Source organism: Ciconia boyciana, chromosome 2, assembly GCF_034638445.1.
Source record: "Ciconia boyciana chromosome 2, ASM3463844v1, whole genome shotgun sequence".
NCBI classification, from domain to species: domain Eukaryota; kingdom Metazoa; phylum Chordata; class Aves; order Ciconiiformes; family Ciconiidae; genus Ciconia; species Ciconia boyciana.
Genome location: NC_132935.1, coordinates 28,668,775 through 28,740,863, shown reverse-complemented (window position 1 = coordinate 28,740,863; position 72,089 = coordinate 28,668,775). Strand labels below are relative to the sequence as shown.

The 72,089-nt window shown below is 41.1% G+C and overlaps 1 protein-coding gene and 2 long non-coding RNA genes across 4 annotated transcripts; 1 reads left to right on the top strand and 2 right to left on the bottom strand.

The window, feature by feature from the left end:
• Positions 1-26,295: 26,295 nt before the first annotated feature.
• LOC140647530 (uncharacterized) lies at positions 26,296-45,795 on the bottom strand. The gene is made up of 2 exons (XR_012040805.1): positions 45,543-45,795; positions 26,296-26,777 (listed from the first exon to the last, which is right to left on the bottom strand). It is a non-coding gene; the product is annotated as an uncharacterized lncRNA (long non-coding RNA).
• On the bottom strand, positions 26,800-45,355 carry LOC140647531 (uncharacterized). The gene is made up of 3 exons (XR_012040806.1): positions 45,151-45,355; positions 32,237-32,752; positions 26,800-31,814 (listed from the first exon to the last, which is right to left on the bottom strand). It is a non-coding gene; the product is annotated as an uncharacterized lncRNA (long non-coding RNA).
• RIPK2 (receptor interacting serine/threonine kinase 2) lies at positions 45,535-66,815 on the top strand. Of its 2 annotated transcripts, XM_072852250.1 has the most exons (12): positions 45,963-46,097; positions 46,879-47,052; positions 49,501-49,654; positions 50,861-51,016; positions 53,322-53,479; positions 56,699-56,748; positions 57,094-57,255; positions 60,231-60,316; positions 60,499-60,588; positions 61,206-61,311; positions 64,829-65,008; positions 66,229-66,815. In XM_072852250.1, the coding sequence occupies exons 2-12, from the start codon at positions 47,036-47,038 to the stop codon at positions 66,552-66,554; spliced, it is 1,485 nt and encodes a 494-aa protein (XP_072708351.1). In that variant the 5' UTR covers positions 45,963-46,097; positions 46,879-47,035; the 3' UTR covers positions 66,555-66,815. The 2 variants fall into 2 exon arrangements, with proteins under 2 accessions (XP_072708350.1, XP_072708351.1); XM_072852249.1 differs by lacking the exon at positions 46,879-47,052 and having other exon boundaries at positions 45,535-46,097.
• Positions 66,816-72,089: the final 5,274 nt, after the last annotated feature.

The following is a 72,089-nucleotide window of genomic DNA, read 5'->3' as shown; positions in this document are numbered from 1 at the left end:
GCATAAATATTTCTTCTTTTGGAGTTTCATCTTTACCTGTGCAGAAAAAAGGAATCTTCACGTATATTCCTATGCTGTGGCAGAGAGGGTTAAGATAATGCAGAAGCCAAAGCACCTTCAGCTGCTTTTACCACCGTAAAGTCTCACACAGGTAAATGTGGGACAGATGATAATGGAAGACCCTGCAGAGCTGGTCAAGAAAAGAAGATAATTGAGTCCAGAACAAGAGCATTGCCAATAGAGAAAAGGTAACATTAATAGAGTTTCTAGGCAGTGAATGGGGTAATAAGGAATCTGGATATCTATAGAAACAAAGCAGGATAAAAGAGTAAAAACTTTCACCAAGATTCTGTGCACAACAGTGATACTGTTGTGCTGGGGTGGAGCAGAGCGACTCTGATAATAAGGTGTTTGCCTACATTTCCTATTTAGCATTCCTCCCTATTTTCCCCTGCTTCATGTTTGCGTGCTTCAAAAGATAGGTGACACCAGTTTATACCAGCTTGAACTTATTCCTGCTATATCCACTCTGCAAGTAGCTTATTTAACTTGAAATGCAAAATCATGTCAAATTCCAGGACCTAAATATCTATGTAGATTGCGTAAGAAGTAACCATTTGCAGTTCAGATGATGGGTTGTGATTTCATAAGTGTTTATTGATAGGAGTTTGTATGTATTCCTGTCCTAGCCAGTCATCTTAACTGAATTTAAAATTTCAGTTCTAATAGCCTTTAAATATGGCCACCTCTGTTTTATAAAGATAAACTTTATTACCTGAAACTCCCTGGTGAAGCATTGTGTTTTCGTAAGTGAGGTATCTTGATTACATTTTGCAAAGAGGGATTTCTGTGTCTGTCACATTGTAACATAAATCACATATCATGTATGAATGCATCATTTAAACTCACATAGGTTTATGGCACACTGTGACAGCTCTTTCTCTCTAGAGTCCGCTGGTAGTTTGATAATGGTCTTAGACCTTGACATTAGTGCCTTTAGGCAATTGACCTACATGGGACATGTACCAGCAAATTATGTTGACTGTAAATAAAGGAAAAAACATACATGATGAAGATAAATCTTCCTTTCTTACTAAGAGAAGAAAGTGGTAAAAAGTGTCCTCAATTACTGATATACAGAGAACCTGAAGAACTAAAAGGCTGTTTACAGTGAAGTGGCAAAGTGCTGATGGAAAATCGTTTTGGCAGCATGTGAGGAAATGGGGAAGTGAACAAAAGGCAAAAGAAACAGTCCATGTCAAACTTCCTGCCTGCATAACAATCCCTCATCAACCTTCCTACCTCTATAGAAATTGCAAGTGAAATGTTTTATCACCCAGATTTATCATTTTTAAGTGACTAAAATTTATAAAATATTTCCAGAATTGAGTGGTCATTTATGCTAAAAGGCCCCCAGCATGACACTAATATGAGATGGGGAAATGCAGAAGTGCCATTGCAACAAGGCATTGGTAAAGGTCTCATTTGGAATATCATGTACTGGGCTGGTCATCTGTGATCAAGAAAGATAAAATTGAACTGGAAAAGAAGCAGAAACAATCTAGAGCATTGATTAAGTAAAGAAAGCCTTACAATGAGACCTTGCAGAGCTTGAGTTGTTTAGCCAAGCAAAACAAGAGATGGAAGAGGATATGAGGACTCTAGATATATGTCTTTGGGTGAATATCAAGGAGAGAAAGAATGGCTCAAGCTAATTAGAAGCACTAGCATAAAATCAAATTACTGTAAACTGGTCATTAATAAATCCATTCTGGAAATTCCTAATATCTAAGGAGCAAAAATTTAAGAGTATCCACATAGGCTATAGGAGAAAATGGAGCTAAATTTGTTTTAAGATGAACTTCAGTACATGTATGGAAAGAGCTGTATAACAGAGTAAGAAAATGTCTGGGGCTAGGAAGTTGGTGTCTCACTTCAGTCCCCTAGACAGAGGCAGTTAGTGTCATGTCCTCGGACACTGCTCCTGGCCTCCAGCTGCCAGCCCAGAGAAGTTCTTCTACAAGATCTGGGTAGTATTTGCCAGACATGTGCAGATTTTTCAGCTAAGTTACAGCATCTCAAATGGCATTAGGTGACCATGTTTAAGTTTCTGAATGAGGCTGTGAGCATGGGCCATCAAACTTCAGATAAGTCATGTGTTGTGTAGGCAGAGACATATCCTAAGTACCTGGATCTTTATGAGCTTGTGTTGCACTTATAATGTGTTCTCAAGGCTTTTTACTTGTCCCATTTGGAGGCCAGGGAGGATTTCCTCAGGTGAATACTCTAGTTTCTAGGGGAGGCAAGTTTTGCTTTCAGCTTTGAAGCTGAAAAGGTTTGCCATACCTGCAGGGAGGAAGTTTACAAGATACATTTGAGGGTCATAGTGCATTACATTGCTTCAGGCTGGTGCTAAGGGTTAAAGAAGATATTGATCAAGAGAGGGATTTTCTCCCAAGTTTGACTTAAAAGGTCTTTTTTCTCTTGCCTTTCTGTATAGAGAGGAAAGTAGTCATTCTTTGAGTGAGTTTTCTTTAACATATACTATGCTAGTACAGAGACTGGAGATGTTCTCAGTTTCTCACTCATGCTTCCCATTGCACAGCTGTGACACTTAACCTGTATAAGACTATAAATTCAGTACAGGGTGTTGGAGATGCTTTGCAGTCTAGGGTATTAGGTACATGAGGAGTCTCTGTAGCCTTTTGAACTAGAGATTTTTCCTCAGCTGCCCACAGTTCTGGGTGTTCTGACCTAGATGAACCAGACTGTCTACAGATCATGACCTAGACTGTCTCTTCCAGCCATATGCTCCTATTTTTATGTCCATATCAGCATCATAATCAATACTGAGTGCTGGGAGAACTTGCATTATGCTGCCCTGAATTTTCAGTGAATTCTAGAAGTATGTATTTTTACACTGATTAGCTAGCTCCTGAACATCTTTTTCCATGTGTCAGAATAAATAATTGTTATTTTATTTTAGATGTTCAGATGTTCAGATGTTCAGATGTTTTATTTAGATGTCTTTGCTGTGCACTGGCTCTTTTCAGGAAACATCCCAATGCGACGGATTTTTAAAAATTATTTATTTCTTTTTTAATAAAAGTCACATGCACATAGGATATGCTTGAAAAATTCTCAGGAAGGTGTGTTTCCACAGTTGCATATTTGAAAGTATCCACACAACTGTAAGTATAAAATAGTAGTGTGCACAGAGAATGTAACCTATACTATATTAAGTCATGAGTGTTGTATGTGCCATCTGAGTATTCAGTTGTTTTATCAGAGGCTCCTATGTGATTATGAGGAAATAAGTATAAATGGCCAGGTAGAAATAAAAAGCAAGAAATGAAACATTTAGAGATACAATGTTTCTGTAAAAAAAACTTCAACAGGCTTAATATCTGGGAGATTAGTGGGACAATGTATACCTGACTACCTTTTCCCAGGAAAATGAAAACTGGGATCTCAAGGTCTTGGTCCTCAGGTTCAAAAGTCCCCTCAGGAGAGGAGATTTTGGGGGAAGAAAGAAAAAGCTACTTCCTGAGACAGCAGCTGCTTCACAAGGAGACTTGAATGCAAATCCGAGTTGTCACAGGAATGCGATGCTGAGTCAGAGCATCCTTCTGGGAAATGCCCCAGTTTAGGATGGGCGTGGGTTTACCCGGGAAAGTGAGCCAGCATGTAAGCCATGACGCTGATCCACCATCCTCCTCACCTGGACATGAGGAAGCAGCTCAGGATCCCGGTGCAGAGAGCTGTAGCTATCCTTTCCTGTATCTCAGTCATTAGTCACAGCTCCCACCTGAGACCTGGTAGCTGACTCCATGTGAACCAGGCCAAAATCAACAGGCTAGCTATAATCACAGAATGTAGGAATATATTAAAGGAAGCAGGAATTACACTAGCTATCACTTCTCATATTTTAGTTTATTGCCCTGTCACTGGGAATAGAGGCTGCTGGAGCTGAAACAAATGTACACAGGTACAAATGTTTCTCTCTGCTCTGCTGTGTTTTAAGCCACCTTCAGGGGTAGTCGAAAGCTCTCTTTGACCTTGCCCTGAAATGGGCTAGAAGTGCTCACTGAGGTCCAACAGACCTCAGTTGCTTACTTTCTGGTGCTGAGTTGAGATGGAGACCCTGACTGATTCCATATGTCTGGGCTTTGTGGTCGTTGACAGGCCGAATCTGGATACAAATTTAGCATGTCAGCAGGTATGTTGATGACTGAGCTCAGGACTAAAGTTCAGTCCTAAAACTATTGCAACTTCCCCTGATACAGAGAGGCAGGGCAGAGGAAGTCTGAAGAAGACAGCTGTGTTTGGCTAACAACTGGAGAGTGCTGAATTGTGTGTAGGAAGATTACAGTGTATAGAGTATGGATTATTTTATTGCTGTTTTCTTATGTCATGCAGTGTTACTGTGAACAGTATCTTGAAAAGGCCGTTGAGTCACCGTCTGTTCCTGCTCACAGCTCCCAGGAGCAGAACAGCAGGTACAGAACGTAACTCAGGCTTGCTGAAGCAATCCTAGCTTAGCACGCAGGCATCTGATATCCAAGCACTCTTTTAAAACTGTAAGAGCCACTGGATTCAATCCCAGGCAAGTGACCTCCTCTATAGTCACATTCGGATTGGACAGTGGTATGGGTGGAAGGTCGATATACTTTCCTTTATTTCAGAAGTCCTTTTAGCTTTCTCTTAGCAAAAGACTAGTAACATTTCTGTCAACAAAGCTAACGCCTCATTTTTTATGGGTTCATTGCATATTTATAAGCTTTGGTGCCTCTTCAAGGAAACTGGTAACACCTCCTTCTGCTATTTTCTTCATGATGGTTACATCAGTTTTAAAAGACCTGATTAAAGAGCTTGTCTTTAGCATTGTTTCCAACTCTAACTAGAGCTTTCCTTATTATATATCCTCTCCAGAAAAATCAACTTTGTATCTCCTGAGAACGTAAAAGGTCCAGAAAACCATATCTAATTCCAGAATCAATGTAATTGGCCTTTTTGTGCATTCAGTCCATCAAAGCACTGCTATCAGGTGCTGCTTTGCACCATGTTGTGGTGAGAAGAGGTCCAATAGAAGAGTTCCCATCTCTTCAGGAATAAAGAAAGAAACAAGGGAACTCAGTAAACACAGGCTGTAGATAGAAACAAACTTGAATTTCTGGAGGTATTCCTCCTTTTTCACATCTGGGAAAATGGGAGTCAGAGCTTAAGTAGGATTTTTGTTCCTGACCTGCTCTATCAGTTAGTTCACTCTGTTTTTTCCACAACTTGAACTTTCTTTCTCCTCTTTCATTCCCCAAGGAGGTTCAGCCTGTGAACACCAAAGTAGTGCTCACCTGATTATTACTATCCTGCTTGTCCTGGTTTCAGCTGAGATAGAGTTAATTTTCTTTATAGTGGCTGGTATGGGGCTATGTTTTGGATTTGTGCTGAAAACAGTGTTGATAATACAGAGATGTTTTAGTTGTTGCTGCACTAGTCAAGGACTTTTCAGCTTCCCATGCTCTGCCAGGTGCAGAAGAAGCTGGGAGGGGACACAGCCAGGACAGTTGATCCAAACTGACCAAAGGGCTATTCCATACCACATGACGTCATGCTCAGTATATAAAGCTGGGGAAGAAGAAGGAAGGGGAGGACATTTGGAGTGATGGCGTTTGTCTTCCCAAGTAACCACTACGCATGATGGAGCCCTCCTTTCCTGGAGATGGCTGAACACCTGCCTGCCCATGGGAAGTAGTGAATGAATTCCTTGCTTTGCTTTGTTTGCGTGCGCGGCTTTTGCTTTACCTATTAAACTGTCTTTATCTCAACCCTCGAGTTTTCTTACTTTTGCTCTTCCGATTCTCTCCCCCATCCCACCAGGGGGGAGTGAGCGAGCGGCTGCGTGGTGCTTAGTTGCCGTCTGGGGCTAAACCACGACAGTCCTTTTTGGCACCCAACGTGGGGCTTGAAGGGTTTGAGATAATGACAGATTTGATTGGAATGTGCCAGATAGAATTTATAGCTGTTATTGCTGTTTAGCTATTAGTCAGCAGGCTTCTGTGCTTGCCATAGGCTTGCTTGCCTTACTGTATGGTAGAGTCTAGTGGTTGTTAGTGGCTGCTTTTTGCTTTCACTGCTTGCCGTGCTGCTGTGCTGCTGATCATCTTACTGTGCTGTGCCTGGGAACATTTTGATAACAGCAATGGCCTTGCGCCTGGGCTGGCAGATGGCCAGGGCATCACTGCAGTTTCTGTGCTGCTGTACTGGACAGGCTGGAACTCCGGTGTGAACTCGAGTCGAAGGGACTGTGACCTGTGGATGAATCCACGTGGGAGCAGGACACCCCGAAGCGTCTGTGCCCGTGGATAAGCCCATGCCAGAGCAGGTATATCTTGAAACGTCTGTGGCCATGGTTATGTTTGTGCCACAGCAGGTATACCTCTGAAGGGATTGTGGCCCAAGGATAAGTCCATGCTAGATAAGGTGCACCTCGAAGCATCTGTGGCTGTGGATGAAGTCCATGCTGCAGCAGGTACACCTTGAAGCATCAGTGGCTCTGCATGAGGCCATGTTGGAGCAAGTTTACTTCTGAAGGTACTACATTCTGTGGATAAGTCCAAACTGGAGCAGGGGCAAGGGGAGGACTTCATTGCAATGTTAAACCTGATGGTCTGGTCCAAAGGGACCAGGGGTGGAGATTGTAATGGAAATACCTGTAAATTGTTGAAACCCGTGATTTGAGTTGCATGTTGTGGGAATTACTATAGCAGGAACCCCTTGTTGCTAGCCAGGCTAGGAGCAAGGGGAGGAGTTCGTTGCAATGTTAAACCCTATATCCTGGTGCAAAGGGACCAGGGGTGGAGATTGTAATGGATATACCTTTAAATTGTTGTAACCCATGATTTGAGTTGCATGTTATAGGAATTACTACAACCGGAACCACCTGAACAAATGGAGGAGAAGCCTTACAAGAAGCAGTGCAAGTGCAGCAGTGACCTGACCTAAGCTGGCTTTGGTACCCAATAACTCCAAGAAACACAGCACCTCTCCTGTCCTGAGTAACAACCACAAGAGATGAAGCCCAAAGTCGTGGACTAAATGAACTCAGTGGACATTTTGTGGACATTTATGGACATTTTACAAATATTTTGTTGGGGTGGTCCATAGACTAAGGGAATGATATGTGTGTATTATATCAAAGGATGGGAAGGGTGACAGTGTGTAATGAGAATGTGTTGGATAATGTGAGACCTGAGCATGACGTAAATGGTATAGAATAAGGGGTGGATACTGTCCTGGTTTCAGCTGAGATAGAGTTAATTTTCTTTATAGTGGCTGGTATGGGGCTATGTTTTGGATTTGTGCTGAAAACAGTGTTGATAATACAGAGATGTTTTAGTTGTTGCTGCACTAGTCAAGGACTTTTCAGCTTCCCATGCTATGCCAGGTGCAGAAGAAGCTGGGAGGGGGCACAGCCAGGATAGTTGATCCAAACTGACCAAAGGGCTATTCCATACCACATGACGCCACGCTCAGTATATAAAGCTGCGGAAGAAGAAGGAAGGGGAGGACATTTGGAGTGATGGTGTTTGTCTTCCCAAGTAACCACTACGCATGATGGAGCCCTCCCTTCCTGGAGATGGCTGAACACCTGCCTGCCCATGGGAAGTAGTGAATGAATTCCTTGCTTTGCTTTGTTTGCGTGCGCGGCTTTTGCTTTACCTATTAAACTGTCTTTATCTCAATCCTCGAGTTTTCTTACTTTTGCTCTTCTGATTCTCTCCCCCATCCGACCAGGGGGGAGTGAGTGAGCGGCTGCGTGGTGCTTAGTTGCCGTCTGGGGCTAAACCACGACACTGCTACAGTGGGACTACTCAGAAGGATAACTACTAAAAACATAGGTAAAAGAAGGGCCACAGTATGGCTCATATTGTTCTTCCTATACCAACTAAAGTCATAGAAAGACTTGCACTGACTTCCTGACATTTTGGTGAAGTTGGATTTTCATAGCTTGAATTTGGAAATTGGGGCAAAGAAAGCAAACTGTAACTCAAGCTCTGACAACACAGTGTAAAACAAAAGGGGGATCAAATGCAAAGCTGAAAAAATCTTTGAAACATAAAGAATTTGTACCCTTTAATTAACTGCTTGGAATTAACCATCTTTATAGCCATATTAGCCATCATGTGGTAAATTACTTTTGTCCATTAATAAAAAATCAAAATTAATCATGATTTAAAAAAAAATTAAAAATGGGAATTTCTTATTCCATTTTTCAGAGCACTGAGTAGCAGGCTACTTACACAGATATCATTACCTCACAAGTCTTATTTTCTCAAGTACCACAGTTGCCCTCTACTTTAATTTTGACTTTCAGGGTACCACTTGTCTCAGACCTATGTCCCTGGCCTTACCGCATTGCCAGCTAATGGTTGCATGAATCAGCCTAGGAATAAAAGGCTGATTTCTGGTAGGCAGCCTTATGGAAGACAACTGATGATGAATCACTGAAGTTAGTAGGTGTTAGTCATTAAAATTGTTCTTAATGAATGAATCTCACAACAGCAAAAGCAGTACTCACCAGACAATGAGGTAAGTGGCAGGATGTACTTATGCAATGTATGGAAATGACATGACAGAAAACACCATCGTCTAGGTTGCAGCAGCATCTGCCTCTGCTCATTCTACAGAATTACAAAGGGTTTACATTTATCACAACATAAATAAGCACAGAGAAAAATAAGAGGTGATAAGGAATATTTGCTTCCACACGCCACAGATAAAGACCAGGTACGCAAATTCAAAAGGGAAAGGTAGGGTGTAATGAAGGCTGACTTTCTACAGACCTTGATGCATGCATAGGTGTTCAGGTCTCTTTTGCAAGCATCTCTTGGATCAGAGACAAATTACTGAATTTAAGTCATTTAAGCTATGTCTACCTCAGCAGATAGTGTGTTTCAAAAGGAGAGAATCTGGGAGGTAGAAGAGTTGGTGACAAGGATATGATGTCCACATCCAGTTTAAAGGTTTTGCTGAAAACTAGATCTAGTCTGATCCTGCTCATTCAACACCCATTAGCAGCTGGAGTGCAGGTATCTTCCTGCAGCATTTCTATCAGTTTAGTTTCATAAAAAAGGAAATGCAGTCTGCATGCTCCAAGACCATTCCATAGTGTGAACTCTGAGGACAGCAGGGAAATTCACAAACTTGCTCCTGATCCAAACTAGAACAATAAGGTCCATAGATGTGTCTACCTTATGTCTATAGTGTCTGCCCATCTGTATCTTTAGGGCATTCACATCTATGAGACTACATTCTCAGCCTCCTTCAATTGCAAAGTAAGATACCATTATTAAGGTATTATAACCCAATAGCTCTTACATTTCTTTGGCTGTGGTTTTACTGAAGCCCATAAAACAGAGTCATATCTTCTTTTCTGTTAAGGGCCTGATTCAGCACCTGCTGAACTCTGTGAAATTCCTTCTGGTGACTTCAAGCAATTGTAGAACAGCCTCCACGTGAACTGCTCGCTCATTTGCTTGGAGTTGGATTTTTAAGTGAATTTAATTGTTATTCAGTAGCGCTGCTTTGTCTCAGAACCAATGCAGGACCTATTTTGTATTGGCAGGAGCAAAGATTCCTTCTGCTGAGAAGACAGGAGATGGTACAGAGCCAACTATAGTTTCTGTAGTTCCAGCGCTTTTCCAACACCTTCCAACACCAACACCTTGGCAGCTGCTGCAGTAAAGTCTGACCTTAAGCACAGTATCAGTTATTACATCTAGTGCTCTCTGCAGTAGCATCTTTTTTCACTTTTGCCATGAGTAGATGTATTTTGCATTGCCCTTTTTCCTCTATTAGCCCAAGTCCAGCAAAAGTCTAATTTCATAGCCAGTACAAATATTACTTATATTTAACAAAGAGTTAAATATTCACCTGTGTGACACCTACAGTTACTCCATGCTTCATGTTGGTCTGTTTAATGCTTTTCTTCCCTGTGCCCATATTTTTACACCATTACATCATGAGGCACGTAACACAATAAAGCACTGCCAGCAAAAGCCATGTCTCTGTCCATGGAATATATCCCTTTTCACTCAGCAATTTCTCTGCTGCAATGGGTATAGTTTATATCCTCTAACTGAAAAGCAGGTCCCTGGAGGAAAGTGCTTACTGCTCATGAAAATACAGTCAGACAAAAATCATGCATTCATCAGTTTTAATGTTTAACATGATTCCATGATGACCCCCAGTCCATATACCAGGAACTTCTAACCTGGTTGATGCTGTACAACAGAGAGAATTAGTTAAAGAAATGTTCTTTTTGTTTAGCAAGGCACTCCCTTTATGTTCTACCATTGAGCTTTTTCATTGCAGAGTAGGTTTGTTTGAAGTAAAACTGGCAGACAATTTTGTGATGAAATAATTGTTTGTCAGAAACTGTTGATGTGTCAAAATAGAAAAGTATTCCTGAGAAGCACTCATGCTACTTTTAAAGGACAAAGCTTATCTGGTCAAACTCAGATGGAGACAAATGTTCACTGACCTTAAAAGAGTTTCAGGCAGGCACGTGGGAGTAAGAATTCAACCATGACGTTCTTGCTTTTTTTATTTCAGCCCATGGATCTGAACCTCACACTCCCACATACCCAGCAGGTTTTCTGATCTCTGGACTATTAAGTCATCTTCCCTTATGCTCTCTCCAAACAGTTAATGTAGTTATCCATGTGAAGTGGAGTATCTCCAATAGGAATGACTGAGAGAAACACAGAGATTTACTTGATAACATGCTTCAGGCATTTGATTAAAATCCACCATTCCAGGGGTCAAATATCTGTTTCAGTAATAGCCTACAGAGAGGTAAACACATCGAGTGAAACGTAGACAGATAAAAAGACAGAAGTTCAAATCCTTTGGCATGTTCAGACAGAACAGAGCCTTTAACAGAGATCTAGATTTCTAGTATGCCAGCTTTCAAGATATTACATATTATAGGACAGATAGGTCTGTCTTTTTTTACTAACAACAGCTTTGAAATGTCCTAATGTCATTTCAAAGTATAATAGCCACACATACACCCCAAAACATCAAATCTGCACAAAAATTCACAAGGGGAAATGGAAAAGATTTTTTCACTGAGTTCTTGCTTAACGTAACTTTCTGTAACACAGGAGTGGGAGAATCAGCAAAGTTTTGCACTCACATGATCCTTTGAGATGTCATATTCCTTTAAAAAAGTTAATAAATTCATCTTCATGGACTCCTTGAGGTAGGTATTAACCTCATTTTGAAGATGAGAAAAATGCCGTATGGAGGTAATAAGTTCTCTGTATCAAACAAAATTTCATTGGCAGAACTGCAAAGAGAACCTAAATATATAGCCCTCAGCCTTAACTATGACATTATCCTTTTCCATAAAGTGTTCTTCCTTCCAAAGGCATCCCAGAGTTGAAGGGAAAGACACTCTTTCACTTCATCTATACTGCTGAGGTTTCTCCTTTTCTCCTGTTCCATGAGATGGGTTCAAGTACTGTCTATAAAGCAAGGGACAATTACCCAGATCTTCCAGTCCTCTGTATTTAAAGTGTATCCCTTAATCAAAGGAGTTTGAAGTATTTTGGCCTTGGATCTCCTTTCCTAATGTTGAACAGACTCTACAGTACATTGGAGAAATTGGTGGGTTTGTTTTTTTTTTTTTATAACAACTTTTTCATTAGAGCATCACACTTCAACAAACTGTTTCAATTAATCAGTTTCTTTTTTGCAAAGAAAACGCATTATGCTGAGAAATTTCTAACCACTTGACTTTCAGAATAAGTTAACAACCTGGACCTAAATCCTGAATTCTTTCCTGAGGCATATTTCATCCTCTCAAAGATTTGATCAGCCAAATACAAAAAAATTGGGAGTAGTACTAGAAATAGCAATGGTTTATCATTTGTATTTTGTTAGGAAAGCAATTTTATTCATCACAAAAATCCCCTAGGAACTTTCTTTTGACTGCAGTGACATCTACTGGTACTCAGAAAATTTTCTGAATATGAAGTAAAAATAAACATCTCAAAATGACATTAGGTATGGGGCCTAGTAGCTTGACGTTTTATTTCTAAGTAGGAGAGCAGAAAAAAGCAGACGTTCCATAGTTCAGTCATGTATCCTCCCAAGGACTGCAGGCTTGCTCATGTTTCTTGATGTAAGAATAAACGGTTCAAGTGGAGAGAGCACAAGTTCAACAGTGTTTTAAAAGGCAAAGAAACTAGATCACCTGATTCATGGGGAGCAGATTGTTGCTCACTTCCTGTTCTGAAGTGAATTAAAGGAAAAGACTGCACTGGAGGGAAGAATTCAAGAATGCAGAGGGGTCTACGGAAGCAGCAGTGCTGGCAGAGGTAGGAGTAGGCTAATGCTTAGAGCTCTCAGGCATCTCCCTCCCTGAGGCATTGAAATGAAACACAAATACAGTGAAACTAGCACAGTGGTAAGCTAAGAAACTGAAATCCTGCACAGATCACCCTTGAGCATCCAAACTCCATCTTTTGTTTTCTTTGCATGGTGCACAGTTAATTATTGCCCCTCCCCTCCAGAAGACTGGATCCTCAACAGCATTGGGGATGTCTACATCTTCCTGCTCTTCGCTAACATAGTTCTTGTTCTGCCTCTACCTTTCAAATAGATAGTGGGTGCTTAAGAAAATACTATATAGGAGCTAAGGCTTTTTATAAGATACTCAGATAGGTATTTTTCATTGTAAATTCTCTGCTTCCATGTTTTGTTCATATTGAATTTAGCTGTAAATTCATAAGCAGCAGCATATAAGATATATTACACTTATGAAGCATCACAAAACATGCCTTTGAAGCAACACAATGTATAGTAATACACTCAAAAGTTATTTATACATAAGGATCCCCCTCTCATTTTCTTTCTCAAGCAAACCAAAAATCTTGTATACTTTAACTGCACTCTATTTGGCAATATGCACAATGGAGAAAGTATTTAAAAATGTGTCCTTTTCTTAATAATGCAGAATAATGGCATATGACTATTTTGAAAATCAGTACTGAATATATTCAGATAACAAATACTTACTAGGTCTTTCTGAAATGACTGAGAAATGTATCAAGAAATATTGTCCAATGACAATAGTTTAATGCTAGTCAAATTCAGAAAGCTGCATTGTCTAATACATTAAATTATCCTGTTCCCCTCTCCCTTGCAGTTAAAATCAAGATGTATGCTAATAAGAATAGTGGGCCATCTCTCTGGACTTTGCAACCTTCCACATTAGCCAAGAATCTATCCTGTAGCCATTTGGAGAAGCACTGGGAGCAAATGAGTTATGAGTCATGGGAAGAAGAAAAGGCATGTCACAAATATTGAAATTAAATGCAAGGGAAATGACAAGTACTGGAAATACAAGCTGCCTAACAAGTGACAGATAGTAAAACAAGGCAAATGCTGGAAATGGCAAATAATATAAGAAGACAAATACTGGGAAGAAAACACAATAAAATAAGAGAAAGATAACAAATACAGAACTAATGATATCATTGATCCTAAGGAATTTTGAAAGGGTAAGACAAAAATACTGTAACAAGCAAAGCTCTAGGGAAGATGCTAAATTAAGGCATAGTACAAAACAAGACATCAAAAGATTCACTTAGAGGCTTGATCAGAAGCATCAGAGTTGTCATTGATGGACTCTTTGACTCTGTTCATTGTTTTTCGTGTAACTTCAGTATACTTTATTTGACTCTAATCACTTATATGCAGGCATATAAGTACTGTTTGCAGCTACTTATAATGCAGATACTGTTTTCAGGACTGTGGAAGGTTTGTAAGATCTTTGGCCATTCTTTTAAATGTGGTCATTCCGACTTTGATTTACACCTTGAGTAGTCTTAATGACTTGCAGAAACTACACTTACTAAGCAAGGCAGAAATTTCTCCAAGTTCATTTATTGATTCTAAAGGAAAAAGAAAGAAGAGAGCATGAAAATAAAGATGAAAGGCCACAGTCCCAGCTAAGATATATGAGTGTAGTTAGATGGGCTTCTGATTTATTTTACTTAGGAAACTCACCTTGAGGTTCTGACACTGTGAGAGAACTTCTGAGGGTGGCATCTGCTAACAGGGCAAGGTCTAGGGATGAAACAGATTTGTAATTAAGAGCATTATTTACTAAGCCTAACCTAAGGCACCTTCGTCAGGCATCTGCTCTAAGTCACACTTGACTGGACACTCTGTGTGCACCAACTTTACACAGAATCAGGGGAAGATACAGCAAAACTGAAAAGGCTTACAAGTAGCTACACTGACACATTTATGAAAAAGGTTAGTAGTGTGAAAATAATACACAAACATGACAATATTGGAGATCTTAAGGAAAAGGTAGAAATGAACTTTCCCAACTCTCATGGTCATGCCTGACTTCAGTACAACTAATAAGGGGATTAAACTGAGACTGAAACTTCCATTCTTTAAATAAAAGTTGGCAGCATTGTAGAGCCCAGTTAATTTTAGAGGACACTCATTAAGCATTCTGAGAACAGGGACTTTCCAATTTAATGCTGCAGTCACGTATCTGAATAGCTTTATATATAAGCATAAAGCTAAAAATTTATATACGTGTCTGATGGAAGAAGACTAGGAATCAGAAATTCAGACTTTTTCTCACTTGCATTAAAAATATTTTACATTTTTGCTTCATATTTTCAAAGGGCCTTCAAGTGAAGACCATCATCTAAGTGAAGTAATCATCCAAAATACCTGAATATAGATAAGAATCAGCCCCTAAGTATAGCCTATAAAGAAATGTACCTTTTTGCCCTTTTACTCTGTTTTACAAGGAGTTTTAGTGTCTTGTCAACATGATTTGTCAGTTGAAGTGTGATATTTACCAGGATATTTACCTTACTAGCTTTTCTGGGACTTTTTAAAAAATTTTGGATTGGAGGGCAGAGGGCTTAATATAAAATATAAAATGTTTTACACTAACAGCAACTTTCAAATTTAAAAAAAAAAATGTTTTGAACCTGGAGTCTTGTTCTTTTAGTCACACTTTTAGTGGAGAAATATCATGACTGATTCCATATTACTGGCAAATAGGTCTTACCCAGAAAAGCAGATATGATGGGATTCTGAATTTTTGATTCAATGAAATTTATGAGCCTATTTAAAACAGAATAGAGAACAAACTTGGAATATACTTTAAATTTATTTAACAAGGCACTACAGCTTGAAGAGTAAAGACTGAAAAACCTGAAGATACTGAGTTACACCAAGTATAACTGTAATTTAATAGATAAAAAATTACTTTTAGAGTGTAAACAACAGGGAGAAGAATAGTACAAAAAAGAGTGGCTATTTCTGACATAAAAGGTATGTTCTGTTTAAAAGTGGCATCAGTCGAAAATGTGGTTGTCATGGTTTAACCCCAGATGGCAACTGAGCCCCACACAGCCGCTTGCTTACTCCCCCCCACTGGGATGGGGGAGAGAATCGGAAGGATAACAGTGAGAAAACTCGTGGATTGAGATAAAGACAGTTTCATAGGTAAATCAAAAGCCACGCATGTAAGCAAAGCAAAACAAGGAATTAATTCACTCCTTCCCATGGGCAGGCAGGTGTTCAGCCATCTCCAGGGAAGCGGGGCTCCATCACACATTAATGGTTACTTGGGAAGACAAACGCCATCACTCCAAACGTCCCCCCTTCCTTCTTCTTCCCCCAGCTTTATATGCTGAGCATGACGCCATATGGTCTGGAATAGCCCTTAGGTCAGTTGGGGTCAGCTGTCCCAGCTGTGTCCCCTCCCAACCTCTTGTGCACCCCCAGCCTACTCGCTGGTGGGGTGGGGTGAGAAGCAGAAAAGGCCTTGACTCTGTGTAAGCACTGCTCAGCAGTAACTAAGACATCCCTGTACTATCAACACCGTTTTCAGCACAAATCCAAAACATAGCCCCATACTAGCTACTAGGGAGAAAATTAACTCTATCCCAGCCAAAACTAGCATAGTGATTCTCTGTATGTTAGAGAGGACAGAAGGCATTAAATCAAACTTCTTCAAAGTAACAAAGAAATGGAAAGATTAGCTCTTCCTTATAACACCAGCTATCATCATGTAACCCTCTTAAAATACAAGTCCAAACACTTGACAGCACTTGGCACCAATTAACATCATATCTATAGACTACAAGGAACAACACAGTTAGACACTTACACCTCTGCTGAGTAGAGATAAACTGAAGTATTCACTTCATTTGAAATAAGTTTAAGTTGATATGTATACAGTCAAATACTATCCACATATGTGAATATCCTTACTCATCATGTGGAGTATTTTACTGAATCATCCACAGTGTGAAACAATGTAGGAAACAACCTACAAAGCTTTGTGGATTGGAGCTTTGGAGGTAATCTTAAAGCCAAATTAGTTGCTTATTTATATTACTTTTCTGTTGGACCACATTCTGGGCTGACTCTAGGCCATTCTTCCTAGTCTTTCCCAATAAATGTGGGTATCATGCATGATTAACAAGACCTTCAAAGGCACAATTACCCATGACAAGAACCATCCTGGAGCTCTGTAGAGTCCATCTGTCCCTTATACCCCCATGGTGACAACTTCCAGCAACATGCCTCCGGACCCAAAATGCTCCATTCAGCAACCCATAGGTGCTTTTGGATCACACTCATCACAGGGCAAGCAGAATTTATAACCACATCTAACAGACACTATGTGGGTGGCACCACTTTCTCATTTAGATTTTTTGCAAATTATGTACGCTAAAATGACTGAGTGTGTACTAACCTATATTAAAACTGGAAACATTGGTGATTAATGATGATTTGATTATTTGATTTAATTTAATAATTTAAAAATTCCATAAGGAGAGGAGTTAGAAAACAACAATAAGTTGAAAATAAGTTATCAGGAAGAAAAAAAAAAAAAAAGAGAAAATAAATGGCTAAAGTAAGTATTTTAACTAATGCTCACAAGAAACATATCAGATACAGGAACATGCACAATAAGCCTATATAAAGGGCTTATTACATGATATTTAAAATGCATGCAAGAGTAAAGATTAATTTAGATTATATAGAAAATTGCACAACTAAAACAAATAATATAATAACCAAGAACCAGAGTGATCAATTCTAGTCTTGTGATTCATGAAGGCTGACTTACTACACCATAAAGATAAAAGTGAATAAAACAGTAAAACTCTCATCAAGACAAAAGAAGCATTAAAATTATGGTAATTAAATAAGAAAGGCAACTACAGGTAAGAAGACTACAATGATAGTTGATCTTCCTAATATTTATAGAATTTTTTGTAATACAATGAATTTCAGTAATATAATTGCTTCCTGAGTCAACAAGACACCAAAAGAAGTTTGTTTGTAGGTCATATCATCACACTTAGGAACTATAATATCATGATGCCATCAGATACAATAGGTCAAGAGATTACTGAAAATTCAACCTTATTTTGCTGAATTTTATAAATTTTGTCTCTGTCAAACCAGTGTATTCAGAGAGGTTATCTTTACCACTGATTTACCTTCTATATAGAAAAGAATTATCTGTAATTACTTAGAAGGTGTAGGTGACACCAAGTTGCAGTGGTTTCAACCCTGTCCAGGTTGCCTTAAGCAGCCAGGTACTATGATTTTTCAATACGTAAAAATTAAAATCGCAAGAGTTTTTGTCCCCAGAAACAATAATGAAATATAGGCTTAACTGAATAAAATGATTTCCAAGGCTAAACATTTACAAGTTTGCATAGGGGATGAGTTATATAAAATTGATGCTCAGCTACTTGATTCTCGAACACACCAAACTATTTGTTATGTGCTGAGTTTGCACAGCCAGAGTGATGTACATACAACTACCTGCTTACACTCTGTATTGTATGATTTCTTTATAAAAACATAAACAAACACAGCTTCAGTCACAGTCATGTGTAATTCTTGCAACTTCCCTGCTGCATAAGCCTTTCAAAATATATCCAGAAAACAAAATAAGAATCACACAGAATCACACAGAATCATATAGGTTGGAAAAGACCTTTAAGATCATCAAGTCCAACCATAAACCTAACACTACCAAGACCACCACTGTACCATGTCCCTATGCACCTCATCCAAACGTCTTTTAAATACCTCCAGGGATGGCGACTCAACCACTTCCCTGGGCAGCCTCTTCCAATGCTTGATAACGCTTTCAGTGAAGTAAAATTTCCTAATATCCAATCTAAACCTCCCCTGTCGCAACTTGAGGCCACTTCCTCTCGTCCTATCACTTGTTACCTGGGAGAAGAGACCGACCCCCACCTCTCTACACCCTCCTTTCAGGCAGTTGTAGAGAGCGATAAGGTCTCCCCTCAGCCTCCTTTTCTCCAGGCTAAACAACCCCAGTTCCCTCAGCCGCTCCTCACAAGACTTCTGCTCTAGACCCTTCACCAGCTTTGTTGCCCTTCTTTGAAGACGCTCCAGCACCTAATATTTAAAATAAGCTGAAAAAATACATCTGAGAACTTGCTGCAGCCTAATATGAACTTTTGCTGAATAATGATACTGATTATCTATTTCAATGACACACTTTGAAGGGGATAAGAAAACAGAATATGAAAAAAATTACGCAGTAAATACATATTTTAAACCCAAAAAGGAGGTTACTGTGACATTTCAGACCAACAATACCTTCCATATTGCTACAAATATTGCCTCTCACATTAATGGTAATAAGACCAAAAAAATCACAAGCCTCTTTGTATTTCCTTGTGGATAAATCCACATACAGAATTAATGCTAACGAAACCAAGGATGGCATGGCAAGAAAAAAGCATTTGTATTTTAGTCTTCCACTCTTTAGTGTTGGAAATCACAGCTTTCCAAGTTCATAGCAGTATCCCTTTTATCGAAAGATCTTGATGTGCTTCATAAACTTTAATTAAGCTTCTCAGCATGCTTACCAGTCAGGCAGAAATTATATTATTTTCAGAGAAAGCGTAGCATGGCCTTCATTCCTTACACCTCTGCTCTGATTACATACTGCATTTTCTCCGCTGTGATGTATTGTGGAAAAATATATAATAGCAAAACAAAAGGTCCCAGTGTGCCCAACCTCTATTACTAACTTTCTTTGCTTTTATTTCTTACTTTTTTGATAATAACTTACATTAACTCTTGTAGTTTTTACTTTTACTACTGAATTCATATATGTATACCTAAACTGAGGTTATGGCTAAGACACATTTCGGTTTTGGGTTTTTTTTTTAATTAGAAGGATTTATAGTTTAGGTTTCATTTTCCCCTAGAATGAACTATGGAAAATACACGTGGGAAAAGTGCACAGAGACTATATAGCTTTGTAAATTAATTGCTACAGGAGTTGTACTTTTCAGAGCACAAATCCTCTTTTCCTACATTTGTATGCACACAGAACAACATGGCCACATTTTCTTTTGGGACATCTGAACACCTCAATAAGAAAAAGAGAACCATATTAATAAGTGATCCTTTCCCTCCTTCAGAGTGTGCCTTGGGGTTTATGCTTCATTTAAATACAGTGCTCTAAAGAAAGCCACCGTTTCTCCAGGACAGAGTGAGGAAGTGGGAGGGGTATATTCATTAGGTTTTTGCTAATTCCTGTTGCAATTTCAGTGATCCTGTGATACATCTGACCAAAAACCAGCTTCAGCTGGAAAAAGGGGAAAAACACATTTACAAAATAATTAAGAACGAACTGCTGGATTTAAACCAATGTGCAAATACTTTCAAAGGGACACTAAATTATTAAAGTGTATGTTATCAACTCTCCTAGGTATCTATGGTTCAGAGCAACAATTAAAAAATGTGGTTGAAATGTAGCATATGCAGCTCAGTCAACCAAACATAAATCAGAAGAATTTAGGGTGCAGCACTAAAACTTTGTAATAAATTTTAATACTTGAAGAGTTAAGGGGAAGATCCACAAGACTGTTATTAAAACATGGAGATGGGAGTTATTGTGCAAACTTAAACTATAAAGCCCAAGGAAAAGACATTTGTGATAAAGAGGTCAAAGTATTTCACAAAAAGATTGAGAGAGTATCTATTGTCCCAACTTATTTTAGGTACAGAAGACGCTAGTAATTTAAAATTGATGTGGGAGGCAACATTTTCTGAGAAGCAACAAAAGTCAAAACAAAATCAGAACTGGTAGCATGAAGTAGTTTCTGTTTTGATAGACTGGGTTTTCTCAAAAGGATAGTGTAAATAGTACTATAATCCCAGTTAGCATGGGATCCCACCATGGGCCCTCCTGGTGGGGCATGGTCAGTACTATCAGGTTCACTTGCAGGCTAGGAGATGCCTGTATCTGTGGTCCTCCTTGGTGTTGTTCAGTGATGAAGGGAATCCAGAAAAAGCTCTCTTTCTAATCTTTTTATGGAAGTACATATACTTAAATGTTGATTTTAAAGTTATCTGTAAGAATTTTTAGCTTACATGTAGTTACTGCGTTATCTTTTGAGAAAGCATACGTACACAGGTGTGTGTCTGTATGAGTGTCTGTGCATTTTTTCCTTTATGAAAACTTTATTACTAATAAGTTCAAGCTATAATTACTGTTTTATTTTAATAAAAGAGGTTATCTATAAAGCTAGATGTACCTATCAATCACACATAATTTTTCTAGCAGGATATATTTAGCCTCAGTGTCATTAAAATGTAGCAATATCTATGAAGTATAAATTGCTAGCAAAGGAGTGAATCTATCTATGAATCTGTATGTGTAAATCCCATTATCTACAAAGTTTACTTTATAATGGAGTTCATGGCTATCAGAAAACCTCCTTACCACCCTTCTCCCTTCCAGGTATACCTGCACTCCGATTCTGGATGGCACTCCATCAAAAGTGTGACTTTGGGTTATGCAGCTTTGCTGACTGGCATGAACTCACTCCAGCGTGAGATCACCACAGTGAAACACCGCCTAATTGGGAGCGTCACTGCAGTAGGGAGAGCTGATGGGCTGAGTCTTGCCCGGTGCAAGGTAAGCAGCTCCCAGGCCTGCCACTTGCCGCAACAGCCAAATCCTGCCAGGCTAGAAACATGCCCTATTCTTCCTCTTCTGACAGGTTCGTCACAGGGATATTGACTGCTTGCTCAGCTGCTTTGCTAATGCATACACATGAGTTCGCAGGCTTGCAGCATGGCTGTGCCAGAAAGGGGAGCGTGGTGCACTGGACTCCCTGCTGCACGTAAATTGGCCCAGCCCTGTAACTGCATCAGCAGAGGGCTGTGCCCCAACACATCAGCCTTTTCCTCCACTGCTGCAGGTAGCAGTGAGACTGAAACTGGAAAGAAGAGAAGTGCCATTATCTCACTTTCAGTAATACCTTCCTTCATATTATTGCCAAAAAAGGAAAAAGTCTTTCCCAGTCTTTCAGTTCTTTAATTTTATGACATGAATGTTTTTTGCCTACAGGTATTTTGTGTTACATGATATGGTTTGCCAAAATATTATTTTCTATATATATCCATCTTATTTTAAAATCCTTTTGCATGCAAACAGAAAAAGTAAGCTGATTGCTTGCAGGCCACAGAGTCTGAACTGAAAAATCTATGTCTCTGGATTTCTAGGTATATGCTATTTACCAGCTTAGCCTCTGTATAAATTCGATTGACCCTCCTGAGACAGTTTGGCTGCTGAAGAGATAACAAGAAATCATTAATATTTTTATAATCTGCAAAATTTTAAAGTATTTAAGAACATGCTGTCACGGCAATAACTGCTCATGTGATAGCAGCTCCTAAAAATACTCCTGGATTCATTATATGATTAGCATATACGTGATTCCCAAAAGAACCATTTCATAGAGTAGTACTTTTGAGGGCCTACTGCCAGTGCATTAACGTTTTTGATGCTATAAAATCACTGGAAGAAAGTCTCTGTTATGAATAGAGACATTTCCTTTGTAGTGAAGGGGAATCTAGCTGATTTACATGATCAAAACCTTTTTGGCGCCTTGGAAAATCTGGTACCTCATAAGATGATGTAGTATGGGCAGTGCCCCCACATTGTAGTTTTTTATCAACAGCAGTAAATTTTCCTCTATTTCTATTAACAATGTCTTTAAAATGAGGTCAGACTTACGGTTTCCAAAACAGTAGATTCAGCATTTAACTCACAATAGCACTTACTCGTAATATTCAGGGAATTCTGCTGCTTTATTGACATGCAGGATAAAGAAAAAATTTGAGAGCTCATTTAAAAATTGGCTTCCAAAGGCATATTCTGATGTTCACCTGGAACAGCATGATATAATTTAAATGCGATTTTTATACACAAAAACAGAGTTTCAAAGCAAGGAATATAACTCCATAATAAATCATCATGAGTGCTTCACTTGTAAAACGTTGCTTACCTGAGCATTGTGTCAGTAGCTTAGTTATGTTCTTTGGCCTGACAGATGTGGAATAGTGTGTAACATAAAGACACCAGTGCAGCATAAACTTACTCAGCACTTTTCTGGTGACAAAGTGCATTAACGGTAGAGTTGTTGCAAAGTATCCTGAGACAAATGCATATTAATAAGAATTACCAAGTCTTGCTGGTTCATGGTGACTTTCATTTTCATTTCATAAAAGGGCAGTAATTAATGAAACCTCTGTATGTGGGATATGATCAGGGAAGAGAAGCCCATCTTTCCAAACACAAGCAATATCTGTCCATGCAAGACATCAGGGCTGAGCTGTCACTCACTAGCCAGAGAGCGAGGAGTGAGGGATGAAAAAGGAGTGGCTCATCTGTTGGAAACAAATTGCAGGAAATCACTGCTCCAGGACTGGATCTGTCACCTACATGATGTATAAGCCTTCAGAGGCAGAGGCAGATGTCTCCTGAAGATATCTACAAACCCTATTCTAAATTAGTTTTATAGTAGAAAAGCCACAATGATTCAGCTTTTCAGGACTGCCTAATCACAATCCACCCATGTGATATCCCTTGGACAAGATCCTCAGCCTGCTTCGTTCATCCTGGGTAAATGCGTTGGAGCAGAAAAGGTCCTACCAGCTGCATACCTGCTTATGTGAAGATTGCTATAAGACAACTAAGGTCTTATAGCTATCTTGCATAAGGTCCTATAGACCTTATAGCTATGCAAGGTTTATAGGAGGAGGTAGTACAGGAATAATGGAGGCAGAGCCACAGAACACAGCCACTAACACTTGTACTCTGCTGCAAGACTCAGCTCTTCCTGAATTTCAAAGGGTCCTCATTTGACTTCTGAACTTAAAGCATTCATCTTTTCCAGGCATCTGGAGAGGCAGAGCAGAGATTTTTACCATGTGCTTCATTAGGAAGACTTATCCTTCAAGAGATGTGTTTCATCAAACCACCACAGTACTTAGCACCTTTCCCTCAGTGGCTGTTCTTGTTTTGCAAGCCTCTGTGGCTTCCAAGCTGTCCTGTCAGTGATCAAGTAAGATGGAAAATGCAGAATAAAAATCCCACTCTTCAGGGTATGCCTTCTTTGGCAAAGGCAGCACAAGCTTTCTCATACAAGCTTTGTCCCTAAGGGGAAGAGAAGGACAGACCCATTTTTTCTACAGCTAAATAAGGTTTCCAGGAGCTCCAGCTATGCTGAGAGAGAACAAACTGTGCTGACAAGCAACTAGTCTTCAAGACTTCATGCATTTTCTGAAGAGGCCATAAAAGAAATACCTGACTCAGAGAAATGTATATATGTGTTAAAATTCTTCACCCTTTGTAGCCCATGCTTCTTTGGGGCTTTAGACAATCATACCTAAATGGCTCTGTCTTTCAGGCGCTTGCTCCCCAGGTTTGCAGGGTTTCACCTACATGAGTACACTGAAGGAGGCTTCTCTGTAATCTCTTTCTTGCCCCTTTAAGCACTCTGTGCTGGCCTGAAGTTAAGAAATATAGAATATAACCCAAGTAATACAAATGCTGCATCCATCAGCATTTACTTTGATTTTCCTTTCATAAACAAATACAAATCAGATAACACACCAGAAAAGAAATAATATCTGAGCAATTATTTTAAAATACTTTTCACATCTTCTAAGCACAAATACAATTATTAATAGCAATTTTTGGCAAATAATTACCTAAGCTAATAATAACTTTGTCCAGCTGTTCTACGAAAAAGTCCTGTGTTCTCCTCTATCACTGTAAGATGTACATGAAAACTTAAAACTGCATCAAATAAACAGCTCTATGAAAAGTAAAATACTGGCAGATCTCTTGAAATGTGCTTGTGTATGATGGATAATCACTAAAAATATACTGATATGTAAAAACATCTACCCATAGATTTGTAATACAGATGGCACCTTAAATTAGGTAATCTATATTTTCGAGAGGTTCTATATAAAATAAGAAATGCAGATCACATTTGATTATATTTATATTCTGCAAGTACTTGAGGAACACGCAGAAGAAAAATCTATCACTGAGAGTGTTTTAATAAAGCTGATTATTTATACAGCTGTTTGAAAAGATGTGTTACACTGCTTATCTGAAATGTCACATTCACATTCTCACTAATATCGCAACACAGCTAAGGCTTTTTCAAGTATGAATTTGAATGACAACAGTGACATCGAGTGGTCATCGTTGTTAATTACTGCTGTGTATTGCCATGAAACCCCTGCTATAATGGTAATGCCAATGTGTAGACTTCAAATAGCATAAAGTGCTAAACCAACTAGCACTGCTTGTACAGCACCTACAAAGGTGAATTCATTACAAATTGTCAACGTGCGGTTTAAATTCACAGTCAAGCATTTTAAACATAATCCTGTGTACAACATAGCAGAGCCCATAATGTACTGACAAAAGCACAAGCAGAGTATGAAGGCAGAGCATCTGCGACAGGATGGGCTGCACCCTTAAAAGGTTGGCATCAAAAGCCTGAAGAACATGGCCTGAACCATACAAGCATTCATGCATGTGCATTACATCAGGTGTGTGACCAGCACTAAATTCTGTGGCTCATTTCTGTCTCCAGAAGTGCTTCCCCACCACCTGGTGCGTGCTCTGGCCCCACTCAGCCTCTATGCTGATGGGAGACCCAGTCATGCCCATGTGCCCTTGCTCCTTGAATACTTTATACCTGTGCAAAACAATTTGTGTGTGTAGGCTGGATGAGTGCTAGAGCACATCCTCCAAACAGTCCCTTTCCTTGGATAATCAGAGAACCAGCACACCAGCGAGTGATCTCATGCCTCAGAACCCAACCTTGGTGCAGCAGATTAAGTCACCGAGACTAGTTGCATAATTAAAGTTAATCATGCACGTACGTGCTCAGATGGCTGGAGCCATATGCCTGAGGCTGAGATGCTGAGAGGGCTTCACTGGACAGCAGGAGGGCAAAGATCTTGTCAGAAATCTGTGGAGCTTTTCAGAGGTTTGGGTGCACACGTGTAGCTCTCATTCAGAGCACGTCTCAGATAATAATATACTCCCTGCTCAAACATACTTCCATATCGTGCCCTGCATCTGCAGGACATGCTTTTAACAGAAGGCTCTCCTCTGCATGTAGAGGTACATTGCGGGAACATGCTAAGAGTCCAATGCAAAGACTCTGTTCTTCAGATTTCAAGGAGGGAATGGTATTTTGTCTGTATGATGTGCAACAGCTTCTGCACATGGTGTGTATAATTTGAAGAACAATGCAGAAAAGAAATTTCTTTTTATATAGTCATAATAACAGCCCATGTGGATAAGCAAGTCCTTTCTCAAAGACACACTATGTGCACAAAATGTCCCGTTTCATTTGTTTGTTGTTTTCTTGTTCTGATGTCCCCAGGTCATTGTTAACTGATGTGCTACATTGGAAAGAAACAATTTCCATAGTATTTCTGTAAGAACACTAATTGAGAGCACTACACTAATGGATATTTACAATGGGATTTAAGCAGATGAAAAACACTGGTGGGCTTTGGTATGTACAAAGCAGGCCAAAGTATCAGATGTCCTTCTGCAACTGAGATAGTTCTTGCACGGACCTGTAACAGTGCCCTCCGTGAAGCACCCCAGGGGACTGACAGAGATAACCAGCACAGGAGAGAGGGAAGATGGCCCTCAAGGTCCCAAAGGATGTACAAGCTTGCCTTTTGTGATGGGTTGACCTTGGCTGGACGGCAGGTGCCCACCCAGCCGCTCTATCACTCCCCCTCCTCAGCTGGACAGGGGAGAGAAAACATGACGAAAGGCTCACGGGTTGAGGTAAGGACAAGGGAGATCACTCAATAATTACTGTCACGGGAAAAACAGACTCAACTTCAGGAAATTAATTTAATTTATTAACAATAAAATCAGAGTATGATAATGAGAAATAAAAATAAAACTTAAAACACCTTCCCCCCTACCCCTCCCTTCTTCCTGGGCTCAACTTCACTTCTGATTTTCTCTACCTCCCCAACCCCAGCAGCACAAGGGACGGGGAATGGGGGTTGCAGTCAGTTCATCACACGTTGTCTCTGCCGCTCCTTCCTCCTCAGGGGAAGGAGTCCTCACACTCTTCCCCTGCTCCAGCGTGGGTCCCTCCCACAGGGTTCAGTCCTTCAGGAACAGACTGCTGCAGCGTTGGTCCCCCACGGGGTCACAAGTCCTGCCAGCAAACCTGCTCCAGCGTGGGCTCCTCTCTCCACAGGTCCACAGGTCCTGCCAGGAGCCTGCTCCAGCATGGACTTCCCACAGGGTCACAGCCTCCTTCAGACGCATCCACCTGCTCCAGCGTGGGCTCCTCCATGTGTCACTGAAATCAGGAATCAAACTTCTTAACACCAATGTAGTATTAAGAAGCAGGCATTCTTTATTACGGCGCTGGATGTACGGGGGATCGTTCCACCTAACGTGCATACCGCAGGTTACATCAGCCAAAACTTATATTGCCCAGTTACATACATATGCATCAAATTTCCCGGAATGATCATGCATATTCATTCTATTTCCTGGAACTAATTATCATATTTGCATGGTCATTGCGCATGCGTCCTTGAACTCCGAGGGGCTTCTGTGGGGGTCTCTGATGGTCCTTGGTGGTCGTACAGGTGTGTCCTTTAGTTGACCCCTTCTTCTGGACATGCGCAATCCCACCTTGCTTATGTAACCCGTTTTCCTTCTTCATGGTGCATGGTCCCTAACAATGATTTGGCACCCTTAACACAAACCAATTATTCTAACTACCCTCAACTCGTCGTCAAGATGGGCTGGGGCTGTACTGGGAACATAGCAGCATGTCCGTACTACTCCTTGTCCAATTGTCTTTGGGCATAGTAGCATATCCATAGCCATAGGTGTACAAACACAATATTAAAGCATTGTCTAACCTGCTCCTATCTCTATGTTGCTTAGTTACAAAAGAACGAACTAATCATTTTGGAACTAATCATCTGGTTACACATGGGCTGCAGTCTGCATACCTGCTCCACTGTAGACCTCCATGGAGGTCAACCTGCCTCACCACGGTCTTCACCATGGGCTGCACGAGTATCTCTGTTCCAGCACCTGGAGCACCTCCTCCCCTTCCTTTTTCACTGACCTTGGTGTCTGCAGAGTTGTTTCTCTCACATATTCTCACTGCTCTCCTCCGGCTGCTGTTGAGTAGCAGTTTTTACCCTTTCTTGTATATGTTATCCCAGAGGTGCTACCACTATAGCTGATGGACTCAGCCTTGGCCAGCGACAAGTCTGTTTTGGAGACAGCTGGCACTGACTCTATCGAACATGGGGGAAGCTTCTGGCATCCTCTCACAGAAGCCACCACTGCAGCCCCCTTGCTACCAAAACCTTGCCACACCGCAGTTTGTATTAAGCATGCTATAGTTATAGTAGTTATTAAGTGGCAAGCTTCTGTGCAGGTCATGGAGTTTTGCTGGCTGCATTGCTTATGTAGGTCATGTGGATGCTTACATGCCCAAAAGCCACGCCACTAAAGAATATCAAAACAATGAACAGGTAGGCAAGGCTGTCAAAATTGAAGTAGCTCAGGTGGACGTGGACTGGGAGTGTAAGGGTGAGCTATATGTAGCTCAATGGGCCCACAAAACATCAGGACATATAGGGAGAGATGCAACATACAGTTGGGCTCGTGATCAAGGGGTGGACCTGACCACGGAGGCCATCACACAGGTCACTCATGAATGTGAAACATGCTGCAATCAAGCGAGCCACACAAGTAAAGTCTCCCTGGAATAGAGAGTGGTGCCTGGGTTTTCCATATGGTGAGGCCTGGCAAATTGACTGTATTGGACTACGGCCATGAATATGCTAGGGCAAGTGCTTGCTGCTCACCATGGTGGAAGCAACTACAGGTTGGCTAGAAATATACCCTGTAAACTATACCACTGCCTGAAACACCATCTTAGGTGTTGCCTTGAAAGGCAAATTTTGTGGCAACATGATACCCCAGAAAGAATTGAATCAGACAATGGGACTCATTTCCGAAATAACCTCATAAACTCCTGAGCCAAGAAACACAGCATTGAGTGGGTGTATCATATCCCCTATCACCCACAAGCCTCTGGAAAGACTGAGAGATATAATGGACTGCTAAAGACTATGTTGAGAGCCTTGGGCAATGGGGCATGGAAGCACTGGGATATAAATTTAGCAGAAGCCACTTGGTTAACACCAGAGGATCTGCTAACAGTCCTGGTCCTGCCGAAACAAAACCCATACATATGGTGGGAGGTGATAAGGTCCCTGTAGTACACACAGGAAAGTGGCTGGGGAAGGAGGCGTGGATTGCTCCTCCCTTGGGAAAAGGCAAACCCATTCATGGGATTGTCTTCACTTAAGGACCTGGGTGTAGTTTGTGGATAACAGGGAAGGATGGGGACACCTTCATCCTTGTGTCTTATTGGGGAAAGAGAATCTGTGATGTGAGTTGTATGTTGTAGGAAGTAATGTAGAAGGAACAACATGAACCAAAGAAGAGTGAGCTTCACAAGGAACCGGGTGATTGCAACAATGACCCAAACCAAGCCAGTGTTGGCGCCCAGCACTCAAACAAGATGCTCCTGTCCTGAGCACCCATCTTGACAGGTGGGGCCCAAGTCATAGCCTGTTCTTATAAACATTTGGAGGAGTGGATGAATCCCATGGAATGGGAGAATAATATCTGCTCCGTTAAGGGACAGGGGATAGTAGTTAATGAGAATGTATAAATCTGTATGTTAGGTACAAAGATGGTTTAAGTATGTAATATAAGCTGTGTTGGTAAGAAGGGATTTCAGTAAAGAGAATTAGATACAAAATGATGGTTAGAAGATTTATAAATGTATTAAATTATGTGGGACCTAAGCATGACGCAAATGGTATGGGATAAGGGCTGGAGATTGTATCGGGTCTGGCTGGGATGGAGTTATCTTTCGTCATAGCAGCCCTCATAGTGCTGTGCTTTGTATTTGTAGCTAGAAAGGTGTTGATGACACACCAGTGTTTTGTCTACTGCTGAGCAGTCCTCCCACAGCATCAAGGCTGTCTCTCCAATTTCCCCCTGCCCAAAAGGCCAGCAGGCTGGGAGTGGGCAAGAGGTGGGGAGGGGACATAGCCAGAACAGCTGACCCAACCTGACCAAAGAGATATTCCATACCAAATGTTGTCGTGCTCAGCAATAAAAGCTAAGAGAAAGGAGGAGGGGAGGGGGCACTCGTCATTAAGGCCTTCTGGAGCATCCACTACACGTACTGAGACCCTACTTCCCAGGCAGTGGCTGGATATCACCTGCTGATGGGAAGTAGAGAATAAATCTTTCTGTTTTCCTTTGCTTCATGCACAGCCTTTGTTTTTTCTTCATTAAACTGCCTTTATCTCAACCCACGAATTCTTTTTCATCTTATTTTCTTCCCCCCTGTCCTGCTGAGGAGGGCAGTGATAGAGCGGCTGGGTGGGCACCTGGCAGCATGCCAAGGTCAACCCACCACAAAGGCCATACTGTCCCATACCTCTATTGAGTGCTCACGGCCAGGCTACAAATATAAGGCCGTACTCGCCCACCCCTGGCCCATGGCAGACTCTGTCTCTACTCCTGCATGGTGAAGACAGGCAGCGGCTGACACGGGGTCAGGGGGCTGCTGCCCCTTGCAGACCCAGGGGACGTGATTGATGGTGACTGTTTGCAGCAGCGTTCGGTTGCTGATGGCCCGCTCCCCATGCCTTCAGCCATGAGGCGGGATGGAGCGGGCTGGGGGCCAGTGCCGCGCAGCTGCCTGTCACCCTGCTGGGGCCCAGTACAGGTCCCCGGCCACCGTGCCCAGAAGGAGGAGTGCTGGCAGGAGCTGGAGGTGCTGCGGGCTGAGCTGGAGGGCAAGCGTCTCTGCTCCCACGAGCTGCGCCGCTGGGCCCAGCCTGAAGGCCCTCCTGGGCACCAGAGCCATCGGGAGATGCAGAGCTCCTGCTGCCCCGGGAGAAATGGGCCCTGGGCCCTGGCAGCAGCCAGCCACCAGATCAAGCCTCGGTCTTTCAGGTTGGCGCTACAGGACAGACCCTCTAAAAGCCACAGCGCTGGGCAGCAGATGACATGCCAGGCTGTGGAGGGTGCTCTGCGCCAGGTGCCAGAGCCTGCAGGGGAAGACTTGGTGCTTCCTGGTAGCACCTGCAGTCAGCTGCTGGAAAAGAACACCCGCCTGCAGTGTGTCCTGGAAGACCTGGAGAGGCAACATGATGCCCTTGAGGTGGGGAACCGCCTCCTGAGAAAGAGAAGCTCTCCAGAAGCGTGCAAGGAGGCAGAGAGGCTCCAGCAGAAAAATGCTCAGCTAGCTGCCCTCACTGAGCAGCTGAAAGAAAGATGCAGGCATCTGCTGGAGACAATTGAGCACCTGATGAATACTCCAGTGTCGCTGCCCATCCAAAGCTCTGCTGAGGAACTGGGCATGAAATCATTTCCTCAGCAGAGGGCTGGAGAAAGGAGAGAGCCTGCCGGAGCTTTGCTGGCACAGGCCCAGCAGAATGAAGTCTCACAGAAGGCGGCTGAGGAGCTTCAGGCCCAACTGCCTCCAGCCAAAAAGGGCTCATATTGTGTGAGCACCCTCAGCCAAAGGTGTGAGCAGTTACAGGGGCAGCTTACGGAGATGACGGATGAAAACACCAGGCTGGTTGAAGAAAATTCTCGCCTCCACGGGCAGATGCGCTGGGCAGAAAAGGTTCAAGCTGAAAATGCTGACCTGGAGGGGCAACTAACACGAGTCGCAGAGGAGTGAAATTCTGTCATCCAAGCCATCAGTTCTCTTCAAACCCAACTGAAAGATGCCGAGCACAAACTGAGAGAAATGGCAGAAAGTGCTCAGACAGAAGTAAAAAGGGACCACCAAGACACCATGCAACTGTTTGGAGCCCAGGTGAGTGAACTGGAGAATCAGTTTCAGAGCCCCTCAGAGTCAGCTTGGGCAGAGGACAGTCCTGGGTCCTGCCTTCTTTCAGAGGAGGTCCCTGAAAGTGAGACACAAGAACCAGTAGCAGGCAAACAGGCCATCACCCTGCAGGCTGTGGGACAACAACTGGGAAAGCTTCGTCGAACATTCATTGCTCAATACACCTACGATCCTTGTGATGGTCCCAGTGAGCAGCCTGAACTAGAGCCTCCTCTAACTGCTGGACAATATGTTTATGTCTTTGGACAGGTGGATGAAGACAGTTGGTCTGTGGGAGAGCTGGCGGACGGCACAAGAGGATTCCTCCCCTCTAATTTTGCCGAAGAAGATTCAGATGGTGACCAGGAAAATGAGAACTGGGATGATCCTCATTATTATATTTTCCGTCTCTCACCAATTTTGGAGGAAGATGAAGAAGACCTAGATGTGGGTGTCAGGGGTGAAAAAGCACAGAAACAATGGATTATAATAAATGTAGCCTATACGACTCTCCAGAATATCTACAGAAGTGAATTTGTACTTACAAGTAATTTTATTTTTTTTTAGACTTGTAGATTTTTTAGAATGGGGGGACCTCTGGAAGGCAGCGGGGGCCTCCAATGGGCCCTAGCAAAGCCCAGATAAGGCCCCAGGGCACTCTGGAGGGTAATTTGGGCTCTGCACGGGCCCCTGCAGAGTCTGGATAAGGCCCCGGGGCACTCTGGAGGGCAATTAGGGCCCCATGTGGGCCCCCGCAGAGCCCAGCAAAGGCCCCTGGAGCAACTCTGCCATGTCAGAGCACCACTGCTGTTGGCAGCGGTGGGGACCCTCCCGTTGGGGCTGGTTGCTGTGCACGTCCTCACCGTGGGGAGCAGGGAGTGGAGAGAAGTGAACAGCAAGTGGCGTTGCCCAAGGGACCATCTGCACAGGCGCCGGTCGCGCGTCAGGAAAGGATGTTTGCGGGGCACCTCGAACCCACTGCTGCCCCTGCATTCGCAGCCTGGAAGTAAGATGAACGAATGGGCTGGGCTTGGCCAGGGCTTTCCAGAGCATCCCCGTGTCCCTTCCCCAGCCTGAACAGGCCCTGCAGGTCTTTTGGCTCAGAGATGCTTCTGCTGGCTTCCTGCCAATGTTGCCCATGAAAGCATTTCACACCTGATGCCTGATGCCTGGCCGTATGACTGCTAATGGAGCACACTGCGCGTGCACGTGTGTGCACGTGCAATTGCTGCTCACACACAAAGCGCCCCAAGGAGCATGTGCTCAAGGACATACCCTGTGCTTGTTGCTTGTGCTCCTTGGGAGCATTTCACTGACTGCTTCTTCCACAGGCCACTTTTCTTCTGGAAAAGAGCGCGCCCTGGTCTGCCCCTGTTGCTCTTCCTAGAAAATAAACAGCACCCAGGCTTTTCTCCTTTCTGGACCATCACACACCATACTCCTGTGCAGCCCCCTTCCATGACCCTCGCTAGGCCTGCCAGCTTCACCTCCAGCCCTGCGGAGGTGATGGAGCAACAGATCCTGGAAACAACTTCCAACTTGTCCTGTGAAGGACAAGATGATGGGGAGTAGTCAGCATGGATTTACCATCTAAGGCAATTCTGCCTTATACCCTAACACATAGGAGGCAGGAAGGTCAGCTTACTCATAGCAAATGAACCTGTCAGGGGCCAGTGCTCGGAGGGCATCCCCTCCCGAGTTCCAGCTGGCCACTCATCCTGACAGAAAACTACAGCTCGAGCTTTACTGAGTCCTGAAGTACTGTCAATTTTCTTCTGGCTTCCCAGAATTTCCACCAGCAGCAAACCCCCTTTTACGTTACCTGTTGAAACCCCCCCCCATGGCTGATGCTGCCTCCGGTTTTAGTACCTTCCCAGGGAACACGGATCCCACAAGGACAATCGGGTGAATTCACCCAGTACTGGCTGTGTTGTATGCGGTAGCCACACTCAACAGCTCAGGAACCTGCAGAGTCCCACCTGGGTCACCACATTGTTACCAAAATTGATTTGCTTGCATTTTTCATTTCTTCTAGTTTGCATGTGGGTACTGGACAGAAGGCAGCAGAAGTATGCCCTACCTAAAACCCTTTTTTTACTGCCAGCAATAAAAGTGTCTCTCGGCTGGGAGCACAACTATTCACGTATTCATTTTTACAATTTACAGAACCAGTTGGCTTTGGCCAAGACATCGTCTGTTACCATTCACATTTGAGCATTTGCACACCCAACCCTCCCCCATGCAAGTGTGCTTAATGCATATTTATTAGCCGAGTTTGCACAATGTTCTTGCAACATTGCCGTGTTCAGACGGTTTGGTCTGCTTTCTTCTAGCAGCAAACCCACTTATATAGGTGAGGTCACTGTCAGTCATGTTCTATTGCACATGTCTTTGAAGACATCTTTACATTGCAGCTTTACCTTCTGAAATACGTCACACCTCTCTTTTGTGTGCAGGGTGGCCAGGACAGATCATTTAAGTCTGTATTGGGTCTGGCTAGGACAAAGTTACCTTTCCCCATAGCACCCCTCATAGTGCTGTGCTTTGTATTTGTAGCTAGAAAGGTGTTGATGACACACCAGTGTTTCGTCTACTGCTGAGCAGTCCTCCCACAGCATCAAGGCTGTCTCTCCAAACCCCCTCACGCCCAAAGGCCAGCAGGCTGGGAGTGGGCAAGAGGGTGGGAGGGGACATAGCCAGAACAGCTGACCCAACCTGACCAAAGAGATATTCCATACCAAATGTTGTCATGCTCAGCAATAAAAGCTAAGAGAAAGGAGGAGGAGAGGGGGCACTCATCATTAAGGCATTTGTCTTCTGGAGCATCCACTACACGTACTGAGGCCCTACTTCCCAGGCAGTGGCTGGACATCGCCTGCTGAATGGAAGCAGAAAATAAATCTTTTTGTTTTCCTTTGCTTCCACACACAGCCTTTGGTTTTTCTTCATTAAACTTCCTTTATCTCGGCCCACAAGTTCTTTTTCATCTTATTTTCTTCCCCCCTGTCCTGCTGAGGAGGGGAGTGATAGAGCGGCTGGGTGGGCACCTGGCAGCATGCCAAGGTCAACCCACCACACCTTTTCACAGAGCAAGACCACAAAGTCAGCTCTTCCCTGTAAGAAGATTCCTCCAAGGTACTTCTGAAAGGGCCTAGTCCAAGTACAGCCCAATTTATTTATTTTTCTATAAGTGCCTCTCTACTTGCCCTGGCCATTTCCATCAATAAAGCAATAAATCATCTGGATTATTTGTGCTTTGCATGACACCAAAACAGGGCTGCCGCAAAGCTTAGAAGCAAGCATCTGCTCAATAACAGAATAAAAATAAAATCTCAGCTAGTGCTCAAAAAATGTAGAATGACCACGTTTTTCAAAGAAGTGTGGGACACTTGGACACCTGAAGAGGCTGATAATTCTTTTTTAATGGTCAGGCAGACACAGCTCAAAAAACAGTGACTTATAGAAGAGCAATATATGATGACACTCATTCATAAGCACAGAAGCCTTCAGTGAGTTTAACACCTTCCATAAGCCAACCTGTGGTTACTGTCTTATTTCTGCAAGTCTGAGTCAATGGTCTTATTAAAAAAAATTAGCCAGTTAACAATGCTTAATAAATGAATAATCAGAACTCTGAAAGATTAATCAGTTTTATAAAACCCACGTAATCTTACCTGTCCTTGTCGTTACTTTCTCCCTCTTTCCCACTTATTCCTTGTACTCTTCAATTATCTTTGATCAGTTTTGACACTATTTAAGAAAACAGAATCTATCTTTTGTTTTCTTTGTATTACTTTACTTTAAGTACAAATATTTCTAATCCAAGTTTAAACCTTTGAGTCCTAAAGAAATAATAAATAATAAAATTTAATGAGTATTTTCCTACAAGAACTTTGAACCCTTCCAGACTTACAGAAACAGGTTAGATTCAAATTTCCAATCATCTCAACTTGTCTCAGAAGTTCTCACTGATGGAAAACTGAAACGGGAGTAACTTCCCATTTTGTCACCCAGGAAAGGTGCAACAGCAAAACAAACTTCTTAATTTTTTAAAAGCACAATATTTTCTGATTTGAAAAGATAACTATTTTTCAGATAGTGAAAATCTTCTAAAATCATATCATCTTGATAGATTTGCCAGAACTAACTTCTTATGAGAACAGTTCCTGGAATGTCAGTACCACTGATTAAATCACAGTTGTTTTCTTGGCCAGCATCTACAATATTTTTATTGATGCTCCTATGCTGGGGATGAAAATAATTCGCATCCTGCATATTTCCTCTGGTATTTCATCTTTATTTTGACTATATGTACAGCACAATTACGACAACATAAATACTGTCAGTTTGAAGTTCATGTTCTAAACTAATTTGTATTTGGTGCTCTTAAAACTTATTCTTTATAAAACTTTTGAAAATTTGGTTTTGATAAATTTGCTGAGATATGGATCTATACCAGAGATTTTAATTTACTGGAATTTTACACAGAAACATGTTTCCAGTTTACCAAATCAGACAAAATTTCTCTTTTTCATTGAAGACCACAAGGTGGCATGTGAAACATACAATAAACATACTTGAAAGAATACAGTAGAAAACTAGTACGCAGTTCTACCAGATGACCATTACCTGAAAATTCAAACAGTTTTAAGAAGCAGTCTAAATTTTTTGTGGGGTTTTGCCTTTTTCAGTCCAAGCTCCACATTGGAAAAGTTCACACTGGAAAAGGAATAAGGCGCACAAGCCTTTTATTAACAAGGAAGGACTATTTTTTCTAATATAAAAGTACACGAGGGCATTCTAACACAGACACTGCGTCTTGTTACCTACAGAGGTAAAATACAGAGCAATCAGTGTAAACTTCAGAAAACTTCTTCCATGATTTCCACTCAACAGCCATAAGAACCAGACAGACCATTGTGTACGCAGCTGTGGTGTGCTAAATCTTCATTTTAATGAAAAAATCCTTAAGAGTTGTTGTTAAACATTGAACTATATTTTAAAATGCAGAAATATGGCATCTGGTACTGTTGTGCTACACCATGGAAGGTCTTAGCCTGTTCACACTGATGTCTGTTTGAGTACAATGGAAAATTTTTCATTTATCTCGCACACTTCTGAATTCAATGGATGCAGCAGATGTCTTTGGGCACAGCAGTGCATAAAGGACACTAAAGCTGTGAGGGTGTTAACTGTTAGGAGCTAGTTGTTGGGGTGTCTTCTTTTCATGCGCTTTATCCAAGATGATAAAAACAAATTTTCCCCATTGCCAATAAAGAGTATATCATGTTGATGTGTCTAGTTTTCTGAATTGCACTGCAGGGAAACACCTTCATTCTGCAGATCACTTCAAATGCATTCCCAAAGCCAAAAAATGTCTTTCTGCCCCATCCCAACTACCATCTCAGCCTGTCTGTGCTATTTTCCCCTGTATGGTGGTGAGCTGTGGTAACTCCAGGCCTGTTATATCTTTACAGGCATTTCATATATTGGCCAAGTGTCAATAAGCTGATGGAAGACCCCCACAGAAGAGGTCTGTGTGCTCCAACCTAGAGACTTGGGAAAGGGTCATGCTAATACCTATAGGCATTCAGACAATTTGAACCTGTAGGAGTGGTGTTTGGTACCCTGTGCATCTGGGCTGGTAAATGGGGTCCTCATTTAATATCTGTTTTACATATATATTGTTCATGAAAATATTCCACTTTCTGTTTTGCTTTTTTTTTTAAGATCTTTTTTTGGAATTTACCCTCTCCCAAACTGTTACATTTGCACTGAAAATATGCCTTACGTTATTCCCAGATGACACATGCTAATTACGTATACAAACAGGAAGAGAGGGCCATGTGGTTATGCCTGAAAACCGAGGAAATGATTAACAGGGTTGATTCATTTTGGCTTACTATAAATTTCTCAAGACATAAGTACTGTTGCTAAAAGCCATAGACCTTCAGCAGAATACTCATCAGGAATTACCTGCTCCTAAATGAACAAGAATTAATTGCCCTTACTAACAAAACTACTAAGGCTTGGATTATTAGTGAATAGGGTTGAATGTTGTAGTCAACAAACACCAGGGAGGCTTTATTTCTCTCTTAAAAAAAAAAAAAAAAAAAGAAAAAAGAAGTGTTGCCATAACCATTAGTTTTATACAAGAAAAATGACATTTCATTAAACGAAAGAATATCTGTTGGAGATGGTTCAGAATCACAGAATTTGGTCAAGATTTGACCTTGCTCGAGCCTGAAGGGTTTCAAACCTGGAGTTTGAAACTGGGGCTGTTGCTTCTATTGAGAATTCAGTCTTGTACTGTACTAAGTATGCTCAGTTCCTACAAGTCTGAGCTCCTCATTTCACTTACAGATAGGCTGCATCTTAATTTGATTTCAAGGCACATAGGTGTTGTCAAATAAACACGCTGATTTTTTTACCCTTATTGAAGTGCCAACCCAAAACACAAAAAAACCAAATGCAAATGTTTAACATTTCCAGCCCCCAATTGACCACCTGGTTCTATACATCCATTTGATTACCTGGACCTCTCCTTGCAGTCTTGTAGTAAAGTAATGAATGTTATCCTTTACGACTCTGTCATGACTGACAGCTTGACAGCTATTTGGAGAGAATTGTACCTATTCAAGGTACAAGACAGAGCTCCAACAGATTATGTGCTTCTGGAAACTGTAATTACAGACCTGGAAGATTTTTGACACTCTAGGCTGTGCTTTGCATCAAATCTGCCACACTTGTATAACAGTTTAAATTTAAAAAGATAAAAAAAGGGGACAAACATAACTTTTGCTCTGCTGAAATGCACTGCTGAAAGTAAATTTTTCAGCTTGCTCTCAGCTGAAATAATTTTGTGGGAAACACCAAGAACATCAGCATTTTGGACTGAAAAACAAAATAAAGGTTAAAATCTAAAAGGCAGGGGAAGAGGGAAGCTGCAGCATTTGAGGAAATACCCCAGCCTAAAAAATGAACATAGCCTGATCCTGAACATAGCAGACCACCGAATACCTTATACTACCTGTGCTAGTAAATTCAGAGGTGTCAGGGAATGCTCCGAAGCACTGGTACTCAATCTTCTGCCAGAAGATTGTTCTGCCAGAAGTCTATTAGAATAATCCCTTTTGGCTCATGAGAAATACCACTCTCCTAAACAATCCCCATGCTTCAGGAGTTAGAGCCAGGAACTATTCTTAACAGGCGTTTCTGATGCAGATTCTCTGTTTTGGATGGATGACAGTCATCCCATGCTAGCCGGCCTCGTTGCTAAGAAATGGCCCAGCGCATGTTTTATTTATTAGCATGGATTCAGCACCAAGAGACCTGGGCTCCATGGGGCCCCAGAGAAACCAAGACAGCACATGTTGAGAAAGGTACAGAAAAGTACCAGGGTGTTATTGTGTCCAAGCAGAATCCATCAAAATCTCTCCCTCCTTTCCTTCCTCCTTCTCTACCAAGCCTTTGCCTCTGCATTACTTCCGCACAGAAAGCTTCACTGGGTTCATGCAAAGCAAGTGGCTAGGAAGAGTACTGGCATCATAAAATTGCCCATTTCCCACAAGCAAGAGGAGAAAAGAGGAAGCTCAGTGAAAACAGCAAATAAACATTGAAATGATTCAAGTGTGGGGTGGCTTTGTTAAACTGCTAGTGCTGAAAGAAAATACCACTTATCTTCAAGAGAGCAGCAGAGTTTATCCTGACATTATACTTATGACATGTCATGACCACATGGGCACCACCACCGCTGTAGCACAAGATGGTAATAAAATCCTAGGTGACTCAGAAGTCTTGTACTCCCAAGCGCTCCCTCCCTCCCTCCAAACTGCTAGAAAAGCTCCTAGCAGCTCTGCCCCTTGATTCAGTCAGCTGGGTAGTGTCCACATGTTGCAATAGCTGGATACAAGTACTTTCATGCAGATCTCTTAATGCAAAATTGTGTATACAGTCATCTAAAACAATAGGTAATAATTTCCAAAAGAATTCAGATGTTCAGGAACGGCCCAGCTAGTGCGTGGCGCACACTAACAAGAAGGGGTTGGTTAAGGCTGGTAGGAGACTACACACAGGTGACTGCAAAGGGTGGTGGTTTCCACGGTGCTCCTCTGTTGTAGCCTTCATTACCAATAGATCTGAGCAAGTGTATCATTACATTGCCAGGGTGGCAGCAGGCAAAACAGGAACTCAGCCAGAATCTAAACACCTGACTTCATTGTTTTCAGAAAATATCAGGACTGGAAACAATTTCTCACTGGTAAGAACAAGCACAATTGAAGAGGTTACTACCAAACTCCTTCATTTCTGGTATGTAGATAGTACAAAATACTCCTTTTAAAAAAACTATTATAAACCAAATATCCCTTCTCTCTTCATTTAAAACCTTGGAAAACCCACAAAAAAAGCAAGGACAAAGGCATTGTGATTACTGAATGAAAACTCATTTTCTAAAACAGGGTCCTTTATACAACTCTAAATATACAAATAAAATTCAGGGACTATCAAGAGTTAAGAGAAAAATGATGTCTTTTCCCCAAATGTTTCAGAATATTTAAGATGTAACAGGCTCTGTCATGTTTAAGTCCAACAGAAAAAATATAGTAAAGTTGTATGAGAGGTATAATGGCTAAATACATAAGTCCATGTTCTGACTATTGCCATGCTTTTATATTACTTCATATGATCATGTAAATAGTTTTATCTAAGTGATACAGATTAGTGTATTTAAGACTAGCATTTTCCTGTCCTCAGGTTAGTCATATCCAGTAAATCTTGATAATGGATATTAAATGTTATATGTTCACAGAAAATTATATTAGTGACCTGAACAAATGTTCAATTATCTTTACAAGATATAACCACTTTCTCTATTCAATTTTAAACACTTACTATTTGCTTTTTTACTACCTTGCTAAAAATACGGCAGCTTGCTATACAATCCTCCCCAAATTTTGTGGGCAAGATAATAATTCCATTTTGCTGGGCCTGTCATTTTAAATCCTGCCATAAAAATGATCCTACTTACCAAATACCTGTAAATATCACCAAAAAGAAGAAGAAATAAAAAGAGTGGTCTAAAAAAACAAGGAAGGGCCCTGACAAAGCCAAAGTAAGGCTGTATTTATGAGGCAGGACAGATGGTGACCATCACAGCCCTGGTGTCACTGTTTGGTGGGAGCTATCGGTAGCTGTCCTCTCTGAATACTGCATCACTGTACGGGAAGCACAGCACAAGATGAGGCAACCGAGGAGAGACAATATGATGCCCAGGTAGATCTCCTCCCAGATCTTTTCCAGATAGGTTACAGCTAGGCGACACATCCAGACTGAGATCCATCCTCAATCCCAACACAGAGACATAGCTTAAGTGTTTGATATAGTCCACTGGTTTTGATAGTCTTCCAGCTATTGAGATCAGAGAATATCATTCAATTGTCATCGCTGATTTTCAGTGTAATTCCAGCTGTTCCATTAAACCAAGATATATTTATAAAACCAATGACCAAAAAGGCCAGACCTAAGGCATATAGGCAGTATAAATTACACTTTCACAGCTGGGAACAAACCAGAAAATTATTCTTTCTAAAAAGTGGCATACAAGGAGAAACTGCACTGAAAGGAAAGTATCTGAAACCACAACAAATTGAACCCGATTTATTTAGGGAGAAAATTACCCCTCTTCGGCTAGGATTAAATCAGTTTTTAAAATTGCATCATGAAACCATAGCTTCTTTAAATCTGAACATCTTGCCTCATCAACAAAGAGATCTGTACAACTTTCTGTGCTGTTGTAGAAACACAGTCAATCTGGTGAATTTTAAAAACAGCACAACTGGATTTGGTGTTTAATGTCCATAAAAATGAAGGCACTAAAATTCTTCTGGATGGAGGGACAAGGCTACAACAAACTACTTCAGAAAAATGAGTCTTTCTATTAGTGCAGACATGCATGTGGTGTGCATGTTTATACACATATATATGAATACGAAGGGGTGCATTCATATCTATGCACTGGAGGCCTGTCTCTCAGATAGCACCGAGTTCCACAGATACACACTTCCCAGACAAAAAAAAAGCACCTTTCCGTATTTTGTACCCTCTTCTCAACGTCTGTGTGAATACCTGTTTATAGCAGAAATCTAAAAGCTCTTTCCAGCCTATGCTGTCCACAGGGAAGAATGTCAGACAGCAAATACCACCTCAGTATGGAAAATGTGTTTAATTTTAGTTGTTATTTTAGTTGATCTTTTATACAGAGATACAAGGCATGAAAAGCATTTTACAAGTCCGTAGCATCAAGTACTGAACACACACAGTAGCTGTACTCCTGGATTTTGCAAACTGAAGACTAAGCTCATCAACACAGCTGTCACGTTTTCAAAACCAATTTCGCCAAATACTTCTTAAATTCAAGAAAGATAATTACATTTATTACAACTACCAGATATTCTACCAGTTGTTTTTATTAGTATACTATGCATCTTCTCTATTGTCAACTGCACATTTTCAAATTACAGTTTAACAGGTCTGTGCTTTGCTAAAGGCCTCTGCAATAACAAGCAAAGCTGTTCTGATGTGGTCTGACAGCCACCGCCAGGAACAGGAAGAAAACACAAAACTAATTTTTCTCCTGGTCCTATGCTCAGGCCCTGGGACCTAGATTCTGACTTTCTGGTTGTCATGGTTTAACCCCAGATGGCAACTAAGCCCCACACAGCCGCTCGCTCACTCCCCCCTGCTGGGATGGGGGAGAGAATCAGAAAAGTAAAAGTGAGAAAACTCATGGGTTGGGATAAAGACAGTTTCATAGGTAAAGCAAAAGCCGCGCACGCAAGCAAAGGCAAAACAAGGAATTAATTCACTCCTTCCCATGGGCAGGCAGGTGTTCAGCCATCTCCAGGAAAGCAGGGCTTCATCATGCATTAATGGTTACTTGGGAAGACAAGTGCCATCACTCCAAACGTCCCCCCCTTCCTTCTTCTTCCCCCAGCTTTATATGCTGAGCATGACGCCATATGGTCTGGAATAGCCCTTTGGTCAGTTGGGGTCAGCTGTCCCAGCTGTGTCCGCTCCCAACTTCTTGTGCACCCCCAGCCTACTCGCTGGTGGGCTGGGGTGAGAAGCAGAAAAGGCCTTGACTCTGTGTAAGCACTGCTCAGCAGTAACTAAAACATCCCTGCGTTATTAACACTGTTTCCAGCAGAAATCCAAAACATAGCCCCATACTAGCTACTATGGAGAAAATTAACTCTATTCCAACCAAAACCAACACACTGGTCCGTATTCTTTCTTTATCCCAGGATTATTCAGCTAGAAATAATCAAGTTCATTTATCCAGAATGTCTATTTGGTTGCTGTTTTAGAACTTCCTACAGATTTAACTCTTCAACATGATTCCAGAAAACTGGGGTGGAAAATGCCAGTGGCTTTGAGATACAGATATGCTCAGGTTTCTTCTAGGTGAGCATTGTATCCCACTAACGCCACCAGACAGGAACGCACAAATTAGCACTCGCACAAGCAGCTTCGCTACACATTGTCTCCATCACCCTTCTCTTAACAACCACACCTTTGGGAAGTCCATCACTTACTCTTCACTGATGAGGGAGCTGGACTTCCTCTGTGAGTGAAGTTTGAGATGTCACTATGGTTGCATAGACAGATAGATGGAGTTTTACAAGAAAATGCCTGTTTTCTCAATCTTCAGCATACTGAAAGCGTAAAAATGAATCAGTGTTCACCATTTAGTCACTGATTATCCTTAAATCTCCCATTGATTTTTCCTGCAGGTCACTTTGCACTTATTACAAAAGGGATCCTACTTGCCTTCAGAGATACCAAAGGGATTTTCAGTAAAAATCAGTAACACTGAGAACAATAGATTTTTTTACATGTGATGAACTGCTGAAACAAGTTACATCTTATATTGATTGAGAAACACACTTATGAAGGTATTTCTCAAAATCTGTTAAAAGTGATTAAAAAGAAAATTAACTGCATGTACTATGAGTGAGTGTGATCCAAGTCTCTCAGATATGAGGCTGTGACCCAGTTTACAGTTGGAAAGTCAACAGGTATTGTTACATGGCTTTCCTGAATGCCATTACAGCATTGATTTAAAGCCAATTATACAGTTAATCTAAAAAACAGAACACCACATATAATACTTCAATTGATGTAACGTCATATTTGAGTTTTACAATGGTTAACAGTTTCAACACAACCCCAAAGGAGTATTTTAAACTTTAATTTGTGTTGCAATTACTTTGTATTTTATCTGCCACATAACTTCAACAATGAAACCTTAAGCCAGCTGTGATGCCACTTATGTTATTTGAGAGAATGACTTTTAATATACTAACGGAAAAAAAGGGGGGTTTCCAGAAGCAGTAATGATTTACTCTAATTTTTCCCTCGGAAGCCCCTCTTTGTCTTGGGAACTCCAAGTCACCATTTATCTTCTTGGAACTTCTGTTTTGGTGTGCCAACAAAACATGCAGCTCACCACAGCACTACATCCACAGAACTCAGATCAAATGGAGCATTCCTCTTCCCCTTCCACCCTTACTAGCAAGCTTGCCTTCAAACTCTGACAAAATTCCTAAAGATCTGTAGAAAGCAGCAACTAACTACTTATTCCTGTTACTCATCCTGTATTCCTTTACTGTGATGAAAATGTCAACACTGCTTCCACTCAGTTAGCAGAAACTGGCCCAGTGCTGCCTTAGTGTGGTCCAAAACCCACTGACATCAATGGAAATGGACAGGCTCTTTAGACAATATATAAGGTTCTAAGCCACAAAACCTCTCTACGTTTTATAACAAAACAATTCATTAAATAAAAGACTATCATAATACTTTCGGCACTGTTACCAATCTGCCACCTTTTATAATCACAATAATTTTCTTGTTTAAGTGAGGATACTTAAAATTTTAAAAATACATGAAATCAACACAACACATGGCAACAAGATGTGCAAATAACTTTTTGTACATGACACATGGCAACGATGCGCAAATAACTTTTTGTACAGTATCTTAAAATTTTTAGTATAGTGGCAGTCATAATCTCTTAATGGGAGATACCACGTATGTATTTACACAGTGGTTTTGTAGTACACACTCACTGTGTATGACCATTGCATACTATTTTCTTTAGGAAACAAAATCTTTCTTACATATCAAAGCGGAAATAGGATGACAAATAGTACTACTGACACGGTAAATACAGAGAGGGATACGCATAAACAGATATCCAAAACCTGCATATTGCAAATATTGCATCAAAATTACACTTCTGGGAAACCACCTAGTGTGTCTGAAGGACACAGGCTAAATGAAAACTGAAAACAGAGTAAGTCAGCACTTGCTTTATATGGCTGCTCAGTATGTTAGTAATGCTGCAGCAACTGGAGGATATAAATCATCCAAGATATAAGAAAACTAGAAAAAAATAGCAAGGCTATCTAAAGTACTAGGGCTTAGGCAGAACTGAAAAATAATTGCCATGCTTTAAAATGCATGCTGTGAAATATCACACAGTATCATAGTCTGAAAACTTAGCTCCTTTCCCTCGTTCTCTGGTCCCTAGCCCTTACTGGGAGAAAAGAGGAGAGGTGAAAAGCCACAAACGTTTAGCCCGAGATCCATACACGTGGAAAGGCGAGGGGATTTGCTCTATTTACATCCACTTCATCCTGCAGAACTGTCACTCCTTGTGGAAAGCTACAGACTTCTAACTTTAAACTGAAGCATTTCGTTAGTCTATGAGAACTTGCCTTGGTGAACAGGCCTTGCCAAACCTTCCTGCGTAACCCTCACGTAGAGCTTCCGCAAACACATGAGCCGACCAGGCAGCTCACTCTGAGCGGGGGCAAGGGTGAACTTGCACTTTCTGGAAATTTCGAAATTACCGCCGCTATCCTGAAGCATCTTCCTAGGACAGGCACGGAGGAGACAAGCGAGTGCAAGAGCTAACCCTCCTCTCGCCTCACCTGCGCAATGGCTACACACGCGGAAACGCACAGGCCACGGCCCCGGAGGGCGGCGGGCGGCGCTCCCGGCCGGGCTCGGCCCTGGCATCCCGCAGCATCTTTTGGGAACAGGAGTAACACAACCCCCGCCCGCCTCCCGGACGGAAGGGGATGCTTCTCCCCTCTCCCCCACCTCCGGCCCGGGGGATGCCTCCCGGCACGACGTCCCGGCTCCCCCGAAGGAGGAGGCTGCTGCCCTGCTCCCCCGGCTCGCTGCCGGCTTCCTCTTCTCCGCAAGACTCATCGCGGCGGCTCCGCCTTCCCCGACCCAGGAACCCGCGGGAGGCCGTTTTCCGCGGGGAAGGGAAGCCGCTCCTCCGTGGGGCTGAAGGAGGAGCGGGCTGCCGGCGGCCTGGAGAGGAGGCGGGCCCGGGAGGTGAGGGGAAGAGGCGGGCAAGGAGGGCGAGAGGAGCGGCGCTCTGGGCTCCGCTCCGCCCGGCGGAGAGACGGCGCGGCCGCCCCCGGCAGCGCGGACCCGTCCCCGGCGGCGGAGTGCGAGGATGAGCGGCGGGGACGGTGGAGGCCGGGCGGGCGCCATCAGCTACGCCCTCCCCTCCATCCCCTCCAACAAACTCCCGGACTTGCGGTTTATCAGCCGTGGCGCTTACGGTACCGTGTCCGCCGCCCGGCACGCTGACTGGAGGGTCCCGGTGGCCCTCAAATGCCTGCAGGGGCCGCTGCTAGACAGGTAACGGGGGCGAGGAGGGGGACGGCCGGGACGGGGCATCGCGCAGGGGGGGCGGTCCCGCCCGGCCCGGCCCGGGCCGGGGGGGTGATGGGGGCGGCGGGGCTGCCGGGTGAGGGGTCCCCCTCGGGGAAGGGCTGAGCTGAACCCGCCTTTCCCCGAAACCAGGAGGGGGGTCCTACGCTCCCGCTTTGCCCGGGACACTCCGTGAGTGCGTCCCGTCGGTGGGTAAAGCGGCCACGGGTGGTGGAGCCTGGGCTCTGCCGGGCGTGGGTCGAGCTGCCAGGGCGAAGGTGCCGGCGTGGGTTTCTCTGGTTGGTGGATCAGAGTGGGTGCCTTGTTGGGCAGCGCTGCTTTACACCCAAGGGCAAAGGAGATCCCACGAAGACTGATTCAGCTTGAGCCATGAGAAAGCACGTACCAGCCCCGGAGCTTCCTCTCTTTCGGTCATTGGAAATGGCTGGTTTCAGTCTCGACATGTGAGACACTAAGGAGGTTGCCTCTTGTGAAGGTGTTTTCTTCTGCAGTGCACACCTTGGTTCCTCCTCAAGGTGGGATTTGCACAGTTCAGCTTCTGTCTGGGTCTGCTGGTTGCCAGCCGCTTTACTGAAGTATCAAGTGGGATATTAAAATACAGTGATTGCTATAGATTTGTTGTTTGCAGAGAGACACAGGGAGAATATAAGGAATATATTACTGTATCCACTAGAGATTGCTTCTAGCTCCTAGAAGCAGCTTCTCTGAGACAATGCACAATTGATTTTTTTTTTTCTTTTTGCCCCAGATCTCACAGTACTGAGAGAAGCTAATTTAAAGTAATAGGCTTGTATGCCCCCACGTACAAGAGAGATTTTCCATTAGCTCTTCAACTTGTAGCAGTTACGTTTCCCATTTTCCTGGGGCGCAAGTGACAGCATGTTTATTGCAGGAGCTGTCACTCCATGGAAGGGTGCAGCAGGTAATAAATTTTCATCCATCTCTGCCTCATTCACTCTCTATAGTGCCAATTTTTTATCATATCAGTGCAAATTTGCCTCTTCTTAGGCTGTCTGAAGCCTGCCTTTTGTGTCTTATGTAGCAGTCTTTAACCTTTACTGCCTCAGGTTTCTTTGATCTAGTATTAGGCATTTAGGCAGAATAGCTTCACTCAAAATAGCAAGGCTTCTAGTCTTGTGATCCAATATGCTAGAATATAAGATAAGTTGTTTTAAGCTATCTCACCTCTTATTCCCCAGGTGTGTATACACAGGCTTTATCTCTGAAATCTTGCCAGAATGAAATGGAATCTCAGTTATGTTTTTAGACAGGAATATTGTGCTCTCTGATAAGTTTATTGTTGTGTTTTTTTTTCTTTAGTTTAAATGTTTGCTTAAATACCTGCTAATCAGAAATACAATGTTTATCCTCTGAGCTCAGTTGAGAGAAAACAACAAATATTATTTTTAGCCTTGAAAGCATTTAGATTAGTGTGACATCTAACCTGTGAAATTATGATGAAAAGGGCAACTGAGGTAATCAAAATAATTCAGCCACCTACCATATATCATGGAAAGCTTGGAAATGCTATCAGAAGATCGAAAGCTGTAAGAAATCTGTTATACCTGAGTCTCTGCAGCAAGTGATTTTTCGGTTGTATAGTAGGCAACATAAAATGCTGTCAAGAAAAGGGAAGAGTTCCCGGTGCAGTTAATTCCCCAAACAGGAAGCCTGCACTGTGTATCCCAGAACTTGGTGTGTGACCAGCCAAACAGCAAAGCCAGTTTGGAAGCTACTGTGGGGCTTGTACTAATCTAGGCATTACTCAATGCCCTTCTGGTATGGATCAGGCAAAGGTGAAGTGACTTACAGGCACAGGAATAGACCTCAATATGTTGCAACTCGTTTCCCAGCTACAGCTGAATCCCATGCAGATGTGCCTCACAGTCTGGGAAAACCCCTAGCTTTCTCAAACCTAACCTTCTCTGAAGAGAGAGAGGAAGAGAGGGAGTTGTCCCATGCTTTTCTTGAAGGCTGCCTTTTTACTTTGATCATTTCCTAGAGTTTCCTGTAATAGAAGCCTTTTTCCATCACATAGATAAGGACCAACAATTGCCCTTAATTTCACATCCATCTAAATTTGAAGTTTTCCTGTCATAAAAGCAGCAGGCTTTAGTTCTCCAGGCTTCCTCTTTTCCCCATATACTCTGATGGCCTCTTCTTTGTGAGGGCTAGATCTACATCGATGGGTCCAGACTGACATGACTCTGCAGTGTGTGGCCTGAGCTTGATGGACGCAAGCCGGCTCTCACCCGGGAGCTGTACAGCCACAGTAACACGGCGCTGTGCTGGGCAAATCCTGATGGGCATAACCCTGGCTTGTACGCAGCCGTGCCCCAGCACAGCTGTATGCTTCTGAATCAGACTGGCTTACATCCAAAGGATCAGTCTTAGATGTGCTGTAAAAGTCCTGTATTTGGATATCCTAGTTGCATAGTACCTGTACCTGTTTACACTGATATAAAATCTAAATCTTTTTTTCTTAGAATTATCCTTCATGGTCCAAGTATCCTCACTGTCAACAAACCCATTTTTTTCAAGAACATTTGAGATATAAGGCATAGCAAGAAGTTTATCATTTTTAGGGATAGAAGCGTACTCATTCTTAAATAAAACTTGAGCTTCTCGAATCCCCATGCCGCAAGGTCTCAATTTGTAAAGATGCATCAAATTAACATTTATGAGGAGGTTTGATGTAACAGAGAGCATTCACACAACAAAATTCAGGTGTCCAAACATCATGAGGCTGGTCCCTTCCTGCTTCCTGTGCAACCAGGGAATGTTTTTTCCAGTGTGATTTAAAGCAGGGACCCAGTTTGAAGGAACAATTTATGTGAAAACAAAACATAGTTGGTCATTCCTTTTCCTTCAGAAACTTTAACCCATATTATTTTAGTGCATATCAGTGTCCACTAAATTTAAATGGTTGGAGAATTGCGAGTATTAAAATCTCCACTCCATAGGAGATTAATATTGGGCCTCTGAAAACCCAGGGTTTGAAGATAGGCAGTAAAATAGGACAAATGTAGTTGGCTATTACCATTATGGTTACAGAGGACGGTGAGAAGTTGGAGTTCTGACTGTATCCTTATTTACTAGAAACATGGATGAAAAGTGTAATGGAAATAGAGAGATTTGTGTGGTACAACAAAACTGGGGAAGCTGTCTTGTATTTGCATTTGCAGATTCTCATTTGTCTTACAGTGTCTTGTTATCAAAACAGCGTAGTAGGAAACAAATGTTGAAAGGTGGTAGTACTGCATATAGGTACATAATTTTTTAAGAGACTATAGTGAACCCAACATTTGCTTTGAGTTTCCTAGTACTGGTATGGTAACCTTGTTTGTTTGTTTGTTTTCTTTTCTATAAGTGATAGAAACCACCTTCTAAAAGAAGCAGAGATACTACACAAAGCCAGGTTTAGTTACATTCTGCCAATTTTGGGAATTTGCAACGAGCCTGAATTTCTGGGGATAGTAACAGAATACATGACAAATGGGTCATTAAACCAGCTTTTACATGGGGTAAGTGTACTTACAGTCTTTAAATACAATCCCTGGTTGTTTCAAATAGGCTATGATTTCCATACTTAAGGGAAGTAGTATAGTAAAGTCTATTATTAATAATATTTCAAATTAAAGGACAATCATTATCACTAGTAGTTTGTGGTGCTCAGATAGACTTTCTGTATCCCCAAAAGACAACCAAACTCAGCAGACTTTAGTTTTATTAAAATTTTTCCTTTAACATCATGACCTATAACGGGCTTCATGTTGAATTATTATAAACAATCGCTTTAAAAATCTGTTATTCTCTAACTAGAAGCTGAAATACTTATGCTTACTTCAGCCTGGGTGTCAGAATTATTGCCAATGTAAATATCACACAAAGATGAGGATTTTTTACTGAATCTGAATCTCTATTAAAAAAATTGAAGATTTTTACTTTAGTTTATAGAAGTCACATATTGCTAATCTAAACAGATATGGATATTTCTACCAGATCTTACTCTCAGGAGTAAGTTCTCCTGTGCTGAACTCTCAGCTGCTCCCATTAGCTTGGTCTGAGCATCCAGTGTTGCTACTGTAAAGCTACTGCAGTTGTATCTCAACAGCATTGCAGACTTGTCCGTACCTTTAATTGGTACATATCTCATGCCTTAGAGAGCTCAGCTGTGTGTTTCTCATAAAGGCATTCGTGTCAATGTAACTTTTAAGATTTCAGTTGAGTTTTACTGCCTTTTTCTTGGCGTATTAATATTTATAAAGGTAGTATTTTTATATTAGTATTATAAAGGTAGTATGTGCTTAGTTTCACCACAGCTTTTTTTTTCCCCCCAATGTCAGTTGAAGATATGATTCTTGCCTTCCTTTTTGTAGTACTTACAATCTGTGGGTTGCAAGTTCCATGCAGGAGTTCATCTGTAAATCATATTTCCATATGAATGAGTAATATAGTAACTGTCCTACATCTTGTATACCAGTCATGAACTATGATATGAATGCTAGGGAATGGAAACATAACATTGTATGATTAACATTTATATATTTGTTTTAACAGCTAGCCAGTCTTAATGCTCAGTTACAATTTTTTAAGGAGTTCATGTAATGTATGCTTTAAAAGATTACTGCTTGTCCAAGTCCGTTTCTTCTTATTATGAAAGTCTTTGTGTTGTGCTGTTAGATCAGAACAGAGGATTACATTCTGGTTTTGTGTTTTTATCTTGGCAGAAGGATGTATATCCTGACATTCCCTGGTGCCTGAGATTCCGCATTCTTTATGAAATTGCTTTGGGAGTAAACTATTTGCACAACATGAATCCTCCATTGCTGCACCATGACTTGAAAACTCAGAATATTTTGCTGGATGATGAGTTTCACGTCAAGGTAGAGTTATTTAATTCTTATGTTCTTCAGAATCCAGAATGAGCGAAAGTGTTTTAATTATTGTAGAGGAGAAAGAGTGAGGATGTGGACATCCAGAGGGGATGTAATTATATGCCAGATGTTTCTGTCTGTTTTCAGAGAGAATTTATCAACTTCTTTTGAAAACTCTGCTCTGCTCAAGTGTGGATTTGATCTATCTGAAAAGACCAGAAAGCCAGAATTTGGGCTGTTTGTGCTATAGCAGTAGCTGATACTCAATAGCAGTGACACTCTCGTATGGCATCCTTCCAAGGGTAGCTATGTCTGGCCCTTTCTGAGGAGAAAATAGAAAGTGTTCCTGTGTGGGATGCTCAGACAAATTAGTTCTGGAGGACAGTAGATCAAATTCAAATGTTAATATCCCATTTGACATTTATCATGCCATATGTACATATATGTTCTGTTAGTGTAGTATGAGAACGTGTAAAACATTAACTGCAAAATCTGAACATGTTGGAAGATGGCTTTTGTGAAGCTCCTTAGAGCAAGGAAACATACATAGAGAAGTAATATTAGTTTAAAACTTTAATTCTGCCTTTTAAAATATCACTGCCATGATGTGAAAAAGAGACTAAAAGTACTTCTGACCAAAATGGTTAGGTGCTTCCATAATTGCAAGACTTTTTTTGTAAAAGATCCTGTTTTCAAAATTGACAGAATATACTATTCAAGTAAATGAGAAATAAGATATATTTTGCACTTAATTTATACTTGAATGGCGAATGCTTCAGTTGTTACCGTGAGATGAATCTTTTTGTGAGTCCTTTGAGCAAAGATCAAAGATCCAGTGCTGATCTCTTCTTTCTCCATTGCAAAGACATTTTTCTTGGCAGCAAAGCTGCCTTACGCAGCTTTGTCTCTGCTCACACCCTCAGCAGGTCATACCTCTTCCCACTCAGTTGTGCTGGTATTGCCATCTCTCAAGCTTCCTGATAAACCTGATTGGGGAACTGGTCCAAGTAATTTTTTTATCCACTATTTTTTTAATCCCTAACAGCATTGGTGTGGTCTAGTGCTCTATCTGACCACATCTGAAGAGTTGCTTTGCTGGAGCAATTGAAGGCAAGAGGTCAACTCTTGCATACCTGCCCTGCCTCCTGTAAGGAGTCTCTGGAAGACTGTCCTTAGGGTTTTTAAGTGTTTTTCTGGGGGTGAAGCAAGATTCTCTAGATCAGGACAGCTGGCAGGAAGTGCAAGGAAGGTTATCATGCATGCCAAATAGAAGAAGTATTGCATATGTATGAAAGTAACACCATTCATAGAGTGCTTCTGGCTGTCCCAGATCTCCTGAATGAGCAAGATAACACAACCAGTTACAGTGAGAAAGGCTTGATGAGAGTGAGTTGTAGAGAAAAAAAGGTTATTTTTAACTGTGGATTTTGACTGTACGCTCTCCAGAAAGCTTATTTTTGTTATCTTAGTTGCCACAGTGCTCGCACAGGCATCATTGTTGAAAATGTTTTTGCTCTTATGCAAATGCTGGACAAGTGCGGAGCTCGTAGCTGGCTGCTTATCTTTCTCCCTTGTATGCCACACACTGCCACTCAGCCAGCAAGCTTATTCTGCTGGCTGTTTGTCTCCCTACCTGTAACCTAGTCTGACATCTTGCTCCCTGGCTTGTGGATGTCTGGGAATGTAAACTGAAGTCAATTAATTCTTTATGTAGATGTACTGTAAGCTCTGTAGGAAGGAACAAGGCCCCAGAGTGCACAGTAACAAAATACTCAGCAACTTTTTGCAGTACCGAATTTCAGAATATGAAATTTATTAATTCAATATTAATATTTCATAGTTTTGGGGGTGAGGTGGAGTGCCCTAAAATTTTTCTGAGATCAGCTGTCTTGGGATATCTGCAAGCTAAGTTTCGTAGAGCTATTATGATTTATACTAAAATTGTGCTTTCTTCACAAGCAGGGAGCTAGAAGTACTCGGTGTTTTCTTGTTTGCTTTTTTTAATCAAATAAAGTGATTTTCTTCATACAGGACAGACTGCCATAGCAGATTCTCCAGCCATAGGGTGTATGAGTCCTTCCTTAAAAGAAAACAGGATAGGGCAGTGCTATAGGGATAGCATGAGTCATGACCCAGGAATGCTTTCTGAACTGGAGCTGCTGTTTCCTGTTGCTAGGACGACCACATACTTTTTCTGTGTCAGGTTAAGGACTTTTAGTGACCCGTTCTTTCGGGCATATTTCAGGAATTTCTAACAGCTGTCAGCAGATAAATCCAGTTTTTCTTCTCAGAACAACTGATTAGTCCTTTCCAGATTGCAGATTTTGGCATGTCAAAATGGCGCGTCATATCCATGTCGCAATCACGAAGTGAAACCTCTTTGCCAGAAGGAGGGACGATTATCTACATGCCACCTGAAGATTACAATCCCAGTCAAAAAACCCGTGCAAGTGTAAAACACGATATCTACAGGTAACTCACGTTGTTCTGAAGTGGGCTTTGCAATCTGAATTCAAATTTGATTTACTGAACTTAGACTTTAACATATTTTCAGCAATTTTATTATTTTCAGAAGTGTTGTAAGTGCATAAGCAAAATGAATCACAGAAAACAGAATTGAGTGGTAGCTGTATTTGATCACCTGTTTCTTTAGGAAACACTGTGACAAGTGTAATGCTCCAGAAATTAAGCTAGAACTACAGAAACAGACAGAGGAGACTGGTGTCTATAAAGGAGTGTACACATAGAGACAATGTAGGGAGGGGAAAAACTGTTCACACCATTATCTCAATGCACATACCCTTGTAATTTGTGCATGTCAGTTAACATAATTTGCAGAATGTACTCGGGGGAAAGAAGAAAACATATTTTTGGGAAGGGGTTAGGAAAAAATAGGGTAATGGGGCTGGAGGAACTATTTAGAGAGATCTCCTTAAGGAATAACTTGCTTCATGAAAGTTCACGTAGGTTTGCGTCAGTCAGTTCTAAGTAGTAGAAGTAAAAGAATAGCAAGTAGTAGAGTGGTGGCGACCCATATAACAAAACAGAAATTGCTCTTAGGATATGAGAGTTACAATTAGCTAATCTGAAAAGGCTTGGAGAGCTCAAAGATTACTTGAACAATCCTGGAGAGAATTGTCATGTGTAAGTGGAGATCGAGGAGGCCTGAAGAGGCATATCACTGTGACAAAGTCCATCTCTCTGTTGCACTGTATCTTCTTTACCTTCAGCTGTCTTTGACAGGGTTGTGTTTTGCTGAATCAGTCTCAGAGAGTCTTCCAGGGAGACCGCTATGTCTCTTAATTATCCCTTACCCTTAAGGGGCACACAAAGTTCTTTGACATTCCTGTCCAAAGAATAGAGATGGTAAAGCATACCTGCTTTCCTTACCCTTTGGTGAGAAAATCTGGACTAGGAAGACATTGAAAAGGAGTAATGGTATATTGTGGGGAAAGGAGTAGCAGTGTGACGTTATCCCCTCTGGCTTCTGATTTTAGAAGATTTGAAAGTGTGGCTGGTGGCTTAATGAGTGAGTGGAGGTGAGGAAGACAAATGTTTGTTAGAAAGAAAAAATGTGGGCAGAGGAGTAACAACCAAATGGGAGAAAATAAGAGAGAAAAGATCAGTAAAAGAGCTTAGAAAACTGATAAATTAGGTAGGAAAGAAATTATTTGAGAAGAGAGAAAAGAAACTGAGACAACATCATGAAGAGGGATGGCGGTTCAAGGCAGAAAGACATGAAGGTAGAGAGACAGGGAAGGAAATGAGCACTAGCAAGGTCACACAGGAAGATCTGTGCTCAGGATCAGAAGGAGATGCCATGAAGCAGAAATAAGAAAGGAAAACATGGATAGTGTGAAGGGGAATCGGCAGGAAGTGGTATACTGCAGTGTTGTAGAATTGAGAAAATAATCTTTAATTGTAGAGAGATTCCAAACTGAATGAAAGGCTGTATGTCTGATTAATTGACCACAGCAGATACAGCTGAATGTTCTTGAGATATTGAAGCTAATTTGTAAGGAAGGATCCTTCTTAAAGAAACAAATTGTCTAAACAAGAGTCAAGCAGCGTTAACTTCTACAAAAGGAACAATTTGCCATGCCAAAAAAATTAGCGTGCATGAATTTCTCAGGAAGGCATCAAAAGCAGGCTTTCTAACAGGGAAGACTGCTTTCATTAGAAGTTACTTGAATAAATTTTATCATTGATGAATGTTAAAATGTGAACAGAATAAGTAGTTAGGAAAGCTCAATTTATATGATTGATTTTAAGCATCAGTTATTTTGTTCTTAGTTAATTTATTTGATTCTTCCTAACTGGTAGCTGTTAGATGATATAATGCTTAGAGGCAGTTAAATGTAGCCTGTGTGCAAAGTTTGGTACTTCTTAGTGATATAGGAAAATACTGTCTTTGTGTACAGTTATTTGAGTAGTTGAGCAAACATTTATTCTGATAAGTGTAATTCTTCTTTAGCAAAAAAATAATTCTTTACATAATTTCATTTTTATTGCTTCAGTGGAAATTGGATTTCAGTTTTTTTGAAGTAACATTTTAAAACCTTTTCAATCCATTTTTAAATTGATTTACTGAAAAAATAAAGGAGTAGAGGTAAGTTTACAAGGATATGTTTGACGTTGGAAATTAGGTTCTTAAGCAGTGAAATATTTTTGCACTCTCATTTTAGCTTTAGAACTACTAGATTTATTCCTTACACCAAATTCCTGTTCTTAAACAGGAAAACCAGATTTGGGGTTTTTACATTATTTTATTTTCTTTTATTTGCTTTAACTGTATTGATTTATTTTTTTTATAAATTAAGTCAATGCTTCATTTAAATGAAATAATCTAATCTAATTGAAATTACAAACTTGTTTAAAGTTACCTTTTTCTTAATATATCCTGATGATTGAAGAGAGTGACTAGTCTACTAAAGACGGAGCAGATTTGTATTCACTGAGCCACTTCCCATTCATGTTGATGTGAATGGAAAACAATTTCACTGGTTTGAGTAAGCAGATGTGTGTTTAGTCTGCTGGTGATAGTTCAGGGTGGTCTTCCTGAGAGTCTCTTTTGTAAAGTGAATCTTGTCTGTAAAAGTGACATCTCTCCCTATAGAGAAGATGGCATATGTTGAAAGTATATATGTCTGGGGGGGAAGCTGGAGTGTACTTCCCAGATGCAAGTCCGTCTGTATCTTACCTGACTCTGACTTTGTGTTGGGATAGAGGTGTGTGTGAACGCCATCCTCCCTGCTAGTACCCTGCTTCCCATGGGAATGTCGGAGACTGTCGATCTGGACTGGGGAGATGCCACAGTATGGCAGCTAGGACAGAGCAGTTAGGACTCTGGGGCTCAATTTAATTTGCAAACTGAGATTTAAACTACATTTGTGTAATTCACAATGTATTAGTAGAGCAGAACTAATACAGATTTGGAACAGGAGTTTATATGCCATGTACGTTTTCTGTACTTAATATTATTAACTAGTTCTAGTTGAAGTCACTTGTTAAAATTCCTGTTAGTTTTCATATATGCAGGTCTTCGTTGTAGTTAGCTATAGTCAGTTCCATGTATGCATGCAGGATCATTTTAGCAAAATGTTTTTAATAAAATGTAAAGCTGAGCACATTGTGTTATTAAGTGTTGGTAATCAAAAATAACATCTTCTATACTTTTTATACTTTAAACAGTTATGCAATTATTATGTGGGAAGTGATGTCAAGGAAACAGCCATTTGAAGGTAAGGCCATGTCTTCCTTTAATTTATTTTTCCAGCCTTACGTAAAGGCTAAACCAGACAGCTGGGTACCTGGGGACTTAATGTTAGGAGTTACTTTTTAATGATTCAACTTGTAAGCTTGTTGAAGAACACTTTGAGTTACTTTTCAAATTAGACTCTTTTTCTGTATTGTTTTTTTTTTAATTACAGTGTTATTTGATAAATATACATTTTTTGTAAAAAAAGAAACATAACCTTATTTTGGTGAACTATAAATACTATGTCTGCAAACTAAATTATTCCTCCTATAGTAAGCTATATATATTGCATATATTTCTAATGAATGAATGATGTCTATTTTGACAGAAGTTATAAACCCCTTGCAGATAATGTATAGTGTGTCACAAGGACAGCGACTAGACTTAAGTGAAGAAAGTTTATCAATGGACATTCCTCATCGAGTGCTCATCATAAGATTGATAGGAAGTGGATGGGCACAAAACCCAGATGAAAGACCATCATTCTTAAGTGAGTTTACCTTGCATAACAAGAAAAGATTTTTAAATTGCCAGATTTCTGTTGAACACGGTACTTACAGAGCAAGGTTACAGTCGCCAGAGGGAAATGGTAAAGATGTCAAGAGATACATGTGCTCAGTCTTGTTGCATATGATAAGGTGCTTGTCTGCTTCCACCGTGTTTGTAATGAAAGTTTTATGAATGGAACTATGTGTGTGCCATAAAACCAAGTTGTTACTTGGAGTCTTTTGCATTTGCCACCTTAATTTACCCATAAAAAAGCAGCATGTTTTGTTTAAATATTGCACTTGAGTTTTTTTGTTTATTGTTGGAAGGGAACTTTCTTTTTAAGAAGAGGGGGAAGTGAAGTATATAATGAGTACTATGGGATTTATGAGCAAGCTGGCAAACACACCAAGAAATCATTGCACATCAGATAAGCTACAGTGACTTCACCTTGTGTTTGCATTTCCATATAAATCTTTTTCACTGAGACTTTATCTTTGACTGTTCCACCTCCCAGATTGAGCAGGAACTGGTTGAACCCACGTGCTTAACCTTCTCTTTCCATCTTTCCTTTGTTCAGCTTTTTGTCCACAAGACCAAACATAGATATTTTCAGCCTTTTTTACAGTGGATTACAGAATTTAGAGAATAAGACTGAAGTGTGAGCTTGTAGAGATTAGAGTGGCATAGTGTGAACGGGAAGAGTTTTGTTTTGATTTTTGCAAACCTGTGTTTGTCGCACTTAACCGACATACTTGGTGTATGTTGAGTCCAAGTTTATCCCCCATAACAATTTCTCCTTAACATGCTTAATATTGTGGTGACTTTTGGCTCTTGTTTGGCCATTGTGTAAAGGTAATTCCATCAAAATCGGCAGAAAGTGTTTACCTGTTTTCAACTGTGAAACTTGCTCTTGTGAGTGTTGCTGTGGTCACGTCAGTATGGTGAAGGTAACAGTGGTTCCTGCAGCTGCCTTGCTGTGCTTATTTAATTTGCGTGTGATCTAAAAACTTCCTCCCTACACCTTTAGAAAACATGATCCTAATTCTGTAGGGAAAGCTGAATCACCTTGGAGAGGCAAAAATATAGAATAAGAGAGTTACTGAGAGTATTCAAATGTAGAACAGTACAAAGAGCTCTGACTTAAACAATTTTATATTTTAAGTTTCTCACTGGTTAGGTTGAGGATGCAGTGACTCAAACCTGAAATACTAGGGTTTTTTAGTTGGTTCTGGTGGGTTTTGTTTTTAGGGTTTGTTTTGGCTTTTTTTTTTTTAATGTTATGAGTAGAAAGGTCCACAATCTTGATGTTTCATTTGTAGCTTTGGTGAACAGAAGTTTGTTTACTATTTTGAAAACCCTTATAGGCATACTTCCTTTGAGCTGGAAAGTGTTAGAAAGTTGCTGTTCAGACAGCTTAGAAAGAAATGCTCATAACTTAATTTTTTTGCATCAGTTTGTCAGAGATAAAATGGGGACACATCCAAACACATACAGCATCTTCATGTTCAGTTTACAGTCCAAAATTAATTACATGACCTTTTTTGAGGCATTCTTATTTTTGCATTAAGAATATTTTGAAATGTCAGGTTATTTTGGCATGAGTCTGGTTTGTATGATTCTAAATTGTGGAACTTTTTTTGTTCCAAGCAAGGAAATATATCTATTTATATTTTCTTAAATAAAAAAGATTAGACACATCATGATATTTCCTTATGTATTCTTGTTTTCCTGTGTTAGTTAACCAAAACAAAATAGCAATCAAAGCCTATGGTCAGACTGAAGGGATAATTACCTGGGATACGTACTAAAGCGTGAGCTAACTTGGGTTCTGTTATTAGTGCCGTGTCTGTAGTAAGATGGTCTTTGAAGAAAACATGCATTGCTTTTTACCCTACTTTACTATCATAAAAAGAAAAAGGAAGTTGCAAAACTGTTGCAAAATTAAGGGAAGTAAAGCTCACTGATTGGGAAATTTTGCAGTGACCATAGCATGGGGGGGGCGACAGTTTTAGCTGGTGCAAGAAAATAAGAATGCCAGTATTGAATGTGTGTCTTGAAGATGTTAGTGGAAAAAAGTTAATATGGGAGAACTGTGGTAAAATTATAGTAAAAAATTAAAATATATTAATAAGGATGCAGTGTGACAGATTGCTAGTACGGTAAGTGGGTTTTGCCAAATAGTTGGAGTCCATAGAAATGCAGTAGAATTGTGATATGCCATCATCCTTTCCTGAGGTTTTGTTGTACTTGAGCACAGTTTCAAAGAAACATTTTTATAATACAGTGATCCCAAAATTTGAAATACTTAGTTTTGTAAGCCTTTCAGCATTGGAAAGCAAGGGAGCATAGCACAGGTTGTGACTTGTTTATTGGGTTGTCATGTGTCTCCCTATGTGAGCAGATGATTTTAGCCTCTCTGACTTGCTGCCTTTGGTGAGCACGAGGACACTATCATTTGGATTCACTGGATATGATAGGTCAGTGCCTTGACTATCACCATCTCCTCTGGCCCTGATGCACAGCTTCTATTCTGGATTTTGCTGTAGGGGGTTGTTTGTTTATTTTTCTCATATAAATCTTTAACACCTCTGCTGGAGTGGGAAGATAGTGACCCACTCTGAGGTCTTGTGCTGTTTGGTCCCATTTAGCAAACCAGGCTTGTTGGGTCTATCTTGAAATATAGCAAACCCACCGATCTATCCGTTCCAGGAATGCAAGACTTGCTGTCAGGCACAGTCCTGGATCTCTTTTGATACAGAGTGCTGAGTGGCCAGATCAGGACAGGGTTTGTTTTGATGATGTGAAATTGTTGCATTTGTAACAAGTGAAAGCAAGAAACTTCTGTTTAGCAGCGTAAGTAGTTTGATATGTATCCATAGACAAATTACTTTTGTAAATGTAAGAAAGTAGCTTGAGCAAAATGAAAACTTGATTTCCACCTTAAATCCTTCAGCAAAGTACTCTTTCTTTGTTTAGAATGCTTAATAGACCTTGAGCCAGTCCTGCGAACATTTGATGAAATAGCTATGCTGGAAGCAGTAATTCTATTAAAGAGATCAAAGGTAAGTGGCTTTTGTTACAGTCATGAGTTGGTCAAATAAGTTGGTAACTTTTGCTTGCTAAAAGAAATGTAATCTCCTTTGTTATTTATCTAATCTTGTATCTGGCTGAAGCATATGTTTGTACAGAGCTGTCGTCTTATCTTATAGCAGAAATTTAATACAGGTAAATATGTCTCTTCCAGTCACTATATGAATCACGATGTATTTACAAGAGTGGAAAGAAAGCAGATGTGGAGCAGATAGCTCTAAATATACCTCTCAATCCCCAAGAGGTAAATATTTTACATATTGCATTTGGTATGTTGGCACCATTAAAGGTCCTGAGAGCTTTAAAGGGCAGTTAACTTAGTGAGGGGGCATTGTTCTGCAGTTTACTTTCTGATGCAGTCAGGAAAGGCATAAAATGCGTTAGTTGAGCCAGGGTCTAACAAATGCATAGCCATATAGGTGAGGATAGTAAAGGGTGGGTAAACAGAAATAAGGAGGGCATGTTTGGTATATCTTCTAAGTGTGGGAAAGCCAGTCCCTCAAGGAGGAATGCAGCACACAATGTCTGCAACTTGTAAGAGACTGTCTTCTGCTCCCTTACAGCTCTACAGAGCTTGCTTATATAGGGTCATATAGATTTGCTTTTACATTTTGATTCTTAATCCTGCTCCTTTTGATTCTTACTAATAATTAAACTTATATACAAAATTGCTGTCAGCTTTGGAAAAACACAAGTATTAGGATTACATAGATTTCTTCTGTTTTACTGTATTTTAATTGTGCTGTCTATCAAGCATTTAGATAGTAGGGAAAAGACAGTGATGGTAAAGTACTCTGTAAATCATTGCAACTTTGTATTTATTTAATGTGTATTTTCATTATACAACTGGAATAATTTCAGGAAACATATTCTGGCTCCATACAATGTGATGCACTTCCCCTTCGGAGCATCTCTCCAGATATATCAAGACTCAAGTCTGTTCCCAAGTGTAATGTCCTCTCATCAGGTAGAGATACTAATGACTTCATATAAATTTAAGTTGCCATCATAGCTGTACACTCCCACTGTAACACTGCATTTGCATAGTAGATAGTTGGATCTCCGTTTATGTCAGAAAAGAGATGTGTTTTGTAAACTTAGTGCTCTGGGTAAAAAACCAGAGTATTTTAGCTCTGATTTTCTGTTCCTGTCACTTGAGAAATCCCTGCAGCTCACAGCTTCAGTTTTCCTATTCAGGGTCTTGAGTGCAGAGATAGCATTTACTTGTCCCTTCAGACTCTTGGCAGTGTAGTTAATCATTTGTGAACTACTTCTAAAAATAAAAAGGCTAAACATTTTGAGGCACTCCTAAAGCTGAGTAAACTGAAAGTTTCTAATGCAGCCCAACCTCTCAATCATTTTTGATTCAATAAATAAAACGGCTTTAATAAATAGATTGCCTTGCAAAAGTACCTGCACAGACCTTTTGAAGCTGTCACCTTTTCTGAATGAAAGTTAGCAAAATTCCCATACAAAACTCAGTTTTGAGGTTTTGCTGACATCAGAAGCCAGAAAATGTGATAGGACCCAGGTGGAATAGCAATACATTGTGAAACTAAAACTGCACTTGGGTTTTTTCTCTTGAAAGAATGCATATATTTCCAAAGAATGGAGCATCCTTTGGCTTTGCAGGGACCAGTGGTGTGAAAGCAGACAAGATGATTGACTTCACTGCTATAAAGTCAATCTGTCAATTTGATTTAACTGCTATAAAGTCAATCAACACATTAAAAAGTGTCCTGAGGTGCTGCAAAACTGGAGATATACTGGTAGAGGTAGGAGGGCACAGGCAGTTTCTTTTCCAGCTCCTGTTTGAACACATCCAAAATTCTGGGCTTGTACTCAATGTACAGGAAAGATATAAATACAGCAGGAATTCCATGGAAAACAAATTACGGGAGGCTTAAGGAATTTGAGTTACTGGGGAAAATGGCAAAAAGCAAATGTAGTGTAGTTTGGCTGTACCTCAGCCCAAGCATTTATCTATACACATAGCATAAAAATCTTAAAGGTGAAGAATAACTTGTGGTTACCAAGCTTAATAGGAATGTTGTGATGAATTTTAGAAAATGGAGTATTAGATTGAATATGAACATGGACTATAAGTGTAATCGGATAAGATAATTATAAATGTCAGCTCTTCTTGCTGGTGATTCCTGTTAAAAATAGTCATATCTGCCTGTGGAGGTCATTGATGAGATTGTGGTGGTACTATTAATCTGATTGATCAGTTGGTGGTCCTTTACAGAGTCACTGCTTAGACTTTGTTGCATGTGTGCGTAGATACTGTAAAGCCTGTGAAAACAGTGTCTACAAAATGGTACTACAGCAGAAGTGTTTGTTATTACTTTGCCAATATCTTCATCAGGTAGTTTTATAATGGAAAGCAAGACTGACATTCTTCTTACTTTGCCAAAATTAGATGCAATTGTTTCGGGTGAAAATCTGTTCCCAGTTAGACATTGGCAAGAGATGAGTTTGGCATGGCACCAAGGCAGAAATTAATGACTATAGGTTTTAGTTTAGTTGTTTTTTCCACCAATACGATTAGAAGACTTTTTCAGAAACTTGCTCCATCAGAGTTAGGAACGGTCTTCTAACTTTCAGCCTCTTTAATTTTTCTTCCCTAGCCAGCTTATACACACACTTATTCTTGGGCATAGCTTTAAGTTTAAATGGCTCTTTTCCCTCTTTTCCCATTTTATTTCTGATGTAGAGAGTAATCCTTTAATACACTTTGTTTTGCTAGACAAACAGGATACACTCGTTTGAAGTCCATTTGTAAAATAAGCTTCTTCATTCTCCTGGTATCCTACTAGTCCTCCTTGTGCATGTTCTAACTTAAGTCATTGAACTAAGGCTACCAGACATCTGTACTTAGTATTATGAAAGAGGTGTGACAAATGTTTTCTGTCTGAAAAAAATCTTTACTTAATATACCTTAGAATTTTACTTTTCCTTTCTCACAAGATCCTTCGTTACAGAATAGTCTACCTAGTTTGGTTTTTTTTTTTTTCATCTCAATTCCAAATCATTAGCCCCAGCTTGAAGCAGAAAGTCTAGATCTCATATTTTTGCTACTGAATTTCCACTGCTATTACTCCAGTCTTCTAGGTCAGCTTAGATTCTTTCTGAGTAACCTGGGTCAACCTGTTCTTTCTGAATAACATCTGCAAACTTCATTAGCATGTTTCTATTTTTTATGCTATGGTCACTGGTCAAGGTCATTCTTTCATACTAGTACAATCCCAGTAGTTTTGTCTCTAATGTTATTAAAGATCTGTGCGTGCCTAGAGATATATAACAATATATCCCAGCAGAGCTGTTTAAAATCCTTTCCTAAAATGATCGTTCACTCACACTGGTTGTCTCCTAATCCTTTCTCATTCATGCAGTAGATAACATCTGCTGCTTCACATTACATAGCTCTGCCCAGCTTACTCTCTCTCTTTAATGAAATGAAATGCTAGTTACTATGAGTTCTAGTCCACCATTTTTTAAATAATGACAGTGTCGTTTCTTGCACATTTTCCTATTCCTGCTCCTTGTATGTATAGCCATATTCTTCCACAGGTCAACTCTTTGATCTAGGAATACACCTTCAAGTATTCCCATTGGTTGGGTATCTATAAATCCTGAGCTGTCCAGGGGGCTACCTGTTCTTCTTGTCTCTTTAGATGTTCATCTGAATTCTTACATCTGCATCTCTGATTCTTAGTTAACATCTTTGAAGGTCTTTATCAAGTGACACTGCAAAAGTCTGTAATTAAAACTGTACACAGAATTAGGCATATGCCCTGTAATGGGTTTCTCATTAGCTATTTGTCATCTCTTCTTTGAGTCATTCCTAGTGCTGGTTTCATATCCATCATCTTTTTCTGCCATAAAAAATCCTAAAAATAGAAACTGTTAAGCTTTTTACCTGATAAACTCCCCTTTTTCCCTTTCTTTGCAAACGTTTACATGAAGCTTTCTTGAAGTCATATGCTGCTTTGACGGACCACCAAAAGTTTCTGCTGGCTTCCCACTGAATGTCGCCATTGGTCTCCACCTGAATCTTTCTTTCAATCTTTCCACCTTTGTAACACTGCCAGACTTCATCAAAATAAATTTGTCGGCTTTCATGCTGACTCCTAGCTACCTCTCCAAACACTTGAAGAAGTTATTTTGTTCTTCTAGTCCTTACAAAAATTTTCTGTCAAACAGAGCTTTTTTAAAGTTGACATTACTGGATTTATTCTCTCAGTGTTCTTTTAAAATAAAACAAGACCCCCAAACCCATGGTCAAGCCCTGGTAAAAGATAAGAGACATAAATGTACTCAGAACTTGAGTGTAGGGAATAATGTGTTGTATTTGAAGTGAATTTAGGTTGTTTATGACTTGTTTTATGGAATTGCTCTAAATAGTCTCTGATGGCTGTATTTTATTTGACCATAGAAGTAATACAGCTCACGCTTTTTTTTTTCCTCCTTTTTTTTTTTAGATGAAAATTCTGGGGGTCTACACTCTCTCAGCAGTCAGAGCACGGATGAAAATATCTCTGTAACTCAGAGTGCCAAACTTCTGGTGCATCCATACAGTTATTTTCCCTCATCTGACAAGAGTATTTCAGATGCCTCAAATTCTGCATCATGCATGCTGCGGTCATCACCAATTCCTTCAGGTACAGCAAACACTGATTTAATTCCAAGACCCACAATAAGTGTCCTAATATCAAATATATGCGTGTATGAAATGGAAACTGGAACTGTTGTTCACCTGTAAAACAAAACCAAAGCATTCTACAAATTAAGAATGCAAGTAATTCTGTCCTTGTAGCCTTATATTACAAAGTAAGTAAAAACAATGTAAAATGTGACCTAGTACATGTACCTGTAGGTCCTAGCTTTCTTCTCTCCTTTTAAGCAAACTTAATTCCTGCTGCCTTGGGTCATCTTTATCCCATTCCCTTTGCTCATATTATTTAACCTTTCTCCTGCTTCTGTAGCAGTGCTGCAATCCAGCAGCTTGAGCTGGATTAAGTTAGCTTGAGTTTAAATCATCTTGTTGCCTGTCACTTCTCCTCGCTTTTTAGGCTTGTCAGTCTTCCTCCTAGTAATGGCGAGGCAAAGAGAAGCAGCAGCTGTGTCAGCATCTCACCTTTAATGATCTTCTGTGTTAGCTGAGCCCACTGCATGATATTCCTAAACATCAAATAACTGTTAAAAGTGTGCTTCCAAAAAAATGATAACAAAAAGAAACTTTAATGCATGATGAATAATTCAGAGAGATTTTTTTTTATGGGCCACACAATAACATGCAACATTATAAAGATCTGCCATATCATCCCTCTTCTGAGAATCGACACCTTTTCACTGTGCAAATCCTCAGCTTGAGGAAAATGTGCAAGAAACTACAGGGATGTTTTCAGTAAACTTCAACAAAAATCCCACTGGAAAGTGAAGTTACCACCTCTCTCTTTTTAGTATCAGATTGGGTTGAACACTGGAACAGGTTGCCCACAGAGGCTGTAGAATCCTGGCACTTGGAGATGCTAAAAATTCAGCTGGACAAGGCCCAGAGCAACCTGAGTTATCCCTGAAGTTGGCCCAGTTCTGAGCAGGCTATTAGACCAGATGACCTCTTTGAGGGTTCCTTCCAACCTAAATTATTCCATGATTCAGATAAAATAAATACTCAAACCACCAAATCTGACAAATTGGTACATTTTAAATGTGGAATAAAACAGTGAAATGTTAAAAGCATGTTTAGTAGTCTAGTATATTTCTGACGAAAACCAAGTTTTAAACAGCTCTTTCTCAGCTTGTTCTTTGTTCTATGGCACTATTTATTGGCAGACAGTTACAATACTAATTTTTTTTCTTTAATCCTCTCCAATCTCAGATTTTGTTTTGGAAACCATACAACAGAATGTAGCTCATCAATGGATCCAAAGTAAAAGAGAAGAAATTATTGATCAGATGACTGAAGCATGTTTGAATCAGTCACTGGATGCTCTTCTATCAAGATTTTTACTCATGAAAGAAGACTATGAACTTATAAGTACCAAACCTACAAGGACATCAAAAGTCCGACAACTTCTTGATACCTCAGATAGCCAAGGAGAAGAATTTGCCAGAATTATAATACAAAAGTTGAAAGATAACAAACAGCTAGGACTTCAACCTTATCCAGACATTGTATCTAATTCTCTAAGACTGCATCTTTAAATTTATTCTTTCTGTATGAAGCCATGTGAATATTTCTTACAACACAATTCTTGTTTCTATACGGTAGTTTTATATATGTACTGCTTTGTCTTTACTGTGCCTTTGTAGAGTCTCAGAAATGACACTGAGTTAATCTAGACTACATTTGTTGAGCTACAAATTAATCAGTTGGAGTGCAGTCATAAAGCCAAACACTTGACACTTATTGACTCAATTCATACAAGTATTTTGTTTATACATGACAAAGAAAAAACATTAAATGTTCCCTGTTTTACATATTTTCTGTTTATACATATCCTTTTCTTTCACCTCACAGGACTGAGACAACCCATCTCAACTTGGCGTATTGGTTTTTCTCCCTCCATCTGGTCTTTCCCATAGAGGGAGAAAAAAATCTAGGTGCTCTATTTTGGGGCTTGTATGCTCTGTTTATAATAAATTTTCTTCTTTCAGCCATACCAGTTACTCCTCCCAAGATACCCAAGAAGAGCAGTAGGTGGGAGGAAGTTTACATTGCATTTTTACAGGATTTTTATTATGTTTTGTTTTGTTTTTCCCATTTTGTTGCCAGGGCAAGTGCTTCAGACCACTGCATAAGAAGAATGTCAGTCCAAAAAGGAGCACGGGAGCAAGGAGGACATTGTGCTGATCATCTTTGTTCTGCTAAGAACTGATAAATTAGAAAGGGTGCAGCTATAGCCTTTTACGTTATTTGGTTACACCCACTTAAATTCCTCTTGAAATCGTAGCATGATGAGATTCACATACAGCTTATAGACGGGAACCCTCAGTTAATGCCTCTTTTACATTTCCTTAGTTAATGCCTCCCCTACCTTTGTCATCTGCCATAAATACTTCTCATGTCATGTTGCTGGATCAAGCTTCTAATTCAATTTTATTTTTAGTATTGACATGATGAGCAGTAGTTTGTAGCTGTACTAAGATCAAGTATGCACTGCCCTGCCAGGCTGGAAGTGATGTGCATGGGTCTCTCCTGCCATGACCTGCCTTAACCTTCCCTGGACAACATCTCCACCGTCCTTTTTTGTCTGAAGGATGGTGCTAACAGGTTGAGGCACAAATGGGGCCATCTGAGAGTAAAAGGTACGTGTGTTTGGGTTTTTTAGCTCATTTCAGAAAGCCTTAGTGATTTTACCTAGGTGGCTTCAAACCCAGTAAAGAAATTACTGGTTTTAATTTGTCAGAAAACAGCACAGGCAAATGATTTTCACAGGCACTAATAAATAATTATAGATTGTGCTAATGCTATCTAAAATTTGGGAAAATCCAAACTTCTGGTACAAGAAAGCTGAAATCTACCTAAATGCTATATAAAAAGGAGCAGATAAATGAGAAGTCCTAAGTGATGGCTGTTTGGAAACCAATGGAGATGCGAGATCTGCTCCATTTCAATGATTCAAGCTTCAGTGTGGGCATTACTTGTTGCCAACGGCTTAATTTTTTCAATATCTGTCTTAACTATTTTGTGAACTGAATCACAAGGATACGATGTATAATTTATTGAATAGAAAAGGGGTTTTTTTTAATTTTTAAAATAAGTTTTTGGCATAAACTGAGAATTTGAATTTTATCCTGCTTCTCTCTAAAGGCTGTAGAATTCAAACTAGATAGCTGAAACCAGGGCAATGGTGCAATGAACGGTTGTGCTTTTTGTAGAGCAGACCTGAAGATGTCTAGCAGGGACAGGCTCTGAGGAAAGCTGCCAGCATTGCAAGTGGGAGTTTGGTGCCAGAACTGTGTGTTTCACTGCATGTCACATTTTAAGCTATGTTTGTTCATTATTACTAGTGCCTAAAGAAAGATTTGTGTCATGCAAGGTAGGAAAGTCGCATTTCTTAGATGTGTGTCCAAAATTCATCATGTATTAAGAGCTTTCCTGAATTGTGGCTTTAGTAACTAGAAGAACTAGAGGCTTCTTTAGGGGTATCCACTTAGCAGCTGGTACATTGTTCTTGTAGTAGCATCTTGCATGAGTTGCAAACTTTGTAATTTATTATTTTAAATTAGGTGTAAGGAGGTAAAGGCAGTCCTGCTGGGGGGGGAGGGAAGAAAAAAAAAGGCCGAGGGTGGTCATTGCATCTGATGTCTCATGTCTGGGGGTTTGCACCTTCTTCCTATTTCCCAACTCACTGAAAGTAACTTCTGCCTTAGAGCAAACAGAACTTGAGCCCAGCACAGATGCTATGCTTCCTAGCTCTACGTGCTGTGCACAGTACATGGTGAAGCCTGTACAGGCTGTCAGGCTCTGTTCTGAATTTGTGATTTGTGCTGTTGATCCTTCCCAATGCCGCTGCTGCACCTTTGCACTCGCTTGCCTCTGACGTGTTCTGCAGCCTGCCAGTGTGCCTGCTGCAGCTTTTCTGCCAGAGCCCCATGAGCTGCTGTTCCCCAGAACAGCATGTCCCCACCGTGTGGATAGGTGGAGGAGCCCTGGGGAACAGATGGGACAGATCCCAGAGCCGTTCCAGGTGCCACCAAGGCAACTGTGGTAGTTGCCCCCCCTCCAGTCTCTTCCTGGTGGAGAGGAAATATTGGACATAAAAGATGAGGACCCACTGGTAGGACACCTGGCTGAGGGAAAAGAGTGTCCTGCTGCTTTCTGAAGTCTCTCTGCTGAGTCTTGCCTGTCAGTAGGGAAGTCGCTTGGGGTCAGTTAATAATGATAAATTTGGCCTGCAGAGTGACATTCAGGAATGGTGCTGTCACACTGCTGCAATCACTGTGGGCTGCTCCTCTTCATCTGCCATCACCCAGAGGTGGCCTAGCTGCAGGAAAAGTAATTTCCTGAATACACATGCACCTGTAAGGCCATGAGTGTTGTTCTAGCCAAAGCCCAGCCCTCCAAGGAAACCCTGAGACCACTCAGTAGAATAACTCAGTCCTATCTACCTCTTCTTTCCTTGGACCCTGAGCTTCCCTCCATGAGGGAGTAGGATCCATAAACCTGTCCTCTCCAACATGTTAAGCACACACAGATTTCCTCAAGAGTGAAATGGAGGAGGGGACAGCCACACTTGGGACTTCAGGTATACAGAAGAGGGGGTAAGGAGAAAGATTTGGGGTAGGTATGGGGAAAGAGGTGGAGGCTGTGTGCCTGAGCCACTGTATTGGGTTTGCGTGGCAAGGTTTTGGTAGCAGGGGGGCTACAGGGGTGGCTACTGTGAGAACCTGCTAGAAGCTTCCCCTGTGTCCGACAGAGCCAATGCCGGCCGGCTCCAAGACAGACCCGCCGCTGGGCAAGGCCGAGCCCATCACCTCTGTGATAACAAATTTAAGAAGAGGGCAACTGCAGCCAGAAGAGAGGACTGCAAAGATGTGAGAGAAACAGCTCTGCAGACACCAAGGTCAGTGAAGAAGGAGAGGGACGAGGTGCTCCACGCACCAGAGCAGAGATTCCCCTGGTAGCCCCTGGTGAAGGCCATGGTGAGGCAGGCTGTCCCCTGCAGCCCATGGAGGTTAATGGTGGAGCAGATATCCACCTGCAGCCCATGAAGGACCCCATGCCAGAGCAGGTGGATGCCCAAAGGAGGCTGTGACCCCATGGGAAGCCCATGCTGGTGCAGGCTTCTGGCAGGACCTGTGGACCCACGGAGAGAGGAGCCCATGCTGGAGCAGGTTTGCTGGCAGAACTTGTGACCCTGTGTGGGACCCACGCTGGAGCAGTCTGTTCCTGAAGGACTGCACCCCGTGGGAGGGACCCACACTGGAGCAGGGGAAGAGTGTGAGGACTCCTTCCCCTGAGGAGGAAGAAGCGGCAGAGACAACGTGTGATGAACTGACTGCAACCCCCATTCCCCATCCCCTGCACTGCTGGGGTGGGGGAGGTAGAGAAAATCAGGAGTAAAGTTGAGCCCAGGAAGAAGGGAGGGGTTGGGGGAAGGTGGTTTTAAGTTTTGTTTTTATTTCTCATTATCCTACTCTGATTTGATTGGTAATAAATTAAATTAATTTTTCTCAAGTTGAGTCTGGTTTTCCCATAACAGTAATTACTGAGTGATCTCCCTTGTCCTTACCGCAACCCGTGAGCCTTTCATCATGTTTTCTCTCCCCTGTCCAGCTGAGGAGGGGGAGTGATAGAGCGGCTGGGTGGGCACCTGGCATCCAGCCAAGGTCAACCCACCACAGCCACACAGGGTGTGTGAAAGGTGTGTGGAGGCAACAATTAGACAGATAAGCCAATATGTCAAAGTCTGAGGCTTCTGTTGTTCAACTCCAGTACTGTGAAAGAGGAACAGAGTTTCTGTGCAACTGGAACACTCAGCACTGATTTCGACTGTGGCAGCAAGTCCAGGGTTGGCCAGGACAGGCACAGTCATGCAGTTCATGCACAACTTTCTCTGTCAGGAAGCCCAAGTCTGGGGTGTCTGCTACAGTCATGCCAGATCTGTGGATGTGGCAGGTGGGACAAAGGGTTGCAAGCACTCGGGAAGACTACCATTTGAAAAGCTGATTGATTTTTTTCCTGCCTGCCCCCCCTGCTTCTGATGCACAACAGTATTTCATGCGCTCCTCACTTCTTCATTAGCAATTCCTAACAGATTTTTCAGCTTTTTCACTCCAAGGAGGAATGCTGCTGATGTTTCAGAGCACTGTCCTTGCTGACAATAACAACTTTTCTCCAAGTTGTAATAGCTCATTGAGAACCTTTTAAAGTGTACATGTAAAAATGTCTTTTTACATGTACATGGGGAAAAACAGAATCATAGGGCTACACATATTATTTTGCACTTGTTACCATTAGATTTCATATGCCATTTTAGCACCCAGTCACTTAGTAGTGTAACTCTGCGTCAGTATCTGTAATCGTCTTTAATTTTTACTACACTGAATATCTTGTGTCCTTAGGTTATTATTCACCCTCTTTACTATACTTGTCCTCCTTCACAGCACCTGGAAGCCATCTGGTCCTGGTGATGTGCTGCTACTCTTCAAAAAGAAAACTTTATAAATCCTCTGCACTAGTGCCAACCTAAACTGGTATGTGCATATAATGACAAGCAAGCCCAACCAGAGCTCAGTCCTGCATGTGTTGTTGCCACGCTGACCAGCTGTGGAGTTCATTGCTGTATGTGCAGTGCCTTGCCGATCCTCGTGTTCTGCTCCCATACCTTGAGTTAACGTGGTTGGTAGAGGTTCCTTGACCTGATCTGTGCACTATGCTCTATCCTGCATCAACTTCATGGAAAGGTAAGTAAAGATCCGATTTTACCAAGACAACACAAGTGGTGGCCTTTGTTTGTCATTCCGACTCTGGCAGCTAATGGCAGAGGGTGTTTGGCAGCATCTTTTCAATCAGGGTTAATTGTAAGTGCATCTGTTGTAGACAAGGACTGTAGGAGCTTTGCTGGCTGAGCACTAAGATGCAGGGGGCAGAGGTAAGGAACAGGAGGAAGCAGAGGACTTGGCAGAGGGGCAGTTGAACTGTTTGCTGCATCTGGTCAATGGTATGAATGAAGAGGACTCTGGAAATAATTGAAGTACTCTTGTTTCCAGTGCAGAGTATGAAAAGCCTTC

Excerpts from the sequence above, each read along its gene's own strand:
- RIPK2 (XM_072852249.1), top strand. The coding sequence starts at position 45,910 with ATGAGCGGCGGGGACGGTGGAGGCCGGGCGGGCGCCATCAGCTACGCC. Across the intron at positions 56,749-57,093 it reads AAGGAAACAGCCATTTGAAG|AAGTTATAAACCCCTTGCAG; the intron begins GTAAGGCCATGT and ends CTATTTTGACAG. Across the intron at positions 60,589-61,205 it reads TACCTCTCAATCCCCAAGAG|GAAACATATTCTGGCTCCAT; the intron begins GTAAATATTTTA and ends GAATAATTTCAG.